This window comes from Candoia aspera, chromosome 6 (assembly GCF_035149785.1).
Source record: "Candoia aspera isolate rCanAsp1 chromosome 6, rCanAsp1.hap2, whole genome shotgun sequence".
NCBI lineage: Eukaryota > Metazoa > Chordata > Lepidosauria > Squamata > Boidae > Candoia > Candoia aspera.
Window position 1 is genome coordinate 80,690,023 of NC_086158.1, and position 72,089 is coordinate 80,762,111.

General features: G+C 39.9%; 2 protein-coding genes across 3 annotated transcripts; one reads left to right on the forward strand and one right to left on the reverse strand.

The window, feature by feature from the left end:
• The first annotated feature begins 343 nt into the window (after window positions 1–343).
• On the forward strand, window positions 344–49,836 carry SGPL1 (sphingosine-1-phosphate lyase 1). 2 transcript variants are annotated; one of them, XR_010068232.1, is made up of 15 exons: window positions 344–485; window positions 10,530–10,695; window positions 15,824–15,891; window positions 21,090–21,237; window positions 21,941–22,020; window positions 26,942–27,070; window positions 37,440–37,528; window positions 38,186–38,291; window positions 38,478–38,576; window positions 40,894–41,043; window positions 41,671–41,909; window positions 43,708–43,854; window positions 45,843–45,963; window positions 47,782–49,028; window positions 49,113–49,836. XR_010068232.1 is itself a non-coding variant. In XM_063307519.1 (14 exons), the coding sequence occupies exons 1-14, from the start codon at window positions 483–485 to the stop codon at window positions 47,923–47,925; spliced, it is 1,689 nt and encodes a 562-aa protein (XP_063163589.1). In that variant the 5' UTR covers window positions 344–482; the 3' UTR covers window positions 47,926–49,836. The 2 variants fall into 2 exon arrangements, 1 of the variants encoding a protein (XP_063163589.1); XM_063307519.1 differs by having other exon boundaries at window positions 47,782–49,836.
• A 1,031-nt stretch (window positions 49,837–50,867) lies between these two features.
• PCBD1 (pterin-4 alpha-carbinolamine dehydratase 1) lies at window positions 50,868–59,129 on the reverse strand. Its single transcript, XM_063307518.1, has 4 exons — window positions 58,886–59,129; window positions 54,475–54,606; window positions 52,109–52,189; window positions 50,868–51,299 (listed from the first exon to the last, which is right to left on the reverse strand). Exons 1-4 carry the CDS (start codon window positions 58,886–58,888, stop codon window positions 51,201–51,203), a joined length of 315 nt encoding a protein of 104 aa, XP_063163588.1. The 5' UTR covers window positions 58,889–59,129; the 3' UTR covers window positions 50,868–51,200.
• Between the last annotated feature and the right edge of the window lie 12,960 nt (window positions 59,130–72,089).

A 72,089-nucleotide genomic window follows, 5' to 3' on the forward strand; every position in this document is an offset into this window, starting at 1 on the left:
GAATTCCTCTCCGGCCCTCGCGGAGCCGGCAGAGCTGCGTCTCTCGCTGCACGGATTAGCAGCCGCCTCCGTTCGCCCGCAGGCCAGCGGGACAGGCGTCGCGACTCCCTCCGTCGGCCGCAAGGCCGCAGCAGAGGGCACCGCGAGCGCCGGCTTCGCGCGCGCCCGCCGGAGAGGGGCTTGGAAGGGCTCCTGCGTGTGTTTCCGGGCCGGCAGGCCGCGAGCGAGCGCGCGCGACCCGCAATGCAATCTCTGCTGGGCTAAGCGGCCCGCGCGGCCCGCCCTCTCCTCTTCCAGTAGCGCGCGAGGCCGAGCGGGGCGGAGCCGGCCGCTGGCGAGTTCTGCTCCAGCCCCGGCCAGGCGCGAGAGCCGTGTCGCTCGGTGCCCGCACGGAGAGGAGCCAGGCAGGCCGGGACGAGTTGGACGGGAGCCTCGCTCGCTAACCCCGCGCAGGCCACGCCACGGAGGGGCTCTGGGGAGTCATGGTGAGTCCTCGCCCCACCCCTCCTTTGATCTCGAGTTTGCACTTCCTTGAAACCTCCGCGCACAAGAGCGAGCCCGGGTCGGTAGTGCCGGTTTCTCCTGGGAAGCCCCCCCCGCCCTGGCCCCGCGCCCCCCGGCCCATTGCTGCAACTTTCTTCGGGGTTCAGCCGCCCGCCCGGCTTCCGAGCTCGTGTCTCGTCTCCTCCGCCCGATCCTGGCCGTCTGCGAGCGGCGGCGGGGAGCCGGAATCCTTGCCCGCCGCGGGGCGCGCGGGGAGCTTGCAGTTCAGCGCGGAGAATCAGTGGGATCGAGAAGCTGAAGGCATGGTTGGCCTCAGGTCTCTGCTTGTGTTTTTTCCAAAACCAGACCGGTGAAGGGAAAGAGTATAAAGTAAAACAGTCGCTCTTCCCGGGTCCGATAGCGACCAAGAGAGAAGTGGGAGGAATCATGTTGCTTTCCGTAAATCGAAGGAGGACTTTCAGCGCAGTCCTTCTGCGTTTGGCTGATGGTTCAAGCTAGCTCAGGATTTCTCATCTATCTTAAATTGTTTCCCCTCTTAGATCCCTCCTCCGTGCCTTAGTCTCCACGGTTGCTTTATTTTTTTCCTTGTATTTACGTTCTTCAAAAGTATATGCTCTCTTTCAAAGCCAGGTTTCCCAAGGCAGCTCACGAATGGTCAAAAATCTCGAAATTCGAAATGGGTCTTGACGCATTTCTCTGTGCTTAGAAAGACTGGATTTAGCATTTCTTCCAAAGATGCTCCTCCTCCACCCTGAGCTAATGAAGTTTTTGCTGTGACTGAAGAGCTCCCTTGTGCTTCCTGTTTCTTCTTTCACCTCTTGTGCTTTCACACACATCTTTTCTTTCCTAACCACCAAAGGGGAGAGGTGGAGAAAATGGTGAAAAGTCCTTGAAGTGTGTGTGTGTGTGTGTGTGTGTGTGTGTGGTTGAGTTAGGGTGAATATCTTGATGCCAGCGCACAACTACAGTAATTGACTTTCCTCGCCCTGAAAGTTTGGTTGAAAGTAGAGATGACCATCACAGGGAGTTTCCAAGAGTGTAGGTGGAAAATTTTTCAATGCAGAAAAGTTCTCATTTCAGAAGTTGTTTAGTAACTAATGGGTGTTAATTACAGATACGCTGTGATGCACCTTTGGCAGTTTTGACTGATTGTATTGAGATACATATTTTCCCAGTGCCTACTGAATATTACCTTTGTCCATTATACCAGTTCACATGGTATTGAAAGTGATCTTGACATGGTCAGAAAACTGTTATGACCAACTTCATATTTGTGGAGAAGAGAAGGGGCTGTATTTTAGTATTTAGCTGTTTCCATAGGGGTGTGAAAAAGATTGCAGAAACTGATCTCATAGAGGTGTGCCTTAATCCTTCCTTTGTTTATAGATTTTCTTCCCATATTACCAGCATTTTGAAATCACAGTGAAAAGTACTTGCCTCCTGCTGTTTTATGCCACACTGCTTTTTCTCCAAGTGATTAAGCTTGGTGAGTGCTTCGTGTTGACAGAATACAGAGAGCATACTTTGGCTTGAGTTCCCGGAAGGAAGCAGATAGGTTAGGAAGGTGTCTAAGACAGTTCTGGTTGAAATTTTGGGTCTTGTTAGTGCCTCAGTGGGGAACTATCAGGAGAACCCATAATTATGGCTCCTTGAGATCCATAATGAAGAACAGATGAGATACAAATGCATTTAAATAAATGTTCTGAGATATGCACTTGATCTCTTGCACTTTTCCACTAAATATGTTTGTAACAAATGGGCATGTGCATTCAGGGTTACTTTGGTGATAGAAGTGGCATAACAATGGATAGCTATATAAAGAACACTTGACTGTGTACACAGAATTGGAACAGACACATAATCTCTCCATATTATAGGAAAATGGCCCTGGGTAAAGCAGTTCTCAAGGATGGGCTGAAGAAGGTGAAATGATTATTGTGTCCCTGATGCTCAGATTCTTTTAGTAATGCAGTCTGTTGCACAGGACAACCTATAGCTCTTGCCCAGTCCTGCTGCGTTATCCAGGATGCAAGGGCTGGATAAGGCTGGTCTAAAGCAGATGTGATATACTTTGCTAATTCGTTGCGTTAACTTTGCCTTTCGGCTGTATAACTACATTTCTCATCATGATAATTTGTTTCTAAAAGTGCTTAAAATTAAATGATATGGGACAGTTTTCCATAAATCTGTAGGATTGGCCATCCCATGGAACAGTAATTTTTTTCATTTACGGACAAGGGATGGTTTGTTTAAATGAAGTTTAAGCCATTAGCCACACAATGATAATTAAGGCTATCGAAGTATATCTAGATAGTTTAGTGAAGCATGGATGAGCTTTAGGATATCCAATATACTCCTGCCAACCTAGCAGTCTGAAAACATGCAAATGTGAGTAGATTAATAGGTACTGCTTTGGCGGGCAGGTAACGACGTTCCGTGTAGTCATGCCGGCCACATGACCACGGAAGTGTCTACGGACAAACGCCGGCTCTTCGGCTTTGAAACGGAGATGAGCACCCCCCCTAGAGTCGGACGCGACTGGACTTAATGTCAAGGGAAACCGTTACCTTTACCTATACTGCACATTAATACTAAACAAAATTAGTCTTACATATATATGTCTCACTTTACAATTAAAGTATTAACACTGAAGTCAGTTTATGTATCAATAGGAAAGTAAATTTATGATCTAGTATGTGCAGTACAGATTTCTAAAAAATCTTGCAGTGACTTCTGTGAATGATAGTTGGAAGGCAGGTTCTTCAGACCATTGTGTGGCTGAGGACAATCAATGTCCTTCCACAGTGTAGTACCAGTACTTGGCATCATAAAAACATGCAGTAACCATTTCTGTTGTCCTTCTTCGCAAATGTATTCTTCAAAAGCACATGAGTAACATTTCTGAGTCGACTCTCTAATTAGTGCTTTTTTTCAGGGTTTTTCCATCTTGGGCATACAACTGTGCATACAATTGGTATTTTGTGTAGTTTTTCTTTTAAATTGGAAAAGTCTTTTGCTCAAGGTCTCTCACTATGATTGGCTGTTAATGTGTACATTTCTCAATCTATTCAGGCAGAGAGTTTAGACTAAGAAGTTTACAAAATTCACAGAACTGTCTAGCTTCAGTTTATTTGACTGACTATGCACAGTGTGATTTGTTTCTGGAATTACAGAGTTGCGACATTCTTTTTCAGCAGACTTGACCGGTCTTGTGAGTCTGGATGGACTTTTTCTACCATAGTTCAATAATGCAGCAAGACCCTTAAGATGTATATTAGAGTGAAGCAAACTAAAATAAAATACAGGTAGTCCTTGCTTAATGACCACAATTGGGACCAGAAGCTTGGTTGCTAAGCGAATCTGACCCGATTTTATGACCTTTTTTGTGGCAGTCATTAAGCAAATCACTGTGAGTGCTAAGTGAACCACAAGGTTGTTAAGTGAATCACGCAGTTCCCCATTGATTTTGCTTACCAGAAGCTGGCCGGGAAGGTTGAAAAGGGAGATCATGTGACAACAGGATGCTGTGACTGTCATAAATGTGAATTGGTTGCCAAGCGCCCAAATTGTGATCATGTGACCGTGGGGACACTGCAATGGTCATAAGTGTGAGAAACGGTCATAAGTAGTTATTTTCAACACCATTGTAAGTCCAAATGAATGGTTGTTAAATGAGGACTACCTGCTGGTATAGCAAGCAGTCATACCTTGACCAAGTTAAAGAATCTGAAATTGATTATTAGTAGGGCTTTAATTACTTGGAAGCATTAAATAACTCTTCCTGGTATGATAGTGGCTTTTGCATTAAACAAAACCCCAAAATGGCCTGGTTCATACTTAAGTAAAAAGCAAGCTTTAAAAAAAAAAAAGGCTAGTGTTAGATATGAACCACATTGTTCTGATTAATCTGTACAGTACTTGTTGAAAAGAGTTGATGAACAAATTGTGATTTGAATTTGACTTGGTTCTTCAAGTACTACCAACAGTTAGGGCACTTGCACTGTTTACTTTGAGAAGAGAACAGGCCATATGGAAATACTTCCTAAATACCTGAAAGAATGTCACAAAGGCCGCTATTTCAGAGTGCAGGACGTTGAATAGTGGGTTTAAGTTAGGGGGTAACATATGGAATAAAGTGATGATTGGATGCTTGATATGAAATTTTGATGATTTTCCAAACTGACAATCAGTGCAGATGTATTACTAGGTGTACTGTAGTGGCAAGAGGAATAGATATGGGTTGTTACTGAACTGAAGTCCTCTGCATTCCCATCCACAATGGCCGTGAGATGCCATGCTACCCATCTCTAATATGAATTTTCTCTTGCACTTCTCAGCCATCATAAATCATGGTTATCTGTAGAGAAGATATACTCCTAGGTCAGTATTTGATATCTGGATGTCGGAACAGGAAAGAACATTTCATTTGCACCAACTTTTGGAATTTCTGCTACTTTTCTGTCACAGATTTTTAGTACTTTCAACCAGTGATCATTCAGCATGCAGAGTGAGTATTAGGCCCATTTTCCAGATGAAGCGTAGAATTATGTCAAAGGCCATACAAATTTCCTCCACAACATTAAGCCAGATCTTTCAACTGTGGCTTGTAGACCAGCCAGAATGATTTGGTTCACAGCAAGACATAGATAAGATAGATAGATAGATAGATAGATAGATAGATAGGGTGACCACAGTGTTATAATTGGTGGAGATGGGCAGTGATATAAATTTAATAAATAAATAAATAATCTCTTCTGAGGCAGAGGTTGAAGGGCCTGATCCTATGAGCAGTCAATCTTGGGAGCCAGCAGGTGATCAATCACCTGGAGCAAACTGAGGAGATGTGAGCAGGAGCAGATGAGGAGATAATGAAGGACCAGGTGCTGGCAGGGCATCTAGCCATAGGACTGCACTTGGCAACTTCGAAGGGCAGAGCTAAAGCAGTTGACTGCTTGGGAAACAAGGATAACCCTGCCTCATGGATTGCGCCCTCAGCTGGGACTACTTAGCAGCAGCTGTCGGGACCTTGGTCTCCGTTGAAAAGACTCTCCAATGTTAGATCTGTGTTCCTGTATGTTTCCTCTGCCCTTGGACTCAGACTAGCTTGTGGAACTCTCTGGCATTTGAATCCTAGTCTGACACATGCTACTCTTGTTTTCTGCACTCTTGCCCTGTTTTCCTAGACCTATGCCGTTGGCTGCCCACCTTCTAGTCCTGCCTCTGGTCTCTTACCGCTTCAGCTCTGGATTAGATGCAGTGGACCTCTGGGTCTCTGAACATTCAGCTCCAACTCACAGTGGCGCCCTGGGTGCTGCAGCCTGGCTGCCAGGCAAAATCTCACCGTCCCTGTATTTCTCCTACAGTTTGGATGCGACTACTTGACTGAGCATTCTACTTCTCTTCCCAGTTGTTTGAATTACATTCCCATCATTACATATACATCATAACAAGTTACAACTTGTTACTTTCTGATGGCTCAGTCTAGGCCAGGACACACAATATAGTCTGATGGGATGCATTCAGTCTATAGCAGAGACAGAAGCTTGAAGCCGCATTCCTTAAACCATTGTGTAGCTCAGTTCTTTATGTGCTGAGACAGACTGATTCTATAAGATGCATTAATGAATGAAGCTTATTGTTCTTTCAGTGGTAAATATTATCTATCTTGGGCAGAATCTAGTTCAGGGTGACTGCAGTCATATTAACAATGGCTTGCTAAAATGCTCAAGGGGACAAATTGGAAGGCTGAATCAGGACAGGTAGAGTCCTTGCCTTTTTCTGCCCAGGCAGTGCTGTTCTGTGTTGTGCAATGCTTCTGTAAAAAGATGCAGCAATATAATATATGTGAAACTAATCATGGAGCCATAGTGCAAGATAGAGATTTGCAATCCTATGTAATCTGGTTGAAAATACAACCTTTGCATGATTTACTGATTAGATCAGTGTAGGCAGCAGATGAAACTTTGAACCTCTCTAAAAGGAAAATGGGAAGCTCTTTTAGATGAAAGGTAAGGTAAAGGTTTCCCTTGACATTAAGTCCAGTCGTGTTCGACTCTAGGGGGCGGTGCTCATCTCCATTTCAAAGCCGAAGAGCCGGCGTTTGTCCGTAGACACTTCCGTGGTCACGTGGCCGGCATGACTAACCTTCTTCTTGCTTCTTGCCCATTCTTCCTGATTGCCTCGATTCATCAAGAAAAAATAGTTTTAAATTATATTTTTGCACAGATTTAAAAGAAATGGAAAAAAAACTTCCAGGAACTCATGGGACAATCGGAAAAGCAATATGTATTGGTTAAATAAGTAGAATTAATACAGAGGCCTATAACCCAAAAGTAAATTTAAAATTCTACTTGAAACAATTTCTTAAATGGGATTCCAGAGTTGTTGAGAGTCAGCGTACAAGTTTAAATTATTATTATTATTATTATTATTATTATTATTATTATTCTGATCGTTCGTACTTAAATTTGGTGAAACAAAATTTAATGAAGCCTCATTTGTTAATATAAATATAAATACTAAAATTAACAGTCTTCTCCCTAATGAGAAATATTTGCCTGCAGTCTCATCTAATTTAGCTGCTTGCAGATGGGTGTTCTTCTTATTGTACAGTTAAACATTATTTCTTTCTGCATCAGTTTTGAAAAAAAAGCCCGGCCAGTCCTGTGAGAAGGTGTAGAGGTTTAAAATTTAATAGTTGACATGGACTTTCCATAATACAGGGGTTAACCTTGAACCTGCGTGGAGTGGAACTCTGTTTCGATCCCTTCCAAATGCACTTCATTTCAGTTCCTATCATTCTCAGCTGCTGGCCATGTTGTGTGGAAATGATGCAAATTATAGTTCAACACATTTGGAGGGCATGCTTTTGGAGAAAGTTGTTTATGCATTTTATTGTGCAGATCCCAATTAAAGCAAAATATCACACCTTGGCAAGACCTACTTTAAAATGAGCTTAAGTCATCTAGAAGTTGAAGAACAGGTTTGAAGAGTAGACTGCAACAGCACCAAAGCATGTTTCTGGAGCATAGCTTTCCTGAGAGCTGGATAAAATAGACTTAATTGACAAAGTAGGGGGATAGTTTATGATCTTAAAAGGTCAACTTTATGGCTACAGAGGCAGAAAATTATAGATTTGCTTTTATTGCAGACCACGAAGTCCTGAAAATGATCTTGGAAATAGTTTTCATCTAGCACAATTCTTGCAGTAGAGTATTTTTCCTTTTTACTTAAAAGGGTATAATGCTAGTAAATAAAGCATGCTTAGTTTCAGAAACTAAACTTTTCAGAGTTGCTCTTGGACCTCAAGGTCATGCATAACATCTTGCATTGCTTATCAATGTTATCTAGGTTGAAGTCATTGTGTACAGTATTTATGAAAACTACAGGCCATGGGAAAAGTTCATTCTTATCCAGCTCTAAAATAAAATAGTTGAAGGGATGTTCAGTGTTCTGCTAAGACTGCTAACTAAACAGCCATTGAGGCTGTTCAGTTTTGATTAATGTTCATTTTGGTGATAATCGAGGACACCTTTTGATAGCCTGCTTATATTCTCACAAAAGGAGGATTTCTAGCCTTCTCCAACTATCCGCCTTCCAAGTGTGTTGAGGTTCAGTGTTTATCATTTTCACCTAAGTTGGCTAGGGATAATGAGCTTATACTTAATTCAACCATAACCATGATCTTTGTACTGCAAAACCATAAAGCTTTGTATTGCAGTACATCTGGAGAGCACCCAGTTGGGGAAAACTGTAGTGCGATTAGTATATTCTGGATGCTTGTGCCAGGTAGCGCAAGTCAGCAACATAATAAAATTGATGTTTTAACACCCTCCAGTGCCTTCAAAGCTTGTGTGCAGGTTTCATGTATTATTCAAGGATTTGAAATCTTCAAATCAGCTTTCAAGGATAACTGATGCAAGGAATTGCTTACTTTATAATGAACATGCCTCTACTTGACAATCATTATTGGAAATCCTTCTAAATCTTCCATATCAAAGGAGGTTAGTTTGGTGGGTACCCAAGAGAGGTGAGACTGTCTCCTTATTTATTTCAGCTTTAGCCAAATAGTAAAGACTGTTTGGTTCCCTCAGTCACTTAACACTGTATAATGTATTGCTTGGTTAGTGCTTGGCTGGGAAATGCTTGACCTATAGGCTACACTGGGAATCCAAAAGCTTCCTAGACAAAGAAATGGTAAACCACTTTCATATTGTTGCCAAGAAGATTACATGGATGGATGTATCCTTGAAGTTACAGGAATTAAATTAACCTTGAAGGACACTTTAATTTTTAATGTATTGTCACTTTTAAATTTCTCTTGCTGAATGGTAAAACTTTTGCTTATCGTTGTGATAGTGTAATGATTGCCTACTCTAATAGACTCAGACTCACAAGCAGGAACTTAATGATATCTGATTTATTAAAGAATAGTATGCAAATACAGAGAAAGCTGAGAATGAGCAAAAGCGCGCCAAATACAAACTAAAAACCCTTGGCTGAAACGTAATCCCTCCCCTCGCCCTGCCATTGCAACCTCCCACCCCCCAGGTGCTGGTAACCGTTTCTGCTGATGTGGGAAAGGAACCTTGAACGCACAAGATAACCCAAACACATTCCAATCCAGCTGCTAACATATAACAATCCCACGAGATGGAATCCTCCTCTCCTCCCAGATGAAACACGCATCAGCCAAGTGACATGCGAAATGTTACGATGTACCGGCAACATTGGAACGGTGAACATGACAGATAGCTTTACTGTACTTTCTGCCAGTGTTTCCCTTAAGGAAAGGGCACTTTCATAATCTTTTTTCTGATGCTTCAATGAGCTGCTTCTGATTTTATACTCCTACCTATTAAGGCAGTGTTTCTCAACCTCAGCAACTTTAAGACATGTGGACTTCAACTCCCGGAATTCCAGTATGCTGGCTGGAGAATTCTAGGAGTTGAAGTCCACATGTTGCTGAGGTTGAAAAATGCTGTATTAAGGAGGATCCTTGAGTATCCTTTGGCCAAGAGTTCCATTTTTTCCCCCTGATTATACTTGATGGACAAGTGCTTTAGGGAGCCTGACCAGTGCATGGAGGAGGACAGACCTGTCAATGGCTGTTTGTCATGAGGACTGTGTGGAGCCTTCAGATTCAGGGCCATTGTGTTCTTCAGTGCCAGGTACAGGAAGCAACACAGCAAGAAAGAGCTGTTGAAGGCAGGCCTACTTGTTGACTTCCATAAGATATCTGGTTGGTTGCTGATGCTGATCATAATTCCTAAGCAGTGCTTGCAAACCTGCTTTGGGTTCTGACTTGGTGACACTAGAAACTCTTGACAATATTGAGTGGGCTTGTCATCAGTGCAAATCATTAAGAGATTGAATGAGAGAAAATTATGTTAAAAGAAGGGAAGTAGAAGGAGTGTGTGTTCTCAGAGTTGGGTCTTGAGCAATAAATTGTATTTTTGAGACCTGAGTGCTGAACTTATTTTGGCAAGTTAACTTAAGGGCCTTGCTTTATAGAAGGCAACAGAAAGCAACATTTGCCGTTATGAAAGTTCTTCTAAATGGATGTGAGATAGAGGTTCTTACAGCTTTGCAGGCTTTTGTTGCATTTCTGGGTCCAAGCAAAAGTTTTAGTTAATGGTTTGGAACCAAGGTATTTAAAGGAGCTGCCTTGTGCTTGTGTATGTGCTTGTGAGCTGATGGGCATTCTTCCCCGGAAGCTCCCCATCATAACCACCATGTGAACTTCAGCTGTTTGGAAGTGCCTTTTGCCTGGGACAAACTGTTGCTCTTACCAGATAACCTGTGCAGGCACTTTTTTTTTAAAACAACATTTTGCCTGCCTAGGGAAACCAGATAGAAAGTTTTTTAAGAAATCAATTTGCATGTAAGTTTATTCATCTGCATTTGGTCTCACTCTCTGTTTTATGGCTTATCTGCTCTCTTTTCCAGAAATCAACTTGCATGTACGTTTATTCATTTACATTTGGTCTCGCCCTGTTTTATGGTTTGTCTGTTCTTTTTTCCAGGAGGCTCTTACTCTGTACCATCAAATCTTCCTGCAGTATTTAAACCAAACAAGAAATGTGGTGAATGAAAAGTGTTCCAGGGTGGAGCCCTGGCAACTCATCGCATCAACAATTGCTGCTACCTTGCTGATTGTGAAGATGTACACGTTTCTCTTCCAGCCAGAAAGTAAGTCATGTCTGCCTCATGGGAGGAGTGGAGCACTGCATAATGCTTTGGAGTATCATAATAGTGTTCTGTTTTTGATCTTCATGCATGGTTTCTGCACCTCAGTAATTCCCTGATTGCAGTGTAGTCCCAGAATTAAACAGATGTGGAATATCGAGACAGGAACACACGGACATACATGCCATATTTTATTGAAGCGCTTCAAATAATAAGTTGCTAGCCTTGTAAACAAATGATTAGAAAGTATAGTAGTAAAGAAATTAAACAGTAGAAAGAAAATGAGACTTAAATTTTCATCAAACACTTTTTAATTGATTCCCAAGACCATCTTAGTATTTGACCATAAGGTTCAGCACAGAACAAGTCTAGATGAGCTTCGGGCTCCCTCCAGCCTATCTTTTTCGATTAACAGCAGTTTTCATGTGCTGCAAACCTTATAATGTGGCTAATTCGAATTATGGCTAATTCGAAATTATAATTCAAAATATACTAATTTGAATTATAACTTGAAAATAACCCACATTCATAAACAACATCTTGAAATTGGCTTATTTCCACTAGCCATAGTTTGTATGGGTTTTGACAACAAGAACTTTAAAGGAGACTCAGCTTCAGTTTTTATTTGGAAAAAAAGGAAAGACTCATCTTCATAGTGCCAGGCATTCATTCATTCAGATTTATATGGCCATCCATCTTACCAATGCAACTCTGGGCAGTATATATATATAGCCCAGAGTTGCATTGGTGAGATGGATGGCTGTATATGTACATGTACATGTAGTTTTCCCAGTATGGTTCTGATGTGAATTTCTTTTTCAAGGGCTGATATTTCTTTTAAAGACCTTATTGGCACTTTGAAGACAGATCCGTTTTGAGAACAGGGCAAACTAAGGTTAATCTAAATGAAAGATGATACACAATATTGAAATGATACTGAATTAAAAGAATACAGATATCATGGTTGTTCTTTGTCTATCTGATATTTTCCCCTTCTCTCACAATAAAAGTGGTTCTGCAATGACTATTTGGAGATACTCTGGGGCTGCAAATGGTTTCAAGTAGTGTGTCTTTCATTTAAAATTTTCCATTAACAGAAGTTTTCATGTGCTGCAAACCTTATAATGTGACTAATTCAAACTATACAAGTAAAAATAACCCACATTCATAAACAACATCTTGAAATTGGCTTGTTTCCATCAGCCATCATTTTCTTTGCAGCCATTCTGGAGGGACAAGGGAAAGCCATGGACATTTGAATCAATTTTTATATTGGGTATCTTCAACTATTGATGTAAATTTAAAAATTGTATGTTAAGACATTGTGCTTATTAAATATATTTTAATATCAACAGTGTTCATAAGGACAGAATAGATATTGTAATATTCAGTGTGGGAAATTACTGTGTTCATTCCAGTTTATGATTATACATGACATAACTCATAAGTATTAACTATCTGCTATCTGTTAGTAGTCTGTTTTGTTATATTAAGATCTCTTTCAAAAGGTCTCTGTGTTTGGTATATTGTTTTCTGCTACAGATTAAGGTTACTGTGGTAACAAATGATTTTGGCTGGGTGAGGAGGTTGAATTTAATTGTCTTCTTTTCAGATGTTAATAGTTGTTAATAGCCTGAAGCAAGGGCAGTTAGCTTGGTTTCAGTTCTTCCTTCTCTCTTAGGCATGTAGAGAGTAAGCAGCTCGTTGAGAGCCTGTGAGAATGCAGAAGCCTGTAAATATCTTTTTGTGCTTTCTGTAAATAAATTTATTTTTTATAGAAATGCCTGGTGTGTGACTTTTCTGATCTCTCCTGGGCCAAATGCTTTCTAGCACTCTGCCAACACTCTGAACTCAAAGGAGGTTCCAACCTCGAACTGGTATGTTAAAGGACACCAATGGACAGATAGTAACTGATTCAAAGATCAAAGGAGATATCTATAGAAAGAAGGAAAGATACAATATCCTGAAATACTGTACTGTAGAGATGTCAACATCAAAGAGATCTTAGAAGATATTCTCTACTTACAAGAATCTCTAGTATTAGAAAATGAAGTCATTACCAAGTTGGAAGACTACAGGAACTGATGGAATACCCACTGAAAAATGGCAAGAACAGACGAATCAGTCAAGGTTCTAACCAAGCTATGCCAGCAAATCTAGGGAATGACCCAGTGGCAAAGAGATTGGGAGAATTCAATTTACATTCCAATACCAAAAAGACTTAAAAGAATATGCAAACTACCATACAATATCCTTAATTTCACATGCTGGCGAAATAATGCTTAGGATCATTCAACATAGATTAGAGCCCTACATGGAAAAAGAGATGCCAGATGTTCAAGCTGGCTTTAGAAAATGCTGAGGAACATGAGACATTATTTTTGATGCATGCTGGATAATTGAGAAAGCCAAAGAGTATCAAAAATAAGTCATTATGTGCTTTAATGATTATAGAAAGGCCTTTGATTGTGTCAGTCATGTCAAGCTGTAGGATGTGTGTAGAAAAATGAGAATCCCACTATATCTCATTGTCCTCATGTGACACCTATATACAGGTCAGGAAGCCACAGTACGGAGAGAACATGGTGAAACAGAATTGCCCCAAGTTGTCAAAGGAGTGAAACAAGGCTGTATACTCTCCCCTTAGTTATTGAGCTTATATGTTGAATGTATATTAAGGGAAACTGGATTGGAAGAAGATGAATGTGGTTTTGAAATTGGAGGAATAAATATCAATAACCTGTGTGATATTGATGATATTATTCTAACAACAGACTTTCTCAAACTTTTGACCTTGAAGGAACCCTTGAAATATTTTTCAGCCCTCGGGTAACCCCTGCATATTCAGGCTCAGATATAGGCCAGAAGTGACAAAATTATTACATCCATTTCATGTGTAGGCCTGTATATATGCATTAACAGTGTTGTTAAACTAAAGAAAGAAACTTACCTCTTTAATGTGAAGATGCCCAAATTTGAAATAATTTTTTAAATAAATCATGATCTCCTAGGGAACCCCTAGTGACCTCTTGCAGAACCCTAGGGTTCCATGGATCCCTGGTTGAGAAACCTTGTTCTAATAGCTGAAAATGCAAAGTATCTGCAAGGTCTGGTAATAAAAGTCAAGGAGGATAAATGATTCACACTCCAGTCCAGCTTCCCCTCCCTGCTGGCGACTCACAGTCTGACACGGGTTGGTTGAAGATGGATGTGAGCTCGATAAGATGTTCTGGGAACACTTGATTGGGGAGCCTGACAATAGTGAAAAAAAGGGGACTAAAATTAAATATAAAGAAAACCAAGCTGATGACAACAGGTATAACAGTCAGCCTTAAGATTAATCATGAAGATATTGAAGTAGTAGATAGCTTCCGTCTTTTGGGATCAACCGTCAATAATAAAGGAACAAGCAGACTAGCACTAAGTGAAGCAGCCAAGAAGGCCTTGGAAAAAAATATTAAGGTGCCCTGATGTGTCTGGATCTACAAAGATCAGAACAGTGCAAGCCATGATATTCTCTGTGACACTCTATAGAAGGAAAAGTTGCACTCTGATGGGAAGTAGGAAATATTGACACTTTTGAAAATTGGTGTTGGAGAAGACTCCTGAGAATACCTTGGAGAGCCAAGAGAACAAACCAGTGGATCATCGAACAAATCAACCCAGAGTTCTAACTAGAGGCACTAATGATGAAGCTCAAATTATCTTACTTTGGGCACATTTTGCGAAGACCTAGCTCTCTGGAGAAGGCTTTAATGCTGGGAAAGGTGGAAAGAAAGAGAAGAGGATGACCAGCAGCAAGGTGGATGGGCTCAGTTACAGTGGCAATGAGTGCACCATTGGGAGACGTGAAAGACCAGGTTAGATACAGATTGTCATGGAGAAAATCTTTCTGTGTGGTTGCTGAGAGTTGACAATGACTTGATGGCACATAATAAATAAACATTGCTCAAGAGGGAATAGTGAGCTTGTTGCTTAAAAATATTTAAATTATAGACTTATTTGCAACACTTTGGGAGCATTTGGCAGGCAGTAAGTCTTTAGTTTAGCAAATAAACATATTAATTTAGAGTTTGGGTAGATGTGTGTTGGTTTTACTGTCACATATTTTATACAAAATGTTTTTCCACACCTGCTCTGGGTCATTATCTATGTCGCTGAATTTTGTTTTTTAAATCCATTAAATTGTGTCTGATTCTCGGAAACTGCCCGGACAAAACCTTTTCTTGGCAAGGTTTTTCAGAAGTGGTTTCCCATTGCTTCCTTCCTAGGGCTGAGAGAGAGTGACTGGCCCAGGGTCACCCAGCTGGCTTCATGCCTAAAGTGGGACTAGAACTCACAGTCTCCCGGTTTCTAGCCTGGTGCCTTCACCACTACACCAAACTGGCTCTCATCAACTGTTTTAAAAAACGTTAAATTGGGTTAATTTTTCCATTGCTGTTAATTTTTCCATTGCTAGTTAAGTTTTCTTTTTGCTGATTATAATTTGAAAGTCTCGGAAGAATTCCTTTTATAACATGAGTTTTGCAGAGTAGACAATGCAAATGCAAATGTATGTGTGCAAGCATGCAAAGTATCCAGTTAGTTTTCTTTTCCCTCTTCTCCAAGAGGTTATGATGGAGTGTCATATTTAAAAGGATCAGAAAGTGGCCCCAACCTGATTGTTTTTAGCTTAAAAATTAGTACCCTCAGAAGTTTTGCACCTGCCAGGTTAGTTCTTCAGCAGAAATGGCAGGTTCCGTTAATTGCCTTCTGCTTTCTTGAGTTCATCTTAAAAATGTTTCAGTCCCAGGACTAGGCCACAGAGACTTGGAGAGTCCTAAACTTGTATCATTTTCTTGGAGAATCTAAAAAAAGAGATGCTTTTTATGTTGAAATATCATAGAAGGGGTTTGCAGAGTTATAGGATGTACTACTTCAGTTCCTACATGGTAGTGGAGTACTCTTGGCTGTTCTTCTCAGTGTAATTTAACAGAATCCACAGAAGATTTAAAATGTAAGCCTGATTTGTAGATAAACAGAAACCTTTCTACCTTTTCTGTGGAAGTTTTAGACATCTTATGTTGTGTGTCTAAGAGCTGTTTTTGGATAATCTTTAATTTTAAAATCTTCTTTCTGTTTTTTTCGTTAGGTTTAACATCACGATTAAAAAAATGGTTCTTCAGAATTATACGCAAACTGCCCATCATTGGTCAAATAGTAAGTTTTGAGACACATAATACGTTTAAGATATTTTGAGGATAGTTTGGACATCAGTTGATCTACCAATGATGAATGAAACAAAAGATCAATATTTAAAGCATAAACATATGATTCCATTCCATTTTAAATGTAAATGCTTAGCTCAAATGCAGTAGTACTCCATTTTAAGCATAATTCCATAGCCAGTTTAAAACCAAGTAAAATTCAATTCACCATTGATTCTTTTCTTTCTCCTTAATAGCTGTACTAAATTATGGAGTACTTACTCAGTGCCTGCATGGTTTGCTTTATTGGTAAGGGATTCAGAGGGATCTTTGATACAGAAGATGGCAAAAGAAGGAACTCAGACTGGCTTATTGATTGGTTGAATTTATACCACATGCTCATGGGATGCCACCTATGGTGGTTTCCACTGAATATTGAAAAGCACTAAATGTAGTAAACATCAGTTAATCATATCAGATAAGACAATAGAACATTAAATAATTGCAATTAAAAACATATGTAAAAGTCCAAAACATCTGTTCCGCATAAGTCTTAAAGATAAAATGCTAGGTTCAAAGAGGGAATGCTTGTTCATAAAAATAATATCTTAAAATCAACCAGGAAGGGCAAGGTCTACACTACAGGGGTAGGAAATTCCACAGTGATGTTGTTGCTGTTGAAAAGGCCCTGCTCTAGTTGTTTTTAGCTAGGCCTCCTTTCTTGGTGGTACCAGTAATAACACCATGGAGGATTAATGGAGTCCCTCCTTATTAATATAATGAGAAAGTAATTCCATTAGGTATGCAAGACACAAGCCATAAAGGGATCTATATATTAAAACAGGATCCTTAAATTTGGCCTTCAAAACAATGTGAAACCAATGCAGCTGGGCCAGGATAAGTGTCACAAGGAACACCCATCAGAACCCTGGCCACAGCATTCTAGATTCATTGCAATGTCCTGGTTTCCTTCAGTGATATCCTCACATAAAGTGGACTATAGCGATCTGTTCGGGAGGTAACCGGAGTATGAATCATAGATGCCAAGTCAGCCCTATGCAGGAAGGGGGAATGAATGCAGCTGAAAGATGATGTCACTCATCATTAGGATCACCTGAGCATTCAGGGATTGTGTGAAATTGAGAAGCACCCCCAGGATGTGTATCTGCTCTTTTGGAGGGTAATCCCATCCAGAGCTAATAAAACCCCCTCCAATTGGATAGTTTTATCTTCAACCACCAAGTCCTCTGACTTGTCTGAATTCAGCTTTAACCTATTATACCTCATCCTGACCACAATCCAGCCCAAGCAGAAGCCACCTATGGAGACTGACCCACCTGAAGGAGATGGAAAAGACAAAAATATCTGGGTATCATCCATGTAAAGATGACATCCAGTTCTACATTCTCTGAAGATTGTTCCCAGTGGCTTCATATACATACTGAAAAGCTTGGAGTATAGTATAATCTGTGGTATCCTGCACCCAAAAAACTTGCCATGGAGGTAACAGTGACAACTCTCCCAAGTGATCCAGGAGGATACCCTGATTTATGGTATCAAAAGCTACCATGGAATCCAAAAACATGAGGGACATCCCTGTTGTGGTCCTTCAACAGATTGTCCATTAGGGCAACCAGAGGGTTTTTTTGTGTGTGTGTGTAGTAACCTGGCCTGAAATCCAGCTGAAATGCATTTGGATAATCAGTGACATCCAGGAGTGCCTGGATTTGCTCCAGCTAATTTGGACTGGCTCATATAAACTTCAAAAGGATCAAAGTTGAAGCATTATAGAAAAATATCAGATAATTTCCAGGTATAATTTCTGAACAGCTAATTTAAGAGAAAACACATTCCATGCTGCTCAAAGTCTGCAGTAAAGAAATGTCATTACATTTCATAATGCTTGCATTAAGTGAAATAATCATTGATTGGTATTTTTTAAAAAAATATTGATTCAGTATACAGAAGAAAAAGAAAAATAACAACTCATAATTTCTCAGAAGGTAAGAATTCTGCAGAATATTATTTTCTTCCTGAATTCATCAGCTGTGAAATCCAGCTGATGAATTTTATGCAAGAAACTTTGCCGAAACATGGCACATGTTATGCAATGTTTTGATGATTTTGGGAAAAAATGAAAGCTCGTGAGAAACTGTCAGCATTGCTGTACACTGTGTGCACAATTATTAGGCAAGTGAGTATTTTGACCATATCATCATGTTTATGCATATTTTCCACCTCCAAGCTGTATAAATCTGAATGCTTATTGGAGATAAGCGTATCAGGTGATGTGTATTTGTGTAATGAAGGAGGGAGTGGTCTAAGGAGATCAACACCCTTTATCAAGGTGTGCATAATTATTAGGCAGCTTCTTTTCCTCAGGCAGAATGGGCCAAAAAAGAGATTTAACTGACTCTGAAAAGTCAAAAATTGTAAAAAGTCTTCAGAGGGATGCAGTACTCTTGAAATTGCTAAGATATTGGGGTGTGACCACAGAACCATCAAACGTTTTGTTGCAAATAGTCAACAGGGTCGCAAGAAACGTGTTGAGAAAAAAAGACGCAAATTAACTGCCAAAGATTTGAGAAGAATCAAACGTGAAGCTACCAGGAACCCATTATCCTCCAGCGCTGTCATATTCCAGAACTGCAACCTACCTGGAGTGCCCAGAAGTACAAGGTTCACTGTTCAGTGTTCAGAGACATGGCCAAGGTAAGGAAGGCTGAAACTTGACCACCACTGAACAAGACACACAAGTTGAAACGGCAAGACTGGGCCAAGAAATATCTGAAGACAGAGTTCTCAAAGGTTTTATGGACTGATGAGATGAGAGTGACTCTTGAACGGCCAGATGGATGGACCTGTGGCTGGATCAGTAATGGGCAGAGAGCTCCACTTCGACTCAGACGCCAGCAAGGTGGAGGTGGGGTACTGGTATGGGCTGGTATTATTAAAGATGAGCTAGTTGGACCTTTTCAGGTTTGAAGATGGACTCAAAATCAACTCCAAACCTACTGCCAGTTTTTAGAAGACACTTTCTTCAAGCAGTGGTACAGGAAAAAGTCTGCATCTTTCAAGAAGACCATGATGTTTCTGCAGGACAATGCTCCATCGCATGCATGGAAGTACTCCACTGCGTGGCTAGCCAGTCAAGGCCTCAAAGATGAAAGAATAATGACATGGCCCCCTTCCTCACCTGACCTAAACCCTATTGAGAACTTGTGGGCCCTTCTCAAACGGGAGATTTACGGTGAAGGAAAACAGTGCACCTCTCTGAACAGCGTCTGGGAGGCTGTGGTTGCTGCTGCACAAAAAGTTGATCGTCAACAGATCAAGAAACTGACAGACTCCATGAATGGAAGGCTTATGACTGTTATTGCAAAGAAGGGTGGCTATATCGGTCACTGATTTTTTTGTTTGAAAGGTCAGAAATGTTTATTTGTAAATTTTGAGTTGTTTGTTTATTATTCTCACTTTAACAGATGAAAATAAACGAGTGAGATGGGGGAATTTTCGTTTTTCATTTAGTTGCATAATAATTCTGCACACTAATAGTTGCCCAATAATTGTGCACACATAGATATGCTCCTAAGAAAGCCAAAACCTCACTTTTACTTTCTTAAATATTCAGGTTTGAGGTTTATTAACATTTTGGATTGACCGAGAGCACTGTAGTCGTTCGATAATGAAATTCATCCTCAAAAATATAACTTGCCTAATAATTTTGCACGCAGTGTATTGTCTCTTTTGAATGGTATGTAAATGTTGTTTACCTCTATGTGCCTGTTGATGGCTGACTTGTCTGAGTGCCAAGCTTCCAGGAATCAGTCAATCTATCTATCTGTCTGTCTGTCTGTCTGTCTATCTATCTTATATTCTGCATTATGTGCCTTAATTATACAAGTCTAAGAATACAAGTCTAAAAAAGAAAAGGAAAAGCTAAAACGGTGGAGGAATAAGCAAAAAAGCATATCAGACCAGTGGCTTCTGATCTTTTCCAGCACAAGTATAAAAGTACATAAAAGTTAATCTCTTACTATTAATTAAATATTTAGTAACATTGTATCTCTAAAATCAAACCATTCGATCATCAAAACCTAAAATCAAGACTTCATTACAAACGAGTAGTCCAAGAGCAGCTTCCAGATGAGCACGAATCTAGTTACAGTGTTTTCTCTTGTCAATGCTGTCAGTTTAGCCATTTGCACCAATTCCATTAACTTAATCATCCAGTCCTCCATTGAGGGAATTTGTGCATCCTTCCATCTTTGAGCATATAAGAGTCTTGCTGCTGTTATGTATAAGAACAGAGTTCCATGTTGCTTTTCAAGCTGTTGGTCCATCAAACCCAAGAGCAACAGATCTGGTTTCAATTGTAAGTCCACCTTAAGAATCTTTTGAATAGTACTACATATTTGGTTCCAGAATTTCTTAGTTTTTCCACAAGTCTATCATAAATGATAGAAAGTTCCTTCCCCCTGTAAGCATTTCCAACCAACATTTGATATCCCATTATACATTTTAGACTCTTTCTTAAGGTCCATATAGTGCCAGATGTGAATAGGGTTTTGTGTATCTTTAACTATGATATACACAGAATCTTTCCTGAGATCAGAGGCTTTGCAGAAAATCTCTGATCACAAAGTCCACAGGTGTAAAGGGAATTAACAACTGTAAACCGCCCAGAGCGTCACTGGGAGTCAGGCAGCATATACATTTATTATTATTATTATTATTATTATTATTATTATTATTATTATTAACTTGTGGACTTTCATATAAACATGAGAATACAGAGATTCTCAGAAAGCTTCCACAGCCTACAGAAAAAATTACTTTTAATATTGTTAGCTGTATGTACTTGAGATGGGTGTCCATATAAATCAATTAGATAAATAAAAAAAAGAATAACAAAAACCTTAAATGCTAAAATCCAGGTCTCAGCTTTCATATTGATACATGTTTTGAAATGGCCTTTTCCAAGCCAGTGTCCTGAATAACGGCTGGAACTACAGTTCTCATAAATCTCAGTCAAGATGGCCAGTAGCCATAGTAGCTTGGAATTATGTGAGTTGTAGGCAACAAATCTGGAGGAGTGCATTAATGCCTTGGGATTGCTGTTTTTAACAAAAGATCTTCAGTAAAGATGCCTTTGATTTAAAAAGATTCACTTCATTGGGAGTTTTACGTGTGCTCTTTTGCCATTTATAGATACAGCAGCAGATATACAAGGCTATGGATGATATGTCTTCCCAGCTGTCATTTTTGCAATACAAAAAGAATTACATCACAAGCCTGCCAGCAAAAGGTCTCAGCCAGCCAGAATTGTTGAAGAAGTTGAAAGAGTACAGCACTTTGGGTATGTCTTTGAGGATCTACTGGAATGTGAAAATCTGTTCCTTAGCCAATCTTGTGATTATAGATTTGAATATGAGGAAAGAAGTGGTATTATCTAATAACTGTTACAGAGGCCTTAGGGGGGTGTCAAAAAAGTTAAGATGGTGGCTTCCATTGTGTGGTTGAGCTACCACCTTTGACTGTCCCAACTGATAAGAAGCCGCCTTGCCTGGATAAATCTTTTGTTGGGTCTGATACTTCTGAAAGTGATTATCATTGTTTGAAGTGCTCCAGAAGGTAAAAATGAATTACCCTTCCTTGCCTCTCCCCAATGCCAGTTGTAAAAAGTAACCCTGCTAGTTGCATGCTGAAGCTGTAGCTTTAGATAACTGTATGTGCTGTAGAAATATGCTCCCAAAGTTTTATGAATTGCAGCTGCCAGCTCGAAACATGACTGGGCATTGTGTGGCTAACTATAATTCAACAACCCAGAAGAGCAAACTTTTGTTTCAGCCCAGTAATTGGCGACATTTTCAGAAATGTGTATATGTTAAATTGGTTTACCTACGGTTAAGCTGCTTAGCTTGCAAACATAGCAAGAATCAGCATGGCAAACTGACTGGTCATTATCATAAGGTGATGTGAACAAGAAACAAGATAGGGTTTTGATTTTCAAAGAGCTTTTAAATATGATGAGACAGCATATTTTTTCTCTGGATTCTTAGGTAACGTACAGTGGGAAGACGGCAAAGTATCTGGGGCAGTATACAGTGGGGAAGAGAAACTCGTTAATCTGTTCGTTAAGGTAATATAGCATGAAACGAGTAGAGAATTCTATCTCGTGGAATGCATGTGTGTAATTAAAAACTACAACAGTACATTCCAGATGAGATGGATTGATTGATTGCATTTATATTCCACTGTAGTCCAATAACTCTTGATGGCTTATGTGACACATAATGTAGGAAAACAGTAAATCCTCCATGGCATGGTTTAAAATACTGGTAAAATAACAGTCATAAAAGTCCAAGCCAAAAGACACAAAGTAATTGAAATGACATACAAGAAAAGTAAAAGAAAATAAAAGCCATACTTTCTAGGGTTCAGTGATTTCCAGTGTTAGTTCCTTTCCTGAGACTTATTCAAAGACTTAATTTATTTTTATTAAAGCCAGTGATAGATGTAAATAAAATGACAATACTGAATAATTAATGACTTTGTATCTTTATTGATATGCTGTTATTTGAAGCATTCCAGTCCTCTATTTTCTCTACTTTCTTTTTAGTTGGGCTTAAACTGAAGCCAGTGGTATCCAGAGAAGAGCCACAAGAGGGTTTTTTTGGGGGGGGGTATGTTGTGGAATAACAAAAAATAATTCTCTCTTCCTGAAGACAGTATGGGAACTAGTAAGGGACTTCACATATTTTTGTGCCCTTTAATTTTTTTTATTAATGCTTCATATCTTCAGGTTACTTAAATCAGTGTTTCTCAACCTTGGCTACTTTAAGATGTGTGGACTTCAACCCCCAGAATTCATGACTGGCTGGGGAATTCTGGGAGTTGAAGTCCACACATCTTAAAGTTGCCGAGTTGAGAAACACTGGCTTAAACTAATGAACCCTGCACAAAATCTAGGGTTAAGGATGAGGAACTGCAGCCATACAGATGCTGTTGGACTCCATCAGTCCCATCAGATGAGTCTTGCTGTCCAACAATCTCTGAAGGGTTGTTGCTTTCCCCCATCCTAAAATGATTAAGTAATAGTGTGTTATTTTTATAATAGCCTGACAAAGGAAGTGGAGAACATGATTGCAATGTAAAGATCCAGAGAGCAGTATCATAAATGACCATTTTATTAAGATTCAGTTTCATATTTGGAGCTTCCAGTGGGGAAGAATGGCAGGCTGATGCTCGCCGAAGTGCAGAGAGCTGCTGCTGCTGAGAACTCCAGCTGGGAGGCGGATTCTGGTCAGCGCTTATCTCCCTGGATCAAAGGGAGATTGTGAGATAGACTATGTGGGTTGCAGATGGCGATTCCTTCTGATTAAACTGCAGAAAAGGAAAAATTTTTGCGGTTAGATCGGGAGTTGAGCTGCTGGGACCTCTGGAATTCCAGCTATGCTCCTAACTCTGGCGGAGCCAGTAACAGACATGAAAGCCTTGCTTTCCCCACCTCTTAATCACCTTGGGAAGTAATTAATTACCAATGAAGAGCAATTTCCTCTGTGGTAAAGATAAGACTCCTTGTGGTGAGTTAAACCAAAGAGAGACTTTGATTTAAAGACTCAGGAATTATTTGCAAAAATCTTAATTAAGAGAAGATCTAAGAAAGTTTAAAATGGATAAAGGGACAATCCTGTTGTTTTCTTATTTTTCTATTTTTATTTTTACCATTTTTACTTTTGATTAAAGTTTTTTGATATAATTCTTCACAAGCCAGTTAAAGAGAATAGTCCAGCGTGGGAATATTTGCTGTCTGTTTTTAAAGAGTGCATGTTATTGGTGGATTCTGCATAACAAAAGATAAAGAATCAGCCTGCCATGTTTAGTTGCCATGGAGATGTGATGCTTTTTGTGGCTGAAATGAAACAAGAATATAATAAGGAAAGAAAAAGGAAAGAGGCTTGTCTTTTTCGTTTGCCTGCTTGGGACATTTTTGTTTTTGGATTAGAAATGACTACTAGAAAAATGGCAGGAGAGGGGCTAGCTAGAACAACCTGCAATTACACAAGATACTGTATACTTCAGAAATTTTTTGAACAAATGGCAGTTAAATTTGATGAAATGGGAAATAAAATGGATGCTTTTGAAGATTTGTAAAGTTAAGAGAGGAGATGAAAAAATGTGTTAAAAATATGTGGAGAAATAAAACAAATTAATGATAAGAGTGGAAATTTTAGAGAGTACAGTAAGTCAGAAGCTCAAGGCAGAGAGTTGGAAAGAGAATCAGATAATTTGGCTTTACTGGAATTAAGAGAAAAAGAATTCTGTTTGAGATTTAGAACTATTCCAGAGGTTCCAGGTGAAAATATTAATGTTTTGGCAAAGTTTTTGGATCTGGAAGAGCAAGATGAGGAGTCAGAAATTGGTAAGATTTATAGGATAAATTCCAGATATGCCAGATTGAGGATTGTTCCCAGGGATGTTCTGGTGCATTTTGTTAGAAAGAAGACAAAAGATCAAGTCTTGCAGCAACATTTTAGTACAAGATTGAAAGCGGATAATACTGATAATTGTTGTCAGACTCCTCGATCAAATGTCAATACAACATCTGATTGAACTCACTTCCATTTTGAAGAAATCCAGAAACCTGTGTCAGCAGACTGTGAGTTGCCAGCAGGGAGGGGGAGCGAGATTGGAGTGTGAATTACATTGTTTGGGTTAGATACCCCTGCCAAGATCAACAGGCAGACACCGTTCAGGCCATCTGCTGGTACCGGGGGAGGGGTGCATGCCTAGGCGGGAAGTGCATGCCTAGGCGGGAAGTTTTATTTCATGGACAGTTTAGCATTGGTTGATTTATGCAGTCAGGAGAATGGTATTTCAAGAAAGTATACATGTTTTTCAGAAAGACACAGATCTCTTTCAAGAATAGATATGATTTGGATTTCAAGTGACTCGGCTACTAAAATTTCCAAAGTTGAGATTTTACCAAAGATATTTTCAAATCATAACCTAGTGAGTCTGATTTATAAAAGAAAATCAAGTTCTTTCAGATGAAGCCTAAATGAAGCATTGTTACAGAAAGATGAAATTGGTGAGGATTGTAAAAAGAAATTAAAAGAACTTTTTGAAAATAATTTAAATAAAGGTACTGATTTGAGAATGGTTTGAGATGCAAGTAAAGCCTTTATTAGAGCTTATTGGTTACAATATTATTCTGAACTTAAGAAGAAGAGGCAAGAGAAAATACAAATTATTTTGGATGCAATAAAAAGAAAAGAAGAGTTAAGGAACTCCACAGGGAATACAAGTATGCCCCAACAAACTAAGATTTAACAGCATCAGTTATCTGTGTTAACAGTAAGAGAAATGGAAATAAAATTGAATTATGCAAAGCAAAGAAATTTTGAATTTGCGAATAAACCAGGGAAATGGCTGGCTTATGAATTGTGAAGAGAAAGAGAAAAGAAAATGACACTGAAGCTACAAGAGGGATATACTACATTAACAGATAATGTGGCCATACAAAAACCATTTTATCACTATTATTCTAATTTGTATAAAGGACATGGTATTCCCCTGTAGAAAATAGGTGAATATCTTAGAAAATAAAATTTACTGAGTATTGCAGAAGAACAAAGACAAATTATGAATGGACCTATAACAATAAGGGAAATTTCAGAAGCAATTCAAAAAAGTAAACCAGGAAAGGTGTCTGGACCAGATCTGTCAAGTTTGTATTGTAAGTGCATTGAGGATGAACTTTTACAACCTTTGCAAAATATGATAAATTCTGTTCTACAGGAAGGAAAGATGCCAGAGGCTTGGAAAGAGGCTAATATAACACTGATACCTAAAGAGGGACAAGTTTTGATTTCAGTAAGAAATTACAGACCAATATCATTACTGAATAATCATCATAAGTTGTTTACAGCTGTTTCAGCTGAACAACTTACGATGATTGAAAACAATTTTTCAAGAATTTATTCATGAGAATCAATGTGGGTTTTTACCTAAAAGACGGCTGAAAGATAATGTTAGAACCGTGTTGGACATTTTGGAATATTTGGACCGACATAATGAAAAACAAGCTGCATTGATCTTTTTAGATGCAGAGAAGGCTTTTGACAATGTGAACTGGACTTTTTTGTTTAAAGTTTTGGAAGATATGAATTTTGGGGAAAATTGTATAAAATGGGTGAAATCAATTTATGCTTCACAGACAGCACAAATAATTGTTAATGGAGTCTTAACCAAACCACATGAGATACAAAAAGGAACAAAACAAGGTCGCCCACTGTCCCCTCTTTTGTTTGAACTTTTAACGAGTAAATTAAAGGACCCAGGGCCATTAGCAGGTTTCAAGATTAATAAACATGAGACAAAAATGTTAACAAAATATGAAGATACAAGATAAATGTAGGTGAATGTAGATTTTAAAAATCATTATATCAGGCAGGCTAGTCTTAGAGTATGGAATAATATAGATTTAGGTTCTGCCTGGAAACATCTTTGTGGCTTTCAGCACAAGAAGCATTTTATAGATGAGAAATGATAAGTAAATATAAATGGTTAATTTACCGTGATGTACTGTAATTTTCTCAAGGGGATTGTAAAATAAAATCTAGAGAAAATTTAACAGTAGAATAGGAACCTTGACAATGGTTTTCTTGCATGCAATTGTTAGAAAGATTTAAAGTGGATAAAAGGTATTACGGTTTTGAGCAATGTAGGACTGAATTTGAAACAGAGTTCTATACTAACTGTGAACATGTTGTGGCTAATACGTATAAACTTGTTGAAACATGACACAGAAGAAGAACAAGTGAAAGAATGAATGATAAAATGGCCCAAAAACTTTGGTTATAATATACAGATGGAACAATGGGAAAATATGTGGCTGAAAGGATTGAAATTTACATTGTGTTTTAACCTTTAAGAGAACTTTTATACAATGATGTATCATTGGTATATGTCATCAGCTTTATGAAGGGGAAGGAGTTATGGAAGGAAGGAACGCAGGTGGTATCATAGTTTCAAGGGACTATTATTCTTACTTCAAGGTTTATGAAGAATTTGCATGGAGTAATCCACTTCATCCAGATGTCTTCCCAGGTGTGAGGAAGATGGAAGCGGAAGTTGTAAGAATGGCTTGCACGCTTTTTCATGGTGGACCTAATTCATGTGGAACGGTAAGTAACAGCGTATGTTTTTCCAAAGTAGCCTTGTCTGCTTATCTTTAGGGCCACTACAGTGTGTATTTACATTTACATTTTAAGTGATCCATTAGAGACATTTGTATATTTTCCAGAGCCTTGTTTTCAAAGTAACCTGGAAAAATGTTGGCTTTTGTATCCTGAATTGTTTTGGCTGAATGAATGAATTCACCATATAACGCATCATGCTAGGCACTACAGAAACCTGTCGTTTTTGTACTACAGTACTACTAGTTCTTTAACAAACTGGTTGTGCACCATACTTTTGTGCAACCTGTACTGCGGCAACTAAAGAATTTGCAAAAAATTTCCAAGGCATAAGGGTAGCTTGATTGCGGTGGATATGCAGGAATGTTACTTGTTGTCTCTTCCAACCTGCAAAATGCTGAGCTAGTTAGTGTCTCTCTCTTTTTTTTTTTTGGTGCCTTCCAGTCAGTGTTGACTCTTGGCAGCTGCTTGGACAAGTCCCTGCAGTTTTCTTTGCCAGCATTTTCAGAAGTGGTTTGCCATTGCCTCCTTCCTAGGGCTGAGAGAGAGTGACTGGCCCCAGGTGACCCAGCTGGCTTTCTGCCTAAGGTGGGACTAGAACTCACAGTCTCTCCCTTTCTAGCCTGATGCCTTCACCACTACACCAAACTGGCTCTAACTTAGTGCCATAGCTGAGTAGAGATCAATATACTGATTGTACCTTGCTTGCAAAAAACCTCTCTGCCATTCTTAAAATCAGTATAATAGTTGTGGATGTCTAGTGTTTTGAAGAAAGGGGAATCAAGGTTCAAACAGGCTTTTTCTGTCTGTATTAGGAGAGCAGAGGAAGTTGTATGTGGTAAATCTCTCAGGATGTTGGAAGGTTTTATGGAATTGGGATAATCATTTCAGTAGGAAGTAGATCATCAAGATCTTTGTGACTGTTGCTTAACTGATTTAAGCCATTCTAACCACACTGTGAAATTGATTGATTTCAAATACCCCAGATTCTAATATGTAATGTTGTTGCTTACTTCTTTGTTGCCAAACATTTTAGCATTATTTACACAGGATAGTTTTACACTACTAACTAACATGGAAATAAAGTATTGTTTCTCTTGGTTCTGAACATTCTCAGTGTGAAAATCAGTGTTCTGATTTTGTCTTTTAATACATTCTTCAGCTCCTCTGTGTTCTTTACAGTCAGTTAGGTAGGCATTCTGAAAGTAGTCCAGCCATCTGCATTGTTGACTTAGAGGGGTATGACAATTATTCCTTTTTTTCTGGGGAACTTTGGAATTTTATAATTTTGTAAGGGATAGAAGAGGCAAGTGTTCCTTAGGAAGGAGCACTTTTTACCTAGCACAGTTCTCAGCTTTCCTTGGGAATACCACAATAAGTAACTTACCTTACGTAGTAAATCCTCGTGTGTAACACTTAATACATTCTTTCTGTTGGTAATTATTCTGTGCTTCACTGTATATCAGGTTTCAGCAAACCTTTCTATGGTGGTCCACATTTCCTCTGAGATGATTTCTGTGTGTGTGTGTGTGTGTTTGTGTGTGCATGCCTTTGAGTCAGTGTTGACTCCTGGTGACTGCCTGGACAGGTCCCTGTGGTTTTGCTAGCAAGATTTTCTTGGCAAGATTTCAGAAGTGGTTTGCCATTGCCTCCTTCTTCCTAGGGCTGAGGGAGAGTGGCTGGCCCAAGGTCACCCAGCTGGCTTTGTGCCTAAGGCAGGACTAGAACTCACAGTCTCCTGGTTTCTAGCCCAGTGTCTTAACCGCTACACCAAACTAAATGGCAGAGCTGGATGGCTTTCCTCTCCTCTTAGACAAACCCCTTCCTCCCTTCTTTGGCCACTGAATGGCTCCTGGGAAAGGGTTCCTCTGTGGAAGAATGTGCAGATATGCTGCACCTCAGTTGCTTTATTAGATATAGGATTATAAACTGGGAGAAACGACAATGCAAAAACCCTCCAGTCTCTCTCCTTATTTCAAACTTAGTAAGATGAATCCAGATAATTAAGCAGATAGGAAAATGAGTTTCCCTTGAATTTGCCAGAGATCCTCATTCAGAACTTCAGATCCAAACCAATGTAAGATACTTACGAACAGAAAGTAGTAAGCCAAGAAGGGAAAGACGATTTGGAAATGGAACATGTGTTAAACAGTTTGTCGCTTTTTCAAGTAATCTTAGAAGAAAAAAAATTACAATGTATGGGTGACTGAGTAATTCAGGGCATTTTGGACGTGATGACAAAGGATGGGACGCGGTGGCACTGCGGGTTAAACCGCTGCGCTGCTGAGCTTGCCGATCAGAAGGTTGGCGGTTCGAATCCGTGCGACGGGGTGAGCTCCCGTTGCTAGTCCCAGCTCCTGCCAACCTAGCAGTTCGAAAACATGCAAATGTGAGTAGATCAATAGGTACCGCTTCGGCGGGAAGGTAACGGCGTTCCGTGTCGTCATGCCGGCCACATGACCACGGAAGTGTCTACGGACAAACGCCGGCTCTTCGGCTTTGAAACGGAGATGAGCACTACCCCCGAGAGTCGGACACGACTGGACTTTACGTCAAGGGAAACCTTTACCTTTACCTACAAAGGATGCAGGGGCCTTATGGTGGGTAGCTAAGGGACTAATCCCCTTGGATTAGCCAAACTAAATGCCATCATGTGGGTAGCTTGACTTTATATGCATTTTTTGAAATTTAGGAGATGGGTGTGGAAGGTGTTAATTAAAATGGGAAATTGACATGGTATATCAGTGATAAATCATGGAAAGCTTTGAAAAACCACATTATGCATTCAGTATAATCATCCCTATTGATCTATCTCCTTCCAGAAAGATACTTCAACTAAATTTTGTGCTCTTCCATTTTTGATGCCACTTACTTTTTTTTAGATAACTTTCAGAAACATAACTTTTTGGGACTTTTGAAGGGTGTTCGTAGTCTGTTGGGGCAACATTAAGAAAAGAAGACATGGGGAAGTTGGGGGAGAGGGCTGGATAGGCTGGGCAGGTATACCATGCTTGAAGTCAAGCATGGTAGTGACCAAGGGAAGATAGGCTATGCAGGGAAGAGGGGAAAGAGTGGTGAGGTGCTATGGAGTGCGAGGAAGATGACCTCGATGGAAATATGCAAGAATGGTTACCTAGGCAAAAGGGGATGAAACTTTTTTTAAAATCCAGAGAAACAGAGTAACATTTGGAAATGCCTGAGGGAGACGCTGGCTGCTGAGGAGGAGGAGGAGGAGGGCGAGGGCGAGGAGGAGGAGGAGGGACTTGCAAGTTTCTGTTATTATAGACAATCTCAATAAAAATAGTTTTAGACTTCCTATTCATTTGATTTCTTGGTCTGGTCTACCTAGTGGGGCTGACAGATGCATCATCCATATGTCCTATTTATACTTCAAGATACCTGTCAACCAGGATCAAGCTAAATGATCTGCCCCAATAACCTGGCTGAAATTCATAGACGGTAGATCTTTCTTCAGTGCTTGGAGCAAGAAACATCTTTCATTTTGTGCACTGAGCAATAACCATATTTATGCAGAGCAATTGCTTACCATTTCATCTGCAGCTGTTCCAGGAATGTTGTTTCTAGCACAAGTAGTTTCTGTTTGCAGCATGTTTACCTAATAGTGCTTCAGCAATGCCACCCTTTGGAAGGTGCAATATTTAAATATGCATTAGTGTTAGGACAAGGTGTTTCCCTTGAAACTCGTTCCTGCTTCTCAGGAAATTTGAAGAACCCAGATTTCTGTCTTGTTCTGTCTGAGGGTTGATGTTAGGCCTTTGTCTAAGCTGGCAAGGTGTGTCAGTTTTCCTGTAGTATGCCCATAGCATAATGGGTGAACTAAATTGCTTAGGAGACAAAGCTGCAAGCCGCCCTTATAATTTAAATTCTTGATTCCAATTTTGCAAATTTGTATTGATTGCAGTTGAAAACGATTGTTCTCTATCAAACATCAAAACCCATTGAGCCAACATCTTACAGCTTTGATGCTCATTAAATATTTTTTTCATTGATTACATATTTTGAAAGAATATAAGAAATAGGTACTACAGATAAGAAAATCAGCTACAAGAAATATCGGCAGATAACCAACAGTTCTGTTATGTATGTATGTATGTATGTATGTTTAATTTTTATCCTGCCTTTATTATTTTTATAAATAAGTCAAGGTGGCTAACATACCTAATACTCCTTCTTCCTCCTATTTTCCCCACAACAGCAACCCTGTGACGTGGGTTGGGCTGAGAGGAGGGACTTGCCCAAAGTCACCCAGCTGGCTTTCATGCCCAGGGCAGGACTAGAACTCATAGACTATGTATAAAATCCTTGCATCTGCTAACATATACAGTGCCAATTCAGTATATTTTGAAGGGATATATGGTTTAGTAAAGTTTAATAAAAATATTAAAGGATGCAATGGGACTGCATTTTTCAAAATTGGTCCATTCTACAGTGAATCATTTTCCAATATCGTTGGGTGTTACAGCATTATCATTGAAGGATCCAATCGGCTTGTTACATTCCCAACATGTTAAAGAGAAAGAATTATTCATTTTGGCAATCAAGACTGGACTGCTAAAGCATCTCATGCCAATTCTCTCCAAGTATTGTGTTCAAAATAAATATGATATTCTTCCATTGAAATTCCCAGTGTTGCATCGTATTCTGCATCCATTTAATCATACCATCTTTGATTTGTTCGGATTCTTCACTCGTAATTTATAAATCGTGCCTAACAAATGATCAGTATTGCATATTACAAGGTTTTCAAATCGGGTCAAACTTCTCAATATTGTCTTGTTTTTCTAACCCTTTTATTGCTGCACTATTTATGTGAACATGCTGAAACCAATTAAATGTAGAAGAGCACTGTGTACTAAGAGACTCAAGAGATGTTACCCTTGTCTTGTTATTAATAACGTCTTGTAATATAAACACATTATCTCTCACTGAGCAATTCCTTTGTGAAAGAGCCCAGACTGAATGAACAGGCAAAGATTAGCAAGATTCAGTCCCAGGAGAACTCTCATTCGTGTTCGTATTCCTATCCTACAGCTAAACGATGAACTTTCAGTATAAAATATCCTGGAGTGAGCAAAATAGTGAATACAGATTAAAAGTTTGTCAGTGCCGAAGGAGAAGTGCATTTTTTATGAAAAGTTCAGATCAAAGTCTTACTCAGTTCTGCTGGTATAGCGCATCTATGCTGCGGTCACGAATGTGCCATAATAATAATAATAATAATAAGGACGGAATAGAAAATAAATAAATATAATTAAACTTGCCTGACTCTCAACGACTGGGCAGCTCACCACTATCAAAGAAATCACAACAAAATCGATAAAAATAAGATAAAAATAAATATGTAACCTTAAGGATTACATGCTTATGTCCAGTCCAGAAGATCCTGTTCTTTTCATTGTCTTTTTCTCTCATCCTCCAATTTTTGGTACTCTCGTCTTGGACCCTGTTTTCAATTGTACATTTATAGCAGAACTTGTGTTGGGTGATGGCTCGGGATAGCTGGAGTTATGGCCTAAACCACAGGTGACTCTTTGTGACAAATTTCCTCTGACAAGGGTTCTGCTCCAGCAGAGATAACTTCCACTATCCCGAGCCGTCAATTATGCCCACTGGAGCTTATGGGCACCATAGTATAAAACATCTGAGGAGGCCCCCTGGAAAAGGCTAGTATAAAGGATACCAGTCAAGTTGTTTTCTTAAACACAACAGGACAAAACAGGATTTCATTGTGCATGACATGCTAACTCTGCTGTAGATGGGAAATGCCTTTTATTTTTTCTCCTTTCAAATAAAGCCTGCCTTTGTCTTTCAACATGCACACAATACTGCAGTGATCCAACACTTCACTCCATTGTTAGGAGAGGAATGTCAGCATTGGGTTAATGGAATGTCTTTAGCGACATATTGTTTCCTGTCAGTATTGTCACAATGGCGGGGGTTCTTCTGCTGATAATGTATAAAGTAACATCGATTCTGATTATTACTTTGTGCAAAAAGATAACTTCTTAAGATTAGGAATGTCATGTTGTCTTGTTTTAACCATGCCTAAAAAACAAGAGAGAAGAGGAGGAGGGGAACAAAGTAATGCTCTGCTAACAAAAATCGTGTGATTTTCATCTGAGTTTTGATGGGGAATGAAGCTTTCCAAAATTACTCACATATGGAAATAGATCAATATAGTTTTGCTCTTTCGCTCTTACTGAATAGTATTTATGGAGCTCAGCTCACAAAGCTGTTGAATTTTGTTATATTTGTGACCGTTCTTAGTTATGTTTTACCTATAAAGGTATTATAATTATATAGTTGCTTCCCATAAGCTTTAGTTTAGCCTTTGGTCATTATATTCAGTTCAAACCTTTATTTCAGTCATAGACCAGCATAAAATACAAGCAAGAAAAATAGCACCCTTTTCAATAATTCTACTGAAATTTACAAGAGATAAAAGATAACTAAAAGCTGGGATTGCTGAGACAATATTATACTGTAAAATTAAAACACTAAAATATATCTATTTTAGGTGTAAGCCTTTTTCAGAGCCAGCTTGATGTTTTATCCTCTACAGTTCTTAATGGGAGATTTACCAAAGTCCCCATGTGTATGAGAACCTTTAGGTTAAGATATAATTCTTAATATTAATGCTAAGAGACTAAAGGAGAGCCTCTGAAAGCCACAAAAAGGATGTAAAGAGCCACAAAAAGTGTTACTCATTCTCCCAGAGGGCTGCCCTCAATATCAAGCTGAAGGCTACTCATAGAGCCAACCTCTTCTTGCAGCTAAACTTTTCAATAAGGTGACGTGGTTTAAGGTGGAGACAAAAACCAGTCTGTTCATTGCCCCGAATTGATTCTGTCTGTACCCAATCCTCTAGTTTGTTGTTCAGGTTCAGTGCTCAGCAAACTTATCCAGCAGAAGTTACAAAGATTACCCCAATCCTCTGTTTTGAACATGATTTTTAAAAAAATGATTTAAAAAAAAATCGTATGGACATGATTTAAAAAAAAATGCAACCTATGCGGGGCTCCCTATGCGCTTGGTCTGGAAGCTGCAGGAAACGTGGTAGCCAGGTTGCAGAATGAGGTGCCTGGTCGTGAATGTGTTGTATTTTTATTGGAGTAGCTGCCGATTAGCTACTAAGCAAGTTTCAAGTTTTTTGTTTTGTCATATAAGGCATTTGGACTGAACTTCTCCCAGCCCCCCCAAACCATGCGTCCTCTCCGGGGACCAAAAATCGTCCCTTCTCCAAAAGAGAATCCAGAACCATTTATAAGCATAACATTCCACCCCAAATTTCATCCCACCCTACATTTTTGCATTCAGAATGAGCTCTCATTTCCTCATTTCCCCCTCATGGGCAGCAATATAAATGTTCTAAATATATAAATAAGTGCTGAACAGTGTTTAGCAGCAAGCAAAATTATGAAAGTATTCCACAGAATATCTTTGTAGAGAAAGTTTCATATTGTTCCATATATATAGCAGTTGTATTAGTAACAGAATGACTAATATGTCACAGTGCCTCAAGAATTAGAAATTTGTACCACCGGTGGAAAGAAAGTAAGGAAAACTCTTGTTAAGGGATATCTTGTATGATGTTGAATGTAACCCAGCCAGAGAGAGAGAAAGGGAGTTTTGTTCTCTATGCTTGTTTATTCTTCTTTTTAGGATATACAGTACCATCTCTCACCATTCAGCCTTAAGGCAAACCTGTTATATAGCACCCTGTTCTTTAGGGTTATCACTGGGTTTTGATGTGCTTGGTTAAAACGATTTCCTGTCTGTCTTTTTTGCTTATATAATGAATTTTCCTCTTGAGCTGAGTATTAGTTGAAGGAATCAGACATCTGTGTTTGAAACAACTGTCAGCTACTCATGAGTCAACTGGCATTGGCCGGGTGCCCAGTGTACTGCAAAAATTAGCAGAAATATCTTGTGAGAGTGATTCATGTGGTCCCAAGTAGGTGACAAGTCATTTGCAAAACGAAAGTGTTAGGTATTACCAAGAGTCTTGATTCCTGTTTTGAATCAATTCTGCAATTTCCTTGGCTTAATAATGTGCCTACATTGTTGCCCAGCAACTGAGGTGGTTAAAAAAAATACCAGATACTTCAAATAAAATTAGTATAATGGACTTTTCTTTCTTGATTCAGTAGTGACTTAATATGAGTAGTCTGAGCTTTAAAATACTGAACTCTGCCCTCTGCTGCTATATGGTTTATATCTAAATATTTTCTTAATTACTATATCTACCCATCCCTCTATTTCATCAGGAGTTCACGGTTGTACAGATAGCACTTCCTGTTCCCATTTCCCCCCAAATCAACAGCCCTGTGAGGCAGAATGGCTGAGGGTGTCCTTGAACCTGGGTTTCTTGAATGCCAGTCCAGCTTCTTAACCATTACACTTCACTGGCTCTCAGTATTTGTCTATTGAATCAGTCCGGCAACAAGAACAAAACATTGCTTAAAATGTTTTTAAATTCATTCAGGGTTTTCCTCTTCACTTTATCACTTTATGAAATAAAAGCTAAATGGGTAACTACCTTGCTTTTTTTTTTTTTTAACTGGCCACAAAACTCTTGAGATACCACAAGTTAATTGTATCTACAGTATGTGCCATTTTTATTCTTTCCAGCCCAAAAGAATGTTGGGAAAAACTATATAAAGAAGCTTTGGAAGTGTCCATCCACCTGTCTGTTCATTAGTAGCGTAATTCTCCAAAAACTGAACGGAACCAAATTTGGAGTGGAGGAAGAAGCCAGCAAAAGAAAGATTGAGTTCAAAAATGGAGTGGGGTGGGGGTGGGGCTGTAGAGAAAAGCATTCAGAAAAAAAAATCCCCCAGTGGATCCCTATGGGAGACTCAGTTGGTCAGTAGTTTGAGGATTGCTCCATTCTTAATTGCTCCATGCTTAAATCCCCCTACTTCCTGGTCACATGACCCAGAGTTGAGTTCCATTAAAGATCTTGGAAAAATTCAAGAAGCCATGTTCTGCATGCCATCCTTACCTTACTATTCTTTCCAACTCAGCAGAAAGTTAGAAATTATGTAAAAGGGCCAGGACTCAGTCCATCTGTCTGTCTGTCAGCAGGATAATGCTCTGAAAACTGAACAGAGCAGGACCAAATTGGATGTAGGTGAAGAAGCTGGCAAAAAAAAAAAGAGAGAGATAGATCCCCTTTTCTACTATATACTATGTGCTATAGTATCAGGTCCCTTTTTCTAGAAGTAAAGACGTCAGCTTAAAAACAAAGATGCATCTGACTCATGCCATGGTCTTCTCAATTGCCACATATGCCTGTGAAAGTTAGACACTAAAAAGGAAGATAGAAGAAGAATTGATGCATTCAAATTGTGGTGTTGGCGAAGATTATTGAAAATACCTGGACTGCCAGAAGAACAAACAAATCAGTTTAGAAGAAATACAACCAGAAGGTTCCCTGGAGGTGAAGATAACTAGCCTTAAACTCTCATACTTTGGGCACCTCATCAGGAAAGACCGATCGCTTGAAAAGGACATCATGTTTGGTAAAGTCGAGGGCCAGTGGAAAAGAGGAAGGCCTTCAATGTGATGGATTGATACAATTACTGCAACAATGGATGCAAACATTGGAACAGTCAGGCATACGGCGCAAGACCAAACAGCATTTCATTCTGTTATACACAGGGTCGCCATGAGTTGTAAACGACTCAATGGCAAATAACAACAACAACATACTAGGCTGTTGTCTTCCTAGATAGCTATATAAATATTGTCTGTGATAAGTATGTTTTTTAATGATATTTACCTGCTGAAGTACATTTGCAATAACTCAACTGTTTTCAAAGTTTCTCAAAAAATTGAGCTTTTGAGGACATGAGAAGTCCCCCTCCACACAACAAAAGTCAGGCTTTGTAGTATAGTGATAACAGCCCATCTGGGAATTCTTTGTTGTTCTACTGCACTCTTTACGCATGTCTTCGTCCTCAGCTTGAATTAGAAGAGATCTTAGGACTCAGGATGTCATTTGCTGAGATTTACTAGGATTGCTGTAGCATGTAAAGATCAAGTAATTCCATATACCCCATACTGGTGCTATAGAAGACTGCACTTACTGCTCAGTTTAGAACAGTGTTTCTCAAACTTGGCAACTTTAAGATGTGTGGACTTCAACAGCACGCTGGCTGAGGAATTCTGGGAGCTGAAGTCCACACATCTTAAAGTTGCCAAGGTTGAGAAACACTGGTTTAGAACAAAGATTTTTGAAACAGACTAAAACTAAGAGTATGTTCTACTACGGCTTTCCCATGTGTGTGTGACCATTTGGTTATATGCTGTATTTTTATTTTCTTTGTAATAGATGACGTCTGGTGGAACTGAGAGCATCTTGATGGCCTGTAAAGCCTACAGAGACTTGGCGTATGAAAAAGGGATCAAATACCCAGAAATGTATGTTAACTCTTGTCTCTCTGGCTGTCATAGTGGGTTTATTATGATGGGAACTAGTTTTATTCTTTTTATTTTTATTCTTTTTATTCTTTCTTTATTTATTTTTATTCTTACATTCCCTTGCTCTTTTTTCTGGCATGACCTCAAGAAGGTAAAAACAGAAACTATCTATCTATCTATCTATCTATCTATCTATCTATCTATCTATCTATCTATCTATCTATCTATCTATATCATATTTCTTTACCACCTTCTTTTATTGCAATGACTCTGGGCGGTTAATTAATGTAAATTAATATAACTAAGATTTAAAACAAGCCAGTAATGGGCATTATTGTCCAACACGGATGGAGGGGATCAAGCTGGGAAAGGTGACTCTTGATTTGGGGTATTAGTTGTCTACTTGCTCTGTCAGTAATATTGTTAAAGGAGAGATGGAAAGATATAGCTGATCTTGCAGGTTCAACTCACGCTGTTGGTCTATTTGGTATGCATATCTATTTAGATTTCCCTCTCCTCCATCTTTGTTGGTCTCATTCCTGTCAGTCTATTTTTGTTCAGAGAAGAAAGGAGGAGAGGAGAGGAGAGGAGGTTGGCATGGAGTGCTACCAGTTTTTCCTGAAATGTATTATTTTCTGGGTCGGTCTTGTTTTTCAGGTTGGTGCCAGAAAGTGCCCATGCAGCATTTGACAAGGCTGCCCATTATTTCAGGATTAAGATTGTGCACATTCCTTTGACTGAATCGATGCAAGTGGATGTGAAGGTATCCTCCTGACATTTCCAGATATACCAATAGATGTATTGAACACAATGATGGAACCTTGAGGGGGTGGGTGGGTGGAGGAAGGAAAAAAATTCATAGAAGGAGTCCTTCAGATGATGCAGCTTTAATGCCTTGATTTGTACAAAGGGTTTATTGATTCCTAATGATTTTGTCCTAATTTTTCAGGCAATGAAGAAAGCCATTTCCAAGAACACAGCCATGATGGTCTGTTCAGCCCCACAATTTCCTCATGGGAGCATTGACCCCATTGAGGAGGTAGCAGAGGTAAAGTTTTGCTTTGATACAAAGCTGCTGCAGCTCTCTACTAAAGTGAAAGCACATAGGGCAGTGTTTGCGCTCCTGGGGATCATGATCATTTTGTATCTCCTTTACTGGCAGTAGAAAGCTAGATCTCTTAATTCAGTTTTTTCCTCTTCCTATAGCTGACAAAAAGAAGCCACTAACTCTGTCCATTGCAAGGTCTGTAAGTACAGAGTGTTCATCTTTAAAGAGGATGTGCAGAATAATTATAGGAAGCAAGTCTGATGGCGATTCATAAGGCCTTGGGATGTTTTTGCAGGGTGTCTGGGCATCACTCTTTCATGGGTTTTGTGACCTGCAATGGTTAATTTTGCTGTGGCTTGAGCTTTTACAGTTTACTTCCAAAAATGTCCCCCAGCTATCAGGCAACATCTAAATCACTGAATGGATGTCCACCTGTGCTTAGTAATGAATGAATAACTTTATTGATTAGTCAAATGACCATATCAGAAAGTTGGGCATCAGCCACTATAAGATATAAAATATAAAATATGATACCATAAAACAGCTAAAATACAGTAAACTTAGATAAAATATACTATGGTGAGATAAAATATGATAAAATACAGTAGGGTAAAATAGAGAGAAAATTGTAAGATAAAAATGCAAGATATAATAAAATGAGTAATAAAGTACAGAAACAAGGTGAGTTTAAATGAATTCATCACCTTTACATGCCACCCCAGTGTGTTCTATGAATTGCGTTCTCAGTTGGATGGCCCTAACTATAGACTTAACAGTTCTATTGATCACATATTTATTTGTGCCCTGGAGGAAGTAACACAGTCTTTTGTCACAGTCCCAGTATGTGGTTCTGTCAATTAATACCTGAAGGTACTGAGCCCTTGCTAGGGCATATAGTTGGCAGTTAAATAGGACATGTGCAATGTCTTCTACTTCAGATGCTCCACAAACACATGTCCTCTCAAGGTAAGGCACTTGGTGGAATCGTCCGTATTTAACCATAGAATCTAGTTGCTCAAATCCTGCTCTGGTAAGAGCTATCCTATGGTATTGAGTCAGACCCATTGTCAGGTATTTTTCTATTTGAAAGGACTGTGCTTAGTAGAAGAGAAAGAGTATTAGATTTGGTAGTCTGTGCATCAGCTGTAATTGTCTGATATGACCTAAGGGCTAATTAGTAAACTTTGATTGATTGATCAGCTGTAATTGTCTATAGCAGGGTTTCTCAACCAGGGTTCCATGGAACCCTCAGGTTCTGTGAGAGGTCACTAGGGGTTCCCTGGGAGATCACAGTTTATGTAAAAAAACTATTTCAAATTCGGGCAACTTCACATTAAAGAGGCAAGTTTCATTCTTTATTTTTAGTTTAAGGACACTCTTAATGCGTGTGTATATACAGGCCTACCCCTGAAACGAATATAATAATTTTGTAACTTCTGGCCTATATTTGAGCCTGAATGTGCAAGGGTTCCCGAGGTCTGAAAAATATTTCAAGGGTTCCTCCAGGGTCAAAAGGTTGAGAAAAGCTGGTCTATGGGAACATATGCTTTAAAAAGAATCATGTTTGGATGCAGGATGTACACATTTGTGTGCTAAATACCATTTTTGGTTTATTTGTTGTTTGGATTTCTGATCTGTTGATCAAAGGGATCAAATCAAATATTTGGGTTGGGATTCCAGATGTATCCGGGACTTGGGAATCAGACTGAACTTTAGAAGAAAGACCATAACTTAGGGATAAGAAGACATACCCTGCATATAGAAAATGCCAGTTGAAATTTTTGCTATTCCAAGATAGGCCTGCCAAAGATCCATGGGTAGTTGGGTAACAGCTGCTGCCAGTGGTCTACCTCTGCTTCAGACCACATCCTGTATTCCATATATTTGATATGGTCAGTTGGCTAATCAATAAAGTTATACTATACTGTACTGTATTCCATATAGTTGATGTTTAATTGAAGTAAGAGTAATCCAGACTTAGTCATTGAAGAAAAAAAAAGGTATGAGAAAAGTGTTTTTTTTTCTTTTTCCCAAATTTGAAGGAACTGTCTATTAATGCAGATCTGCTGGTAGGTGACTTTATTCATATGAAAGAATATTTCAGTTTTGTAATTTCCAGCAGAAGGGGTTGTTAGATATTGTCAAAAGTCCGAGCCATGGCAATCCACAATTTTAAGGTGGTGCATTGAATACCTTTTGTAGACAATACCTGAACTTTCCTAAATAAGGAATATGTATATTAAGCTCCAAACTCTACTGGTAGCTCACTTCTGTGGCTTAAGAAAATGACCAAACCTCTTTTCCTATCTCAATACAGCTTGCACTGAAATATGATATTCCCTTCCATGTGGATGCCTGCCTGGGAGGCTTTCTCATTGTCTTCATGGAGAAGGCAGGATTTCCTTTAGAGCAGGCTTTTGATTTCCGTGTGAAAGGTGTCACCAGCATTTCTGCAGATACACATAAGGTGAGTCAAAGGAGATTTCTCTGAGCTTCTGATTAGAGTTGCTTTGAAGCTGTGCTAAGTTAGATCAGGCAGGTTTCCTCTTATCTGTTTCCCAGAGATATCGTTGGTGGATCATTTTAAAACCATTCATTCATTCATTTGATTTATATAGCTGCCCATCTCACTTTTACGTGACTCTAGGCGGCTTACATAAATTTTTTTAAAAATACATAAAATACACAATAGAAAAAAATAAAGAATGAAAATATACCGTATATCATTGCAGTTTGTTTAAAATTGCAGCCTTAAACCAAAGTACATCAATGAGAATAATTCCTGTTGAACATCAATACTTTTTCAGAATTCACCATGTTCACCATTGAGAGCATGTGTGATGCTCCACCTTTTGAGCAAGACGCCATCTGTTTTCATGACTTTTCTCTTCCAAAGAAATTCTGTATACCTCTTAATAAACAAGCAATGGCCAGGCTTCATTAAAAATGATAACAGCATATCTGTATTTGATACATCAGCAGAGAATTACTAACTTGGCAAGTCTTGGAATTCCTGTAAAAGAGGCTTGAACCTGTTTATGTGACTTTGTGCAGGATTATTTTGCAATTTGAACATTGATCCCCTTCTTTGCAGTATGGCTATGCTCCAAAGGGCTCCTCTGTGATAATGTACAGTGATGTGAAGTATCGACATCACCAGTTCTTTGTTGCTCCTGATTGGCAAGGAGGGGTTTACGCCTCCCCCACTATTGCTGGTTCCAGACCTGGATGCCTTATTGCAAGTTGCTGGGCAACAATGGTGTACTTAGGAGAAGAAGGTTATGTAGAAGCCACTAGGAAGATCATCTCAACTACACGGTTCATCGTATCTGAGTATGTACATGGTTTCCGTTTATCCCCTGCATCCCCTCCCTCTCCCAGGGTGCTTATTTCAGCACTCTTTGGCTTCTTTACAGCTTGTGGTCTTTGCAAGCATTAAATAGGTGTGTGCTCTTGGCTATCATCTGTATATGATACTCACATGCAATTTTGATCACACGAAGTAATTAATGTACTAAGATGATATGCATGAATAGAAATTATGTAGCACAAACAGTAACATTAACCAACTGTTTTTTGGGAGGAAGAGCATTATTGGAAAACCTTTGCACACAGATGAAGATGGCTCTTACATGGCCCTGTGATGGTGGTTGGCAGAGGGAAGAGGCCATATTGGCTGAAATAACAGAAGTTGGAAGTGTGCAGTTCATTAGCCTTTCATGCCTCCTCCTTCCCTCTCCATTTTTTCAAGGCATGATTCTTATTCAGAAGAAAGATGAGATTTGGAATATCTCCAAACCAAGCTCCAAGAATTTAGTTAAATTTAGTTTAATTTAGTTAAAAGTGGAATTTCTTTTTAGTCAGGGATCAACTAATGGTGTGTGCTAAAGGATTCTATGGTACATTTGGACAGGACTGCACACGCTGTAAGACTAATGTTGTGGCATTCATTTTTGGTTGACCATGCCATTCTATTGCGTGTTCAGATAACTCTAGCTTAATAGACTAGAGGCAAAATCCTTAGGGCAGGGTTGTTGCCATCATACCAGACTGGTATTACTACAGATATCACATAAGGCAATATTTGATGAATTCCTTAGTAAACTTTCTGCAGATGTGCATCTTCTGTTGGAAATAAAATTGCCCTTATCCTTAGATGTCATTGTTATTTCAGAGAAGTGCAAATATTTATTGACATTTTGTCTGTTCACATTTTTTAGAGCTTTGGTGGAGATCTGTGGCCTTCCAGATGTTACTGCGCTAAAATTCCCAGCAGCCTCAGTTAGCATAGCCAGTAGTGATGGATGTTAGGACTTTGTAGTTCAGCAACATCTGAAGGGTCATGGTGGCTCTCCTTTGTGCAGAAACTTTCAAGTTGTGTTTTAAGCTAAGGATGTATATCCTTTTGTGTTTCTTGGGATTCTCCGCATTTTGAGTTATGATTAACCATGCTGTTCCTCAGGGTTGTCTATTTGGGTAGGATTAAGAAATACTGCTTTGTGATACCTGCCGTTCTTTCTTTGTAGCATGCCCCAGAAGATGTAGCTAGGGAACTGCTATGCTATGGGGTGGGGGCTCTGAGTTCCATTTCTTTCTTCCATGTTGTTTTAACATATCCAGATCAATCATCCACATGGGTTTAGAAGGACTTTTCCCCATGTACGTTGAGCAAAAAAGGGAAGAATAGCTTCTGAACTATTTAAAGCCATGCTGAGGAGAGGGAATTGGGGAAGACCATTCACCTCAAATTAAATTATGAGATCACGTTCCATGTTCAGATGTGGCCACTGCAATTAATTGTGGTCTCTTTTGTTTTTAAAACTCATTTAAAATCATGTTGTTTTATAAAGTAATATTTCATGTTTCTCTGGGCAGTGGGTTTTTTTTTCTGTTCTGTGGAAGCACCAGATACATATTTTGTAAAGAAAGATGATGATGATGATGAAGCAACCTGCCCCCCCCCCCTGCCTTTTCTCTGTTAAGAATGACTGATTCTTGGACCAAAAGGGGAAGCAGCTAAAATTACAACTTTGATAGTGGCTTTTAAACAGCATAATTACAGCATTAAATGTAACTAGAGGACCTACATGTAGACTAGATGGAACATACTTTTAATGTGTTTCTCTTTAAGGTTGCGGAAAATTGACCACATCGTTATCATGGGCAAACCAGAAGTTTCTGTCATTGCTTTGAAGTCTGATACATTTGACATTTACAGATTGTCAAATCTGTTAATATCTAGAGGATGGAATTTTAATATTTTACAGTTCCCTCGAGGGTAAGTTCCTTGGGATTCTGATTTTTTTCTCCACCAATTTCATGTCAGAGCATTGGTCAAGTGCCTAAAACTCTCCCTTGGATTGATCAGACCTAAGGCAGGTCTAGACCACTTGTTCCCCAGTGGCCAGTCAGAAGTCTGCGGAAACCTACAAGCAGGAGATCAAGACAAAACATCCATTTTCTGTTGCATCTCAGTTGCTGGAATTCAGAGGCCAATTGGTTCTAAGTGGGCTGATATGTAGTCATCACAGCTCATAGCTTTGAGAGCTTTAATCCTCCATGAATTTGTCTTCATCTTTTTAAAATGTATGTTGGTGGGCTCTCACTGCATCTTGTAGGGAGTTCCATAATTATTAGAAAGGGAGTAAAAAGAAAGTATTTCTGTCCACTTTCTCCATACCAGGAAACACCTTTCCCACACCTATCCTGCAGGATATATATTAAAATTGCCATTTCCATACTTGGAAAACTAATGCGAGAAAAAGAGATGTATTCTCCCTGTCTTAGCTATTTTGTATGGTTTCTCATTTGGAGTAACAATTTTGCTTCTATAAAAAAATACTTTCCAGAGTTTATGCTTATTCCAAGATATTTTGAGATGTTTTATATAAAATTTGGGATTTGATTATTCAGTTGTAGCCCTATTTTTTTTTCTGGAATGTGAATGCAATTCTACTAATGAATGTGGTTCCAGGCCTAAAAAAACTAAGGTCATACCTCACGTTTACTCCATTCTTTTGTAATTGCCAGCTAAGTTGATTGATTCTTTCTTGTTAGCACTAGAATATACAATGTCTCAAATGTGACTTTCATGATTGCTGAGAAAAATCACAACCTTCTTTTCTGCCTTGTGGGTGGCAGTGATAATTACAGAGAGATAAAAGGATATAAAAGTCTTCACACTCAAGGAAAAGATTTGCTTCATACGTTTAAACTGTATTTTTCATAGCTCTTAAAAAACTAGCCTTTGTCCCTCTCCAAACAAAAGTTCTGTTTCTGGCCATTCTCTTCAGGCAGTGTTTCTCAACCTTGGAAACTTTAAGATGTGTGGACTTCAACTCCCAGAATTCTCCAGCCAGCCATGCTGGATGGAGAATTCTGGGAGTTGAAGTCCATACATCTTAAAGTTTCCAAGGTTGAGAAACACTATCTTAAGGCTTAAAATTAGGAAGCTTGGATTGGGGGATATCTATTTAGAAGACCCTCAGACTTGAGTAGCTTTCTCACTCTTCTCATGTATTTGAAAGGATGTATAGATACTTCTGTTCAGCCATAATAATTACTAATCTGCTGGTTGATACTTGCATCTTAGGCCTTTCTTTGCATCATCAAAATCGGACTAGATTACTTTCTAAATTATTTTAGCTTTACAATTCTAGCTTCTTGTAATTTCATCAGTGAAAGGTTATTTTAAATGTGATTATTGATATTAGCAGAAAAGAAGAAAACATGACACTTTCTCAACCCCCCCAAAACAAAACAAAACAAAACCCTGAACACACTTTTTATTGAATAAAACTATCACTTAATCAGAATAAATTAACTGCAGTCATACCTAAAATAAAACCCTATTTTGCACTCACGTCTCCCTGGAGAAAAGCATTGGAAAAATCATTTAGCCACTTCATCATTTTTCCCCCCCTTTTACTTAACTGCTAATTTACAGGAGATAAAGAATGTCTGCTAGGTTACCAAATGGCCACAAAACTTTGGTGGACGTTTTGGAGAATATAACAGGAGAGGGTGTGGGAGCTTAGATGTTTCTTTTGGACCTTAATTTGAAATGTCTGCATCTTCTTAATTATGAAGGATATGAGACTTTGTGCAGATTTGCTGTTTGATGAAACAATGGTGCAAAAGTCTGGTGTTGCTTTGGGGGCGATAGGACTGTTGGGGGTGCAGAATAGTGGGAACATATGATCATGAAACAAAAGGCTCTGACAGTGAAGAAAAGTAATACTTTATTTTTCTCTATCTTTTTCCAAGTATTCATTTTTGCTTAACATTAGTGCATACAAAACCTGGGGTGGCTGAACTACTGCTGAAGGATATCAGAGAGTGTCTCTCTGAGATCATGAAGAATCCAAACGAAAAGACTACTGGCATGGTAAAGGAAATTTTGAGTTGATTTTTTGAGGTTTACTACTATTGAAACAGACAAGGCAGTGGCACTTCTAATCAGTAGAAAGCAAATCAGAGAATAGGGCTCAAGCCTGGATGGGACTGTACTCTGAAAAATCAAGTTAGAAGTTTGGGGATATTGTTGGGTTCACACCCAGATGCTGGGATACCTAAATTTCAATCGTTGGCCAAGGATGTTTTTTATTTAGTCCAGGCTGGTGGGCCTACTAGATTCATTCAGAAACATGTCAGGTTGGAGTATAATTGACAATGCCTCAATTACATCTTAATTAATTAATTGATTAAATTAATATTTATTATTAGTTAGTTTATTTTAGGTTATTGTTGAATACTGTGTAGTCTGTACCTGACTATCAACCAGGGCTAGTTATAGGAAGCATATTATTTTCTAGCTTAGCATAGTTGCTTGGGCTTTACTTCATTTCCAGGTACAGATCATAGAGTTGATTAAAGAACTAAATTATTGGGAAATAAACTAGCTGGAAACTTCCTTCTCTCTCATTAGTTTAAGTCAGTGTGGAGGTTTTCCAGAAAGGTCTTATCTGGGTGCACTACCATCTGGTGTGCACTGGATGGAAATTTAATACAGGTGGTCCTCAATTTATGACCATTGGTTTAGCGACTGTTCAAAGTTACAATGGTGCTGAAAAAAGTGACTTATGACCAGTTCTCACACTTACAACTGTTGCAGCATCCCTGCAGTCACGTGATAAAATTTTGGGTGCTTGGCCACCAGCATGTATTTGTGACAGCTGCAGCATCCCAGGGTCATGTGATTGTTAATATGTTTTCTAGTACAGATTAAGGTTACTATGGTAACTAATCATTTTGGCAGGGTGAAGAGGTTGAATTTAATTGTCCTCTTTTCGGATGTTAATTTTTGCACCTGGGGAGAAGAACTTGCCTGGACTTGTTTTAGTTTCAGTTTCCCTTCTGTGTAGGCGTGTAGAGAGTTAAGCAGCTCTCACTGAGAGCCTGTAAATATGTTTGCTTTCTGTAAATAAAATTATTTTTATAGAAATGCCTGGTGTGTGACTTTTCTGATCTCTCCTGGGCCAAATGCTTCCTAGCAATCTGCTAACAGTGATCACCATTTACAACCTTCCCAGCCAGCTTCCAACAAGCAAAATCAATGGGGAACTGTGTGATTCACTTAATGACTATGTGGTTCGCTTAACAACTGTGGTGATTTGCTTAACAACCGCTGCAAAAATGTAAAATTGGGTGCCATGATGTGATGCCTTGCTTAATGACTGCACCACTTAAATTTTCCGGTCCCTAATGTGGTCATAAGTCGAGGACTACCTGTAAAGGGCTTTTTTCAGATTCTGTGTATAAGCATTTCAGCTGTCATTTTCTATTATATCTTTCTTACGTTTCAGCTTTGCTATATTGTTGTGACTTATGGTTAAAACAACAAACAATGAAACTACTTCTAGTGCCTATACCCTTTCTGAGGGAAGCTTCTTTAGAATTTCTGTAGGTGGTCTGCCCCTTCTCACACAACCCCTTTGTATGTAGCCATTTGGTAACTAAAATAATATGCTCTGTTTTAATGTTTTTCTTCAATTTTTAAATGAGCTTTCATTTATTTTTTTGATTTTCTGATTTTTATATGGCTTGTGGGGTCTGTCTGTGTTGTTGATTTGATAAGTACCAGATTTTATTGTTAGCCACTTTGGGTATTATTTATGTAAATACAAGTAGTAATACATTTCAGAAGTAATCTTGCGTGGGATAAATCTTAGCTGATTGTTGCATTCTGTTTTGTTTGCATTTACAGGCTGCAATCTATGGCATGGCACAAGCCATTCCTGACAGAAACCTGATTTCAGAAATTGCTGGTAGTTATTTGGACAACCTGTACAACACAGATCCTCATCCACTTGCTGAAGCGCACATGAATGATTCTCCAGGCTCCCACTGATTTTTAGTAATATACCTCAACTGTTGATGATATTCTAAAGAATTCAAGGGAAAGAGAATATAATTTGGAAGTGTTCCTTCTGCAGATACAGCTCATAAGGTAGCTTGATCTGCTTGCATAACACTCCCTCTTAGGTTAAACACAGGTTCAACTCCCTAGCTCACATTCGCTGTTTAGATCTGTGAAACTTCAGAAATACTCTCTCTTATCTTCTGATTCTTTGTATTTCTTAGGAGAACTCACTGCAATACCTAGTCCTCCAAGGGACAGCAGGCTTAAGGGCAATACAAGTCTGTTCCATCATCCTTCATGCTCAGGTGCTTCAAATCACTTCAGTGGTTGCATGTCTCTTGGTTGACTTTTACCACTGAGCAGTGAGTTCAACAAAAGGTTGCATGTCAACATCCCTCATGGACTTTAGGATAAAGTCAGGGTGGGTGTTTAGTTCATTCTGTGGGAATTTGCTCTGAATGAGAGGAAATGGATCAGAGGAAGAAAGGGATAATTTCTTCTTTCCCTGTGGCTCCAGGGTGCTTTACTCTTTCCCTAGATTTTTTTACTGCGACCCCTCAGTCTTTGACCCAAGCAGATCCATGGAGGTACTAAGGATAAAATGGTTCCTCCATATGCGGGAGCTTTTGTCCTACTCTCTGTTACTGCACTGGGAGAAAGCAAATTGCATTTCTTGAGAGGCAATGTCACTGTTTGAGAAGTTCAGCTTCTTAAACTGCTACTTCTGTCATTTGTTAAGCATCTTTATGGACTCCAAGCACCAGTGCCTCAGAATGTAATCCTTTGTAGGACACAGCACTCTTTTTTAGGTGTTGCATCGATTGTCAGACACGTTCTTAAGAGCGCACACACAGATTTGCCTTAAATGCTGAGAGCATCCCCACTCAGAATCCAGGAAGGAGGCAGATGATCATGATCAAGTCAACAGATGATTGCTTCCTTTATGGTACTACACTGAAAATAACCTCAGCCTCAGGTATCATATACTCCCCCTCTTCAGTATGTCATGTTGTCTGAGCTCAGTCCACCCATAGATAGCACTTTGCAACTGTGATATGGATACTTGTAGCCTAGAAGCTTGGCCTTAATGGGTTAGAGCAGTGCTTCTCAGCCTTGGCGAGTTTGAGAATTAAGAATTCTGGGAGTTGAAGTCCACCCATCTTAAACCCGCCAAGGTTGAGAAACGCTGGGTTAGAGATACTGCTTCTATCCCATTGTTTAGTTTGCTTGTAGAAGTAGCAATGGCTCTGGTGGGAAGTTCATGGGCCAAAGGGCAGGCACATTAACTTTTTATTCCAAGGCTTGAGGTGAATGGAGAACAGTTCCATTTGGCCTTGAACCATTTCTGTAGATTACTAGGTACTTTGCTAGATCACCTAAGGCTTTATTACCTTCAGTCAGCAGTGCTCCTCTGAAGAAAGCATAGAATAAAATCTTTAGTGGTACAGACTCATGTTCCTTTCAGTTATTATTGTATAGTCCTTGGTAACTTGATGTGTTCAGGGTCTATGTTGTTATGTGAATCTTGGGATTAATCATTTAGCTCTTTGTGGCATCTTTCTGTTTCAATTTCGAATGGAGTGAATGCAAAACAACCTGATGGTTAATTGCCTGAGACATGTATTATGTACTGACTAGTTCCTTTGTTTGAACAGATACCCAGGTATGGTTTCGAAATATATTAAGAAAGGAAAACTTGATTGCATCCCTTATACTTGTATAATTTAATAAATTGTTTTCATTCATGTTTTAGAACAGAATGTTAATTTTGTAAGATCTTAATTAGAGATTCATACCAATACATATTCAATAGTGCTTTATTTCAATACTTAACTCATACTTTCTGATGAATCTTGTATGTGTTTTCAGGTTTAAAATAAATGTTTTTTTTCTCCCTCACCTACCAAGTTTAAAATATTGGAAGGTAGCTTTGTTTTTGTCTAAGATTTGGTTTATTGGAAAGCTGACCTCACAGATCAAATTTGCATTAACCACCAAGCCGATTGAGACCTCCATGCCTGAAGTTTCTTGCAAGTTTCTTGTCTTTAACTGTGGGGGTTAAAGACAAGATGGCAGCCAGGATCAAAGTCCTGTTATTGTGGCAATTTTACTTCTCTCTCTTTTAAAACTGTCTATAGAATTTTTGGAGTAATTTCAATTCTGATTAAAATCCATCTATATAATTATTAAACAAGGGTGATAGATGTAAAAGGGGGGCATGGCATAGACACGACTGCCATCTTGAATTTTTCGACCCTACCGCACCCAACAGATGTCCCTGCCACATGCTATCAGAGGTATGTTTATAAATGAATATCTGCTATCTAGCTTTCTTTGAAAAATGTTAATTGACAGAACCCGCGAGAGGGTTTAATTTCCTGTCTTCCGCTGTACTAGCCTAAACTGAACTCGGTGTGGTTTGCACAGCATGATGGGTAGAGCCATCCTAAGGGAGAAAAACCACCATGTTTTGCAAACTGCAGTATACAAGCTTACCCATCATCAACCCAAACTTCTGCCTACTTGTTTTAAAAGTACATTAAGCCCGTTGTAGCATTTCCCTGTCTACCCCTTATATCAGGGTTTCTCAACCAGGGTTCCACAAGAGGTCACTAGGGGTTCCCTGGAAGACCACGATTTACTTAAAAAAATTATTTCAAATTTGGGCAACTTCACATTAAAGAGGTAAGTTTCGTTCTTTATTTTCAGTTTAAGAACACTGTTAATGCATATATACAGGTCCACACATGAAACAAATACAATACTTTTGTAACTTCTGGCCTATATTTGAGCCTGAATGTGCAGGGGTTCCCCGGGGCCTCAAAAACATTTCAGGGGTTTCTCCAGGGTCAGAAGGTTGAGAAAGGCTGGCTTATATTAAGCGGAGCAAGGCAAGAAACAGTGCTGAAGAGAAATGCAGGGGAAAACAGTTTCCAATACACTGGGTAAGAGTGGGCTTTATTAAAACTGACAACCACAGGTGATTTCTCCTGCACCAATTTAATACTGCTAAACATGGTTACAGACTAAAGAGCAGATATTGCCACAGGACAGGTTAATAATGCATAACATATGAATTCACAGCAGTATTGTGATGTGTGACCATACAGTAAGCAAGTACAATGCCTCTACAAAAAGATGGGTTCTCCCATATTGACTGGATACTGATGCCAGGTTACTTATCTCAAGATCCCTTCTGGCAGGTTCTGATGCAAGTCTGCTTAGGAGCGACCTTTACAGACCAAGATGGGGTTAGGCTGTCTTTAGGCCAGCGTGTTTGCAACTTGCTCTATGAAACTTGCCAAGCTGATGTCCTGCTCAGATAAGCCAGCACACTTGTGTGTGCTTAAGGTTACATGAACCTGGAAGAAACAAAGTACCTAATTAGTACAGCAGTTACGGGAATGCAGAGCAGCACAGCTGCAAGTACTTGGAAGAGCTAAAAGGGTCAATTTTTTAAGTGCGGAGCGATAAACATTTTTAGTATCTTCATTCACTGTTGGCCTCAGTGCACGTCAATGAAATTTAAATGTGTGCCATCAGGATTAGGGAACTGTGTCACTAGTGTAGAAGACTTAAAAAAAAAAGTTGTATTGCAATTGCTAGATTGATCCACTACTTCAAATGCAGGATGAGAGCCTCCTTCCCTATCAATGGAGGGCCAATCTGTAATTTATGCTGGAACTGTGCCCCTCTCCTTTTGCCGCATTATGAAAAGACTGGTGGTTGCTCTTCAACTGTTCCCTATAAAGCTTCTTCCCCTATCCTGAATACCACACATTGGTGGAATAAGCACTTCTGGTAAGGCTTAAATAGCCACCCACCCCCACTTTGCACAAACATAATGTCTGTTACAGGTTTGGGCAGCTAGAATGGTGCAAGCACTATGGATTTAATGGACTTATGCCACAATTGGCTTACATAATTAAAATAACTTTATCTAGGCTTGAACAGAGAACCAGTTTGGTGTTGTGATTTCAGGCTAGAAATTGCGAGACCATGAGGCATGAAACCAGGTGAGTGACTCTGAGCCAGTCGCTCTCTTTTCGACCTAGGAAGAAGGCAATGGAAAACTACTTCCAAAAAATATTGCCAAAAAACCTGCAAGAATGACTCAAAGGCCAACTCTGCCCCCCCACCAAACCACCCTGAACAACTCTTTATCTCTTACCTTGTTGTAAACATTAAACCATTCAGGATGATGATCCAGTTTTTCTGCTTGTAGAGCTACTCTGGTCATAAATCCAAAGGCCTGTTCAAAAGATGAAAGAGGATTTAGAAAAGGACAGAAGCAAATAAGTAAAACTCTACACAGGTTCCACTGTTAAGCCATATAAGCTAGTTGCTGGGAGTTACAGTTCAGTAACACCTGGAAGCCTATTAATGCAGGCATTGATACAGGTAGTTCTCAACTTGTGACCATTCAGCGACCATTCAAAGTTACGACGGTGCTGAACAAATGATGGTCACAACCAGTTCTTGGAGTTTCAGCCATCCCAGCATCCCCGTGGTCACGTGATTGTGTCTGGGTGCTTGGAAACTGGCTTGCACTTAGCCGATTGCAGTGCCGTGTGATCATATGATCACCATTTGTGGCCTTCCCCGCTGGCTTATCCAGGAAGTCAATGGGGAAGCCGACAGGAAAGGTCACAAGTCACTGGTCTAAGTCTTTACCACCCACGCACCTTCCCCTACTTCCTCTGTGCTTGCACTGGCCACTCTCACACGCCTATGCACCCTTCCCAACCCTTGCCGCACCTCCAGTGCACCCTCCCTGACCTGTGCTTCCCGCGTAGCCCCTCCCACCCGGCAGCAGTTATTTACTGTCTGCTGGTCTGCTGGCAAGCCACTTGGGACTTGCAACTTTCTGCCAGCTTCTCTACTGGCTTGGTTTTGGAAGCCGGCAGGAAGTTGCCTCGCCTAATGGTGTGGGATTCAATTAAGGAACAAACTGGAGTGCAGGGATTGCCATTGCTAAACGATGTGGTTGTGCTTTATGACCACATCACTTAGCGATGGAAATTCCAGGCCCAATCCTGTCGTAAGTTGAGGACTACCTGTAATTGCATGTCCAATATAGCCCAAGATAAAATAAAAATCAAATTTTAATTGAATCCTCTTGAGAGTACAGGTAGTCCTCGTTTAACGTCCATTCATTCAGCAACCATTCAAAGTTACGACAGTGCTGAACAAAGGGTGCTTACAACAGGTCAAGTGACTGATTAGGGTGCTTGGCAACCAGTTCTCAATTAATGACGTTGCAGTGTCCTGCAGTCGCTGGACCACCATTTGCAACCTTCACTGCCGGCTTCTGAGGCAAAGTCAATGGGAAAGCCGGCAGGAAGTCAAAAATGGTGATCATGTGACCTGGGATGCTGTGACTCTGCAGGATTTGCCTAATAGCAACTGAGACTGCTGGAATTGCTGTCATAAGTCGCCATGGTCACATGATGTCACGCCTTATGACCGTGTTGCTTAGCAATGAAGTTCCTGGCCCCAATTACCATCAGTAAGCAAGGACTACCTGTACAGCCATTAAAAAAAAAAGTTTAAATATTCCTTTTCTCTGCATCCATACCACTGCAAAATTACAAAATTTGTAATGCAAAATTAACCTTTGAAAAGGTTGCTGATCCTTGAATTAATGGAAGGAATGGTTTTAGAAAGTTTAAGGCCACCTAAAAATTTGAAGCAGCATCAGCATATCATATTGCTTGGAAGAATACTTAAAATTTACAGTATAATCCAGAAATGATCAAGTCCATGGTAAAGTTCTTTCTAATTCCTGAGAATGGTCTGCTGTGCTAGACTGAAATGTTTGTTTTTAATGCGCAGCTTTGTGTGGTTCTGTTTGGTTTTGGTTTAAATGCCAGCAGAGTGGCAAGAGTGATACTCCTTAGGATCACAGCTGGTATGGGGAGGAGTTCAATCCCTTCTCACCTCCAAAAGAAAATTCATCCTATGCAGTTATTACTTCCATTAGCAGAAAATCTCTCATGGGTGCAAAGAGGTGAGTGAGTGGGACTGCCAGACACAAGCAGATGTTTGAGTTGGGCGTTCCCTGACAGGCACGGCATAAAAAAGAAAAATCCATGCACCTTCCTTGATTCCAATAATTGGTATCCTGTCCAACCTTTTGGAATGGAGTGGAAAAATAATTATGGCTGGGCCTGAGGCTATTTGCACTTGAATTCAAAGTACATTGAGACAGCAAACCAGGATGGATTTCAGAGCCACTATTTGCAGTTCCTAGGGCTCTGGGAAGCAGTTGTAGCACCAACAGGTAGAGCTACTCTCTCTTTCCTCTACCGCAGAACTGAAGCATCTTGCAGTCCTGCACAAAAAGAAGCACTCGCAAGTATTAACCTGTGCACCCTCTTACACGTGCCAGAGTTGTGGCCATGCAGTGTTGGGAACTGGGCATCTTCCCAGCTTATTGTGCCCTCTCTGCTAAGCCTAATATCAATTAGTGTGGAGCTGCATATTTGAGCATTGCTCTCAACTCATGGAATAAAACGTGGACAAGCGCTTCTGTACCCGATTGAAATCCTTGAAATGGAATTCCTTGTAGATAGCATCTCTGCCTTCCACCTCATTCCATCCTACTGCTCTGAGATTTGGCAGGAGCTGTTCTCTCTCTTCACTGCTCAGTCGGTGGGCTTTTCCTGCCTAGGAGAAAAGGGGAAAATGGAGAAAGTGGCTGCAACGAACATCTGGGTAAACCTGCTCAAAGCATGAACAGCAAGTCTACACAGAACTTATTTTCCAATGAATCTAGAGCAGCCTTTCTCAACCTTTTGACCCTGGAATATTTTTCAGGCCTTGGAAACCCCTGCACATTCAGGCTCAAATATAGGCCTGAAGTTACAAAATTATTCCATTTGTTTCATGGGTAGGCCTGTATATATACATTAACTGCATCCTTCAACTAAAAATAAAGAATGAAACTTACCTCTTTAATGTGAAGTTGCCTGAATTTGAAATATTTTTTTAAAATAAATCGTGATCTCCTAGGGAACGCCTAAGCACCCTTGTAAACAGCTTCTGCTTACAGTAGATCAATACAGAGACTGAAAGCTTACAGCACTGCAACCTTCCCTGACTGGCTTGGGGAGATGATGGGAGGTGTAGTCCAACACACACAGAAGGCAGAGTTTGGGACAAGCTATGCTTCTGCACTGGCTCCAGCTGTTCTACCACACAGGCACGTCACGCTGAGAGTTGGAGTCTTCATGCAGCAGACATCCAGGCGTGATTTTGCAACATGCAACTCTTGCTCAAAGTAAATACGGATTGTGGGAAAGTTCAGCAAACTGGTTTGCTCCTTGTTTGTCTCTCAATGCTAGGGAGATGATGGTTCTCACTGGTTTTAATAAACCCTTGGGATCCTTTTTAATCTAGGTGAAATGCACGTCTCATTTTGCCCAGGTATCCATTTGCATTACTATTTGCAACATTTATTATTTGAAATCCAAGAAAATAGGCAGCTTCTATTTGGGGGAGGAACAATATATGCAAGAAAGTTGTATCAGTACTAAAACCATTCTTTAATTTACAGGCCTTTCTTGGAAGCAGTTCACATACACTAGACCACCTTCTTGGGGCCTGTTAACAATCTGATGGCAAATGCATTAGAACAGAACGTTGAATGTCGCCATCTAGCAGGAAAATCTGACTAGTCATTTTCATTGCTTAGTTCTACCTGCAGAGATAGTTTTTATGGCCATGCCATACAGTTCTAATGTAGAGACCCATGATAAATTGCTGCACTGAGTTTGGAAGTTGGCTGTAATGGGCTGGGATGTTGAAGAAAAGCTTTTATCAAAAGCAGGGAAATGGTTAACTAGAAGTCATCCATGTATGTAAAAATGGGAGAAACCAAATCTTAATAAGCAGCTTCTTCCTCAGTTAATGGTTAAAGGCTATTGCATCATTAAACACTGTCCTTTAAACTTCTATGGATATTGGGAGGAACAGATGGTGACAAATAGGAACATGCCAGCAGCTCTTACTGTTTTCCATACTGTTAGTTTCCTTTGAAGGACAATTGTTGTGCAACAGTTCCGGAAACTTTTTGATGAATGCTAATGCAAGGCAAAGAAAAACGGGGAGAGGGGAGAATAATTCATTCTAGATCCAACTCAATGTTTTGTGACTTTCTTCTTTGAGGATTCTAGAAGCCAGCTGAAGATCTTGGCCTTTGTAGATGGGATAGATTCATTCTGCTATACCCATCTAGCAAGGTAATTAATTCTGTGTTGTGTGTGGTTTCAAAGTGATAGTAGGATACCAATAATTATTTGGAAAATCTGTAGACTGCTCGATTTAGAGCAACACATTCATAATTCTAGAAGAAGGCCTCTATGGAAACTTTATTGATCTATAGTGTCCTACAGAATATTTAGACAGTTCCCCAAAGGATCTCCCTGCATGTTTCTCCTAAAACCTCACTTTCATCATTCTTGTGTATGCTAAGTGCAGTTTTTTAAGGAATTGAAACCACACAGGGTAAACACTGCCCAGCACAATAAATCTCCAGCCACTGCCCTTTTAGTGAGGTCACCTGATAAACTTGTCACTGGTATCTTAGCGACACTGATAAGGCTTTTAGAGAAATGAGACAGACAAGATTTATGTCTGCCTGTGATCCCACCCATGCTTTTATTACTGAATAACTAAAAGTGAGGCAATGAAAAAGAAAATGGAGAGAGTCAATAAGAATGCATTTCAGAATAAATTGTGCTCAGCATAAAATTGAAGTCAGTGCATTCCAGATAAAACATAACAGTCTGAGCCTTGCCATCTATCTTTGCACATATCAAATGCTGCAGCTCTTTCTTGACTTTGCTTTGGTTGAATTGGTTTATTAGTTTTAAACCAATTTAATATCAATTTTAAACTTTTGAGTAAGCCTCCCTAGTGAAGAACGAGTTAAGTCCAGCAGTGAAATTGCATCACACTTTTTCAAGCTGTAGGCTGGCCCATGATCAAGATGGATAAACTAGGGATGAATCAAAGGAACGCCTTGATTTTTTTTTAAAGAGTTCTTTTAAGGTGAACAATTTTTCCATGCAATACAAAGAATTTATTTTAAAGATATAGGTTCTGAGTTCATTCGGTATGGGGTGATAAGGCAATCATCCTAGATCAGTGTTTCTCAACCTCAGCACCTTTAAGCTGTGTGGACTTCAACTCCCGGAATCCCCCAGCCAGCCTTGCTGGCTGGGGAATTCTGGGAGTTGAAGTCCACACAGCTTAAAGGTGCTGAGATTGAGAAACAGTGTCCTAGATAGTTATAGATGTCACCACCCTAGCAAGTCCTTTGCTAGGTGCCTACCAAGGACCCAGAGATTTTGGATTAAACTTCCCAAAATTCCACTGGTTGTGTTGGCCGTTGAAGCCCAACATAGACAGAAGGCACCACCAGGTATGCATATAAAGAGACAGAAGTCATGTCCCCTCAATGGGCTGAGCCCCCATTCTGGGCTGTTAGGCCAACTGATGTGACCAGATTCTCACAAGCACCAATTCAGCAAAGAACAGTATGTCTGAAGCCGCAGGTTTCCCCCTAAGGCTGTGTCTCCAGCTCTCCATACAGCACTAACAATGACTTAAAAGTCCATTTCTCTTGTTTTTGTGTTTCCCCCCGTGATACCAAGGATTTTCTGGATGCTATTATTTGCTTGCTATCACCTGCCAAGCCCACCACCCCTTGACAAGCCCATGTCCTTGTCACCAGGTTGCCAGTCCCTGAATCCAGAAGTGTAGTTAACAGCATCTGATTCACATGGGGTTCAACGAGAGAAGTATTTTACATCTTTTTGCAGGCTCAAAGTTCATTGCAATGCTTCTTTATTCCCAGAGCTAATAGCCACAATCTTGTTTTCCCCACCAATCTAATCCAATTGCATGCACAGTCCTATTCTCCTGGTTAAGGTTTCATTTTTTAAAAAGTCTGAAACATCTCACCATGTGTTCTTTTCTTGCAATACATGCCACTAAAATATTGCACAGATGTTTAAAAGAACACATGCAACCAATTACAGCAGGCTGCAGAAAATACTTAGGCGGGGAGGAGGCCAGCTCAAGAGTGGATTTCGTTTTCTAGGTCCCAGACCCTGAGAAAAACAACAGAGGCCCAGAACATCTGCTCTCACATACAAGGGAAAGCAACTGGAGATTTACCCAAGGTATAGCAACTCCTTCCTGGCTTCAGCTGGGGCAACGTTAATACAGCATTCAGGGCCGCAACTAAGGTCTGTGTCACCCGGGGCAAACACGGATTTCGCGCCCATTTTGGCGCCCCCCCCACTGCTCATTTTGGCACACCAGCAGCGTGGCGCCCGGGGCACATGCCCCGGTTGCCCCCCCTAGTTGCGGCCCTGGCAGCATTACCAACCTCCCTTAAACTCTACATACGAAATTATGTCTGAACATGTCATCCAGTCCACCCCCACCTCATCCTAGAAAACAGCTGGCTCTTCCTGGAAGCTTTACAATAGAAAACTAGACCTGTCTGTCAGATTAACCCACTAGCTAGATCAAAGACGGCTGGGATTTGATACGACGCCTACCGGTGCACTTTCACACTTGCTAGTCCGCCCGCCCGCCCGCCCTTCTGCCTTACAGGAGTAAGGTGATAGTTGGGGATCCGCCGCTCTTCCAAGAGAGCTCATGAAACCTATGCAGCGATAGATGATCGATAGATTAGATAGATGAGAAGAGAGAGGGCGGGGGGCGTACAAACTCGTTCTCAATCGCTTTCCCTTTCACAGGGCGGCGTGCTGGGCTCGGATTAAGATCAGCCGGGGCACCGAGAGCTGCAAACGTTCTCCCCCCAACCCAGTCCCGCGCGCTCGGCTCAGCCCAATTCCTCTACCGGGCGGGGGTGACTTGGGGTGGCTTCCCACTTTGCCCTGCAGCGCCGTCAGCCACCCCCGGAACTCACCATGCTGGTAAACAGAGAGCGAAAACAAGAACCACCGCCTCGGCCGGGGATCTCCGGCGCCACTCGGGAGCAGGAGGCGCGGACGCGCTCGGCGCCTCCGGCCGCGGACCAATGCGGTGGAAGCAGAGGTGGGGCGCATCGGAGGGCGCCGTTCGCTCTTTCTGCTCCGTGGAAGGGAGGCCGGGCAGGGGTACTGTGATAACAAGGCTGCCGCCTTTGGCCCCGGGTCTCCGGGCTGGGTCGTTCCTGCAGCTCCCACCTGCCCCTGCCTGGGAATAAAGGGAGCTGCAATCCCAAGGCATCACCGGGCTTGGAACTTGGGAAGACCAAAGCGCCCCGCGTTTCCTCTCGCGGTGCAGTCAGTGAAACCTGCCCGGGTTTTGTTGGCCATAAAGTGGCGTGCCTTGGGCTTAGCACAGGTTCGATGAATCGAGCCAATTATGGTTTACTCAATTAAAATAAATAATAAAGATGCCAAACTCAACATCTCTGCAGGTTCTTGCAACAGCATGGAGGGGGCTTGTCATCGTTTCCTTCCAGGCTAGGAAAGAAAGCCAATTTGGAGTTGTGGTTAAGGCACCAGGCTAGGAACCAGGAGACCTGGGCTCTAGTCCAGGCCTGGGCACTGGGGCAGCATGGGTGGGGGGCAAGCATCTTCCTCTCCAACATCTAGCTCAGTTCCTCAACCACAAGTGCCCTAACTTGGCTGGGCCACTTGATTGAAGAGAAAAGCCCTTTCAGGCCCTTGCGCTGGGGGCTGAATGGCTGCATCTCTTTGCAGTCCAGGGGAATAGGAGGGGGAAGCAGCCCCGCTCTGCCTCTCCTGCAAAGCTCTTGTTCTTCTCCTTCAGCCTTCCTGGGCAATCCTTTCCAAGCCTGGGTTTAGCTTCAGGCTAAGCCCAGGGTGCCAGAGCTGTCCCTCCTTCCCAACTGTTCTAAAAATGTACATTTTCACATTGGTGGGAACTGACACTATCAGTCGGTGTGGCCTAGGGGTGCCATATACCAAATTGAGTAGCAAATTTGAGAAGCACTGATCCTATCCTATCCTACGTTGACCATTGATTGATTGATTGATTATTCTTCAAATTTATTCACTGCCCATCTCAGTCAAGGAGCGACTCTGGGCGGTGTGATTAGATGACATAAAGTGTTAGATCAAGTGTTCTGCTATATAGTTGCTGGGCTTTTACTCTTTTTTGGCACATCAGTGAATGTTGCACACCAATTGATTATGTCCACTTATTTCAGCTCTCTTGCCCTTTCCTTGCTACCTCATGGATCAGGGTTAAAGTTATCGCTCAGTGGTTGACAGTTACCTTGGCAAATGTTTATACCCCTGCCATAGTCACAACAAGGATATTGCACCAATCAACGACATCCGTGGTGGGCCAACACTTTCTGGACGTGAGATTTTAACATTAGTGGCAGGCAGAAGAGGAAGAAGAGCCTGTTGCTGTCCAGGCAGAAACACCCATTGTCATAAATTCAGTAAAACAAAACACCTCAAAAAAAAAAAAATCTGAAGGGCTTTTTGAAAAACCCAAGATGACATGCAATGCCTATAAAAATTGGGCAGAATTTCAATTATGGGGTCGCAGCCCCCCCTTGACTTTTACGGCAAGCCCCTGGCTGAGTCCAAGGAGTTTCTTCAAATGATCCAGTGAAGCCGCTGTTGGGGGGGGGGGGAATTCTGATACTTGCGAGGAAGTCTAGGGTGCGAAAAAATATCTTGGGCTGCTGTGTGTGGATCTCTTGTCCAAAGCATGTGTCAATAAGCTCCCTGAGACTTGTGACCTTGATCAGCCTAAGCATCAAAGTCTTTCCCAACAGAATTTGGCAAATCCTGGCAACAGGTTAACCCAGCCGTGTAGGAACTGTATCCTGGGTTGGAATACAGCACATTGGAAAATGCTGTGTTGGGCTTTGCTTGTTGCCATTTCCCTGGAAAGTATGCAAGGAATAGTGAATGTGTGTTTTCTCACAGGGGGCACAGGAACTGGAAGAAGGTGGATTCAGGTTTGGGTTGCATAACAGAAGTGCAGGCCTCAAAGGCTGCATGGTGTCTTGGGAGAATTACATATGAACACAGGCAAAGGAAGCTCAGTTTTTGTTAGTGCTGTGAGGTAGTCCAGACAAGAAGCACAACCAGGAGAACTTCAATTTATTTATTTATCTATCAATCAATCAATCAATCAATCAATCAATCAATCAATCATATTTTTATCACCGCCCATATCCCTCATACGGGGGACTCTGGGCAGTTTACTCTCCAGAAAACTAGGAAGGGTCCCTTCTGAAACGTTTCCCACACCCTCCCTCCTTCTGTGGGCTGAGATTTATTTATTTATTTATCTATCAATCAATCAATCAATCAATCAATCATATTTTTATCACCGCCCATATCCCTCATATGGGGGACTCTGGGCGGTTTACTCTCCAGAAAACTAGGAAGGGTCCCTTCTGAAACGTTTCCCACACCCTCCCTCCTTCTGTGGGCTGAGATTTATTTATTTATTTATTTATATTTCAAATTTTGTCACTACCCATCTCACTAAAAAAGTGACTCTGGGTGGTTTACAATAAAACTAAAATGACCACAGTTTAAAATACAATAAAATAAATACAATAAGATACAATAAAATAAAAACAGAATTCTTAAAAATATAAATATAAATATGCTTTTTACATGCCATGTGGCTCTTCCTCCTGTCTCCCAAGGTTGTTCCCACACAACTTTACAGTTTTAGTCTAATTAAGTGATGCTCCTAAAGCAATTGGGAAAGAAAAGGCACATTAAATGGCTACTCTTGTTAGCTCAAAACAAAATTACTCAGTGTGGACACAGGTGAGTCATGACACATTTTTGAACTCTTGCAGCTAATTGGAAACCATGATTCCAGAATTCAGCTTAAAATAGTTTACCTTGTAATGCAAAGTAAACGAATCATTCAATTAAAAACGAAGTAGGTATTTTGAGTCGAATGGTTCTAGAGTTGATTTTCCAAGAAGTCAAAGAAGTTGGGGGTTTTTTTTGTATTAATTGCTGATGAAGCCAAGGAAATGCCTATGCAGGGAGAAATATCAGTTGTTCTCCATTGTTGCTACAGTGGCAATACGTCTGAACAATTTGTCCCTGGATACTATCTAACTCATGAGATATAAAGAATATCTTAGCCTGTTGTGGCATGGATACAAAAATTTGCATAGCACAACCCAATGATGAGTGCAACCCTAAATGGTATTGCAAGCAAAGAGGTAAAACAAGCTATCTGTGTTCATTGTTACAGCCACAGCTTGAACCTGACAAGATGATATCTGTAAAAACATAGACATCTTCAACAGTTACATGTGTTTGCATGTGTTCCTTTGTGTATTTATATTTCACTAAATTGCAAGAAGAAAGTGGGAGCACAATTATTGAAAAACCTGTCAGACATCCACTGGGTATGTCAGACGGCATCATGTTTATCTGTTGAAATCAACACTTTGAGTATTTTTATAACATCTGAATATAATCAACAATGAACCCAGTAGAGACTATTTTTTTTTAGTGAGGTGCTTCTTGAATTTAAAATAGTATCAGATTGTGATGTGGCTCAAGTTTGTTTTCTTATTTACTCTTTGATAAACTGCAAGATTTAAGGGTTCATGAGGAGAATTTTAACAGAGTTATGCTTATGGCTGTACAAGGTTATTGCAGAAGAAAATTCCATCCACATGCAAAGAAATGAGAATTTGCTCTATAACCGCCCCTCCCCTCCCAAATTTCAAAACTACGTTACTACTGAACTCAACACAATGGGAAGTGTGTTTCCAAAAACTGTCTTTTTAAAGTCAAGGTCCTATTTGTGATTGAACGGTCAGTAAACTTAAATGATGATTTACAGACATTTCTAGTGTTTTCATGCCCACATCAGATTAAGACCTATTTGAGGAAAAACTGTATTTTTAGCCTCTGAATTACTTCTTTAACATTGCAGTGTAAAGACTGGGCAGTTGAATTCTATGTAAAGGTAAAGGTAAAGGTTTCCCCTGACATTAAGTCCAGTCGTGTCTGACTCTAGGGGGCGGCGCTCATCTCCGTTTCAAAGCCAAAGAGCTGGCATTTGTTCGTAGACACTTCCGTGGTCATGTGGCCGGCATGACTACAGGGAAAGCCGTTACCTGCCCGCCGAAGTGGTACCTATTAATCTACTCGCATTTGCATGTTTTCGAACTGCTAGGTTGGCAGGAGCTGGGACTAGCAATAGGAGCTCACCCCGTCACGTGGATTTGAACCGCCGACCTTCCGATCGGCAAGCTCAGCAGCTCAGTGGTTTAACCTGCAGTAGTCAAGCCTTAATTTGTTTATTTGTTAATTTGCTTAAAAATTGTGCTGTATTACCTGTTTAAACATATATGGTTGCTTGTTGTATTTTATTCAGTTATACTTACTTTAGAGTTTTTTTTCTCATGCTTTTTTTCTTTGTTACACTAAAGCAATAAAATAAAAAAGAACTATTGAGGAACTGTATGAGTGATGAACACCTAAGAAACATTGCCATAATGTCAATAGAAGTTTTTCAAAGTATCTCTGAAGCAGTGATTAACCTTTTTGCAAAATTGCCTAAGAACCAGCATATATTTATCTGAGTTTTGCATAAGAACTTCAGAACATGTTTACATGTGATTTTTGCCTCTCCCCTCCTCCATCTCCCCGATGTGCCATCTGATCAAACTGATCAGCTAGACATTGGATAAAAATCAGCATGTCTTAGCTTTCTTCCTGGCCAAAGATAATGACTTGCCTCATTTTTCTCTTTTCCTCTAGGGCAAGCATGTCCAACCCGCAGCCCACAGGCCACATGCGGCCCTGAACAGCTAGTAATGTGGCCCCAAAATATCGTAAACTATTAACATTACTTTGTGATTTTTTTTCATGACTTGATCGCACGGTGCTTGAGTGTGGACTGCATAGGTAGAAACCACGGAACACCATGTAGGGGAGGGGGCAGTGCAGTGCTAACACCACCGACGCCCGCTACACATGTCAGCTTGTGGTGACTTGGCGTTACATGTAATATTTCAACCTACCTACATGTGTTCTGTGATGACAGGCATTTATTGTTATTATTATTAAGTAGACATGTAAGTTTTCTTATTTGATTACTAAACTTTGCTTTGTTTATTTGCCTACCTAACAATTTACAATGGGCTTGTGTTATATCTTAAAAGATATATATTTATTCTTAAATAAATTTATTCCAGCATGGCTTCAACATTGTTTCAGTAGAAAACAGAACCCAGAAAAAAATATAAAAAAAGAAAAATCATGGATGAAGGAAGAGTATTCAACGAAAAATGGACAGATGAGTACTTTTTTGTCGAGACAAATACTAAGGCACTATGCTTAATTTGTAGGGAAAATGTGTCAGTTTTCAAAGACTACAATTTGAAAAGGCATTATACAGAAAAACATGCTGCCAAATTCGAAGTATATCAAGGAATTTGTCATAAAGACAAATTAGCGGAACCGAAAAAAAGTCTGCCGTCTCAACATTTTTTTTTAAAAAAGTCACAACTCAAAAGGACTCTATTTATAAAAGCTAGTTATTTGGTGGCAAATCTGATTGCAAAAAAATCAAAACCATTACCAATGGTGAGTTTATTAAGCAATGTATAGAAAGTGTGGCAGATATAATTTGTCCTGATAAAAAAAAGCGATTTTTCTAAAATCAGTTTGTCTCACCAGACTATAGCCAGGCGAAATGAAGAAATAGGAAAATCTATCAAAAGAGGTTTGAAGAGTAAAGCTGCTAATTTCCAATTTTATTCTTTGGTGATTGATGAAAGTACTGATACTATAGATACGGCTCAACTTGCCATTTTTAGTAGAGGTATTGATAACGAATATAATGTCACTGAAGAAATGACTTCTTTGGTGCCATTAAAAGACACAACTAAATCTCTTGATTTGTACGAAGCAGTAAAAATGACATTAAAGCGATTTCCTTTAACCATTGTCAACACATCTGGTATATCTACTGATGGCACCCCAGCGATGGTTGGTAAAAGTGAGGGACTTACAAAATTGATAGAAGACGATGCAAGTGCCACCAGCAACTCACCTTTGATGAAGTACCACTGCATTCTACATCAAGAAAATGTATGTGCGAAAGCTTTAAAAATGGATAATGTCATGCAAATTGTCATCAAAGCAGTGAATTTCATAAGGCCCAAGGGACTGAATCATTGCCAATTCCTGGAGTTCCTTAAAAGTATGACCGCTGATTATGAGAACATCATTTACTTTTCTGAAGTATGGTGGCTAACTCAGGGTAAAATGCTGAAAAGATTTTATGATTTGCGAAATGAAATCAAATCGTTTATGGAATCAAAAAGAAAATTTGTGCCAGAACTTGAAGATGAAAAATGGCTCACAGATTTAGCATTTTTGGTGGATTTGACTGCTTATTTAAATGAGTTAAACATGCGTCTTCAAGGTGAAAACCAACTTATCACTGCAATGGTTCAAACCATAACAGTGTTTGAAATGAAACTTAAAGTATGACAAGCTCAAGTTATGGAAAATAATTTTATATATTTTAATATGTTAGCTAAACACAGTCCTGTGAACAGCGAGAAATATGCAGCCTTGCTTTTCGGTTTGATATAGGAATTTGAGAACAGGTTTCAAGATATCTGGAAAAATCATCAATGTTTTGGTATATTTTCGACTCCATTTTCAGTCAACGTAACTACATTACCTTTGAATTTTCAAATGGAATGCATAGAGTTGCAATCAGACATTCAACTCAAAGAAAAAATTGATCATGTCCCTCTACTGGACTTTTATAAGACCTATCTTCCCAGAGAAAAATATCCCTCACTTCACAATCACGCCTTATTCATGACATCGCTTTTTGGGAGCATGTACATTTGTGAGCAACTATTTTCAAGGATGAAGCACACAAAGAGTAAAATTAGAATTAAAATTTCTGATGAGCACCTTGAGAACTCACTGAGAATTGCAACCATTTTCATTGAACCAGACATTGATGCATTAGTTTCACAAAAACAAGGTCAAATGTCCCACTAGTTTTATATTGCCCTCTTTTTAAAAATTTTATAATAAAAATATAAAAAAATAAATGAATTTTTATTACTTATATGCATTAACTGCATTATATATTTTATGTGTGGCCCAAGACAAGTCCTCTTCACTCAGTGTGGCCCAGGGAAGCCAAAAGGTCGGACACCCCTGCTCTAGGGTATTCCTGGATGTATCTGTACTAGTATTGACTCAGAAGGAAGCAACTTTATTTTTGAAAGAAATCCCTTAGTAGTGTATTTTGTTCTGCCTAATTTGTACATAAAATATTTATCTTGTTATAAAACCATTTTTGGGGGGAATTGTTCTCCTTATCATAATATGGAATTTGGTTGCTTTATGCTTGCTTGTAGTATCAAGAGCAAACTAGAATGCCACCCAACTTCACTTTAATAAATCACTAAGATTTATTTCAGAGAACATATGTCTTGGATAGTGTTTCTCAAACTCGTTAACTTTAAGCAGTGTGGACTTCAACTCCCAGAATTCTCAAGCCAGTTCACATGTCTTAAATTTGCTGAGTTTGAGAAATCCTGGTCTAGGAAGAGCACTTGCCTATCCTGAAATTCTCTGTCAACCTCTAGGCTTTCCCCAACAAGTCTGACTCAGCTTAGCTTTCAAGCCTAAACGGAATTGGCCAGATGCTGTGCCTTATTTATGGTTAAACAAATCATGGCATAATATATTGTGTAACTCAACTCCCAGGTGATTTTTATCATCTGGATCTGTCCAATGGCTGCCCAGGTCCATCCATGGAGGGGGATCAAAATCTGCAAGGTGGAAGGTGCAGTGTTATGATTGAAGACTTGTCCCTTTTGCATGTGCACGTATTACAAACCTGTACATATATTGCACAGATATACAAGACAGGCAGGATTTGGACAGCAGATTTTTCCCCTCCCTGCAGACTTTCTCCTTTGTTCCCTGAGCTATAGCAAAGTCTTTAGCCACTACTTAGCCATCTTGAAATTAGTTGGCTTCTGGTGCTGCCAGCTGCTGTTGTGAGCTGACGATGAAGCATTAGCTTTGCACAATCTTTCAGTCTGTATTTGGGGCATGGTGGGGGAAGGAAGGTGCTTGACCAGCTGCTGGCTGGCTGTAGGCTCTCAGTGTCTCTGCCACAGCAATGAGGCTGTTGGGCTCAGCTTCCCCTTTTGGCTCTTCTGCTGTTGGTTTGTTGGAATCTACACTTGCTCAGTTGCCCACTGAGCTGCACTTTATCCTGAAAGTTGCTCCACTTCCTGATCTACAACTTCTTCCTCTCTGCTCTTCTCATAGTTTCTACTGTCCTTCCATATTACCTCCCTCCCTCCCTCCAATGTATATCCTGTCTTTTCATTCTGATTCCTTCACTGCGGGAACCCTTTGCTCCCTATAAGCCTACCTGTGGTTCTACTGATTAAAATAAATTAAAAAATTAAAAACCTCTGCCCCTGTTTTAATATGTTTGCTTCTCTCAGGAATAAAGGAAAGTGTGAATGAAAACCATGTGTAATCTCTCTGTTCATTCAGTGGTGGTTGTGAGGTCATTCCAAAAGAAATGCTGATTTGAGAGAAGCTCTTCGTTGTGTCACTGGGCAACTTTCTCCTAATATACAGGCCCTCTTCAACTGCCATTTGTCAGCAGTTTGCTAAAATGGATTGCTCACAAATCAAAGTTAAATGGAAGGAAATATGATGGGAAAGTCATCATGAGTCTGTGTGAATTTAGTAATAGGCAGTAGAGCATGGGACAAATAATTAATGAAGATACTAGAAAATTCCTGTTGGAGACTCAGAAAATAGGAAGGACTTTCTTACCACACAGTTGCTCTGTAATTGGTGCAAGTTTCCCTTTTACTAAAAGATTTGCTACACCAGAACTGTCAGTGTTATTTGGGAGCAAACAAGCCTCTTGATGTTCTTGGATCACAGCTCCTATCATCCACAGCAGCCGTGGACAATACAATTCAGTAATTCTGAAGCGCCCTAAGTTGTCACATTGTTTTGAGAATGAATTGCACTGGGCAAGTAAACCAAGGTGCATGTTTATGTGAACAAATGAAACTTCGCAAATCTCTGCCATTCAAGCTGAAGAGTCTGCAGATAACATGCACCTATTCTACAGGCAGAAATGTTATAAATACATTAATACAACATAAAAATGCAGTTGTTCCTCAGCTTATCTGGATGAAATCATCTACCTGGAGCCATGCACAGGGGAAAACATTCTGGGGATGGTGGTTAGAAATCTGTTCCAGGAAGGGCGAAGAGTCCCTGTGGGTAGGCTTAGAAAGCAGGCAAACTATTTCAACTACAGTGGCCCAGCAAGTAATTTTCACATGAACAGTTTTCAGTAACCTTCATATGAACCTTTGCAGAAAGAAATACAAACTGGCATTCTTGTGCTGAACTTCTGAAATTCAAGTGCCCTAGTTGGCCTTCTCAACCTTACTTATTTTATTTATTTACTGGGGCTGATATGGACTGTAATTCATACAGACTCTGACTTTCATTGACCATTGGGGCAAGCTACAGGACAGCTGTTCTTCTGAAATGCAACCAGCAGGAACAAATAGCCCAGTATTTTGGGCTTTGTGAATAGTCATCTTATCCTTTATCACATAAATAAGAAGTTATGGGCCACTTCAGTAGGTCAGCACTGGCAAGCTGTTTTCTTCTGTGAGGACTCCTACTATTTTCAGATCAATTTTCTGCATTGTTCCACTTCTAATTTAATTCAAATTAATACACCAGTGTTAGATGTATGTTACTTCTCTTTCACAATTCTTCTGCTGAGCTCCCCAGGGCAAAAACTGTACATGAAGATAAACCAAAAAGAATTGGAGAATGCTGTACTTGTGAAATGCCAAGTTCTTCCATGGCTTGCTTTCTCCTTTTCTTTTTCTTCTGCTGAATCCAAAGCTCATCTGTAGATGGAGTGGCAATCTTCCTCCACCTGATGCTCTCCAGATGTGTTTGGTCAACTCCTACAATTTGGGAAGGGAGTGGCTGAGCTTGGTTAGGCAGTTTTGGATATGTATTGTATGTATTTAGGCAGTTATTAGATTTATATCCTGCCTTTCATTCAGGACCTCATGTATAGCACTTCCTCTTCCTATTTTTTGTCCCCACAACAAAAATTTTGTAGGTTGGGCTGGTGGACAGAGAAGGTTGACTGGTTCAAAGTCACCCTTTGAACTTCCTTGGCTGAGGGTGGAGTATAATATGGGTCTCCCTGTTCCATAACCACTATGCCAAACAGGCTCTCTAAATCTAAATTTGTCAGGTAGCAGTACATAGGTTCAGGTGCAATGGATTGAATAAAGAAAGCAGAAAAATAATTATAAGGTTGTTATTTGAAATCAGATTGCCACATAACATGAAGGTGACCATTTATTCAACAATTGTATAGAACATAGTAGAGATGTTGGCTATAATCTCTGGGGTGGTGGTGGTTGCAAACAACAAGGCTACCAACTAGGCTGTCTGCACATCTGTACTGTGCCTGACTGCCTAACTTGTAGTTTTTGTGTTTTTTAAGGTAAAGGTAAAGGTTTCCCTTGACGTAAAGTCCAGTCGTGTCCGACTCCAGGGGGCGGTGCTCATCTCCGTTTCTAAGCTGTTAGAGCCGGCATTGTCCATAGACCCGTCCGTGGTCATGTGGCTGGCATGACTCACGGAACGCCGTTACCTTCCCGCCGAAGCGGTACCTATTGATCTACTCACATTTGCATGTTTTCGAACTGCTAGGTGAGCAGGAGCTGGGACGAGCAACGGGAGCTCACCCTGTCGCGCAGATTCGAACCGCCGACCTTCCGATCGGCAAGCTCAGCAGCGCAGCGGTTTAACCCGCAGCGCCACTGCGTCCCTATTTTGTGTTTTTTACTTTCCCCCTTTTCCGCTTTGCAGAGGGGAGAGATTGCCTAAACAAGCTATCTCTTCTCCAGCTGCTTTTCAGTGTAGGGCTTGCCTAAAAGTTGGTAGCCCCAGTGTCATGTTCATTGTTTCGATGTGTCTGTACATCGTAACGGTTCGCATGCCAGAGCGCTGATGCGCATTCCTAGCTGGGAGGGAGCTGCTGATAAACCTTGCACTGAGTGCTATATCTCTTTGTGCTAAGCAGGAATGTGTTTGGGTTATCTTTTTGTGTCAAGGTCTTTTTACCCGTTGATCAGCAGAACTCGTTAGGAGCACCTGGGAACGTGAATTTGAGATGATTGAAGGGGGTGGGTGGGACTTCATTTGTAACGGGGCTATTTAGTTTGATTTTAGGCGCGCTTTTCTCATTCTCAGCTTTCTTTGCGTTTGCACCTATTCCTAAATAAAACCAGAACTTAAACTTAGTTTTTGAGTCTGTGCTGTTTATTGGGAAAGGCATTCCTTACACCCAGGTTAATTAGCACCCTTGGCCAGCTTGTGCTGCTATCTGAAATTGACAAATCAGTTTCACCCTAAAGGCTTTCTTGTGCCCACCAAGGCATTCCCTTCAATGTGTATTCCCCCATTGTGTACTTTCTTACTTTCCTGTAATCAATTCCTCTTCAATGAATGTAAATACAAACATTAATTTCCCCTCACTACTTGTCCCAGAGCAGAAGAGGTGAGGATTCCAAAGGATGGGGGAGTGGGGAAAAAGGGCCATAAGATCTACCCCCTTTGCCCAGCCTTCTGGTAAGTTGACTTCCGGAACATGCACCTTCCCTGCCTTTAGGGCTCACCTGGCTGTTTGGGGCTCTATCCTCCTGACGTTGTAAGTATTTAGGGGTGATTTCTTAATAAACCTTTTTTAAGATTTATCACCATCCTGGCATCTCTCTTGGTGTTCTCCTTCTTTGGTATCCATCCTGCAAATTCTAAATTAAGTGTCGACATGCGGATTAATGGAAACAACATCATAAAGCAAATCAGATTTGCATTAAATGTGCATGTGCTAATATGCAATTATAGATGCCTATTTCAAAATAATAGCTGCAATTGAAATTCAGTTTAGTGTGGTAGACTGTGAGCAAATGTACCTTCATGATTCTTTCTCCTGATGGTTTTATATCTTTAAACAAAATTTGGCAAGGCCTCCATGTATAAAATGGAGGACTGTCCTGTCATAAAGTAGAACACCTGACTGTCCAACTGTCAACTTTCAGGCAGATGACCTACCTTTTACTAGCTTAACTGCTGCTTCTGTACTATAGAATATATTCTTTTGAATAAATCAGGTAGTATTCAACTGAATGCTGTTAGGTGTTTTTGATCTCACCTGATTCAGGAAGCTCCACCTTCAGCTCCATTATAAATAGCATTATAAATCTACTCTTGGACATGTCAGATACACCATACTTTGATCTCCCATACTTTGATCTCTTCTTCCTGCTCCTTGATTCTGATTTTCAAAATCGGAAGTTAATAGCCTGAACAGCAATAGAATAACATCATACAGAAAACAAGTGGGCAGTAAAGAAAGTAATGTGCTTCTCAGAAACTGGAATAAAAGAAACTGGAATTTCTAAACAAAAGGAATTTTGTTTGGTCTTACTAGCAAGCTATTACTGTTATTTTTTAAATGTGCAGAGTTTTCATTGTCCCATTTTATTACAAGATCCTAGTTTACTGGTGTAATTTTGTTAAATTGACCCCGCAGAACTGCCACAGCAACTTTAATTACCCTAATCTCATGAATATAATTTATGTAGAAATCCTGTCTATTGAACAATAATTGGGTTAAAATATCAGACCATATTTGCAAATTACAGCTTTTTCATACACTGCAAGGTGGTTGAATGCTTGGTGCGTTCATGCATTATATTTTAATATATTAATGGTTTCATGGTGTGAAGTAGCCCTCAGTTCCTTTATCCATAAGACTTTCTAACCCTTTATAAGCATTTGTATGCAAATGACTACACTGGCTGGGTCTGGCTTAGGGCAACCTTCCCATCCAATTCTGCTGGAATTGCAATTTACAGGTTTCTAACCAGCATGGGCAAGGTTATGCTGGAAAAGACAAAGTCCCTTGAGTCAAGCTGTATTGCTGGTGGTTTCATCGACATTGCTTTTTTGTGAAACAACGTGGAAGTGATTGTCATTGTTTTCTTTGGAACTTTCCAACTACCCCACAGTCCTGCTGGTTCTTAG

Coding starts and splice junctions, on each gene's coding strand:
- SGPL1 (XM_063307519.1), top strand. Junction 21,238..21,940: donor GAAAGAGTACAGCACTTTGG/GTATGTCTTTGA, acceptor CTGGATTCTTAG/GTAACGTACAGTGGGAAGAC. Junction 41,044..41,670: donor TTTCTGCAGATACACATAAG/GTGAGTCAAAGG, acceptor CCTTCTTTGCAG/TATGGCTATGCTCCAAAGGG.
- PCBD1 (XM_063307518.1), bottom strand. Junction 52,190..54,474: donor ATTTCAAGGATTTCAATCGG/GTACAGAAGCGC, acceptor TCTTTTGAACAG/GCCTTTGGATTTATGACCAG. Junction 51,300..52,108: donor GGTTTAATGTTTACAACAAG/GTAAGAGATAAA, acceptor TGTTTCTTCCAG/GTTCATGTAACCTTAAGCAC.